Raw genomic sequence first — 72089 nt, 5'->3', positions numbered from 1 at the left:
GGGCAGGAGCACACAGGCAATATAGTTCAGAAACACATGCTATTTTTGTGATCTAAGTTACCGAGGAGGTGATGCATGCCAGTCATAAAGGAACAATTGCCATGACTTGTTTTCTCAGCCAACTGCATGCTGTTTGGCAAGTTAACAGGGGAGAATTACATGGGTTATATATAATGGAATGTCTGAACAGCTGCTGTGGTGAGAGCAGTCGACAGGTTTGTCAGCTTTTAGAGTAATTAACCAGCAGGAAATTCATTCCCAGGTGGCTACTGGAAAGAATCAAGTTTGGTGAGGCAATGACGGGTAAGAAAATGAGAGAGGAGATGTGTACAAACATCCTTCTTTTTTTACAGAACAAACTCTTTCCTGAAATTTATGGGATTGAAACATAAGAACGGAAATACTGGTTCAGTCCATTTGTCCATCTAGACCCAAAGCCTGTCTCCAGCACTGGTCATAAACAGGTACTCAGGGAAGAAGATGGGCAGGACAGGCATATGGCTTCCCAATATGCTCTCAGATTCCAGATTATTTTACCGCAGGGGATTTCTGGACTCCTGTGTGGCTTCTCTGCTTAATCACCTCCAGTGCATGACTCTTCCAGGTGGCCATCCAAGCTTTTCATGAACCTTGTCAACTCTTTGCAACTGCAATGTCCTTTGGCAAGGAGTTCCACAGCTCTGCTGCCCACTGCATGAAAAAACACTTCCCTTTTTTGCTCTGAACTTGCACCCTACTTGTCTCTGCTTATTGTCCCTTCTTTCTCTGGAAGGGATGAGAAACTGTCAGCTCCTATCCCTTTTCTTCCTCATCCTCATGAGTAGGTATACCACTCTTATATTCCCCTTTTCCCAAGCTGTGTCTTTCCTGCTGAAGTATCCCAGCCTATTTGATTATTCTACACACAGAAGCTGTTTCATACTATTTTTCATTTGCTTTGCCTTTCTTTGAAGCTAGTTACTGAATGAAATTACATTTGATTGGCTAAGTAAGTGGAGTGATCACAATATAATCTTTGCTCATTTTATGTAAACTAGCTTATATAAGCTATAATAGATGAATCAAGAGAGAAAGATATGCTGGATAATCTTTTTGGCAATTAGTTACAGAGAAGCTCAAGAAAATAAATGAATCTAAATGCCTAAATGTAATCCTTTGCTATTAATCAGTTCAAGTCAATACATTGCTTTTTCATAGCACCATAGTGATGCAGCAGTAATATCTTAATTATTCAGATGGCTAAGTGCAGGAGCGGGACTAAGAAAGTGTGCAGGAACTTATTTTGCAAGGAAGCTATCAAAAAAGTGAACCAGAACTGGAGGCATTCACCTGCCAAATCATGAACAAGCATGGATAACTGAACTGGGAATTTTATATTATTCTTTAAATAAGTGCCTAATCCAGCTGTGCTACCACTCTGTACAGGAAACTGGAAAACAGAAATCCTTACAGATGATTCAGGAATAGAAGCAGCTTACTGCAGTTAGGAACCATGGGGTGGAATACAGGGGAAATATGGATTCAACTGTGCATACAAATCAGGGACAACTTGGAGGGAATTTCAAAGAATTGTTGTTACCCACATTGTTTAATGAACTATTTAGTAATTGGTCTCAAGACATTTACATCTTTTATTCCCAATAGAACTTACAAAGCACCCTCTACATTTCAAACAAAAGAGAATATAATATGTTCCATAGTCACACCCATGGAGATGGCAATCAGAAAGTGAAAATTAGGACTATGTAGAATAATTTTGAAGGCAAGTTAAAATACTTTCAGTGTTCTTCATAAAAAAACTTCTTAATGGGAAGGCAAAACCTTGACCAACTACCATATTGTCCATTTTTATACTATATGTGTATGTTCTGCTTATTTAAATATAAATACATGTAATAATAATATACTAGAATTTTAATATGTTATTAATGACTATATTAATGCTTCAGGCAACGTTAAGAATTAGCCATAAGTAACAGTATTAATTGAACTAATAGGGTATGTTTGCTTTGACCTCTGACTTTTTTTTTTCGAGATTTCATTGAAATAAATTCTTTAAAGAATAGTTTTCTCCTTTATATTTTGAATAGGTTATTACATTTATACCTAGCTCTTTTTGTTATAGAAAATAAAACTACATAAATATTTCCATTGGAAGTTTTAGACGAAACAACTCCCTTGATTTCAATGCCCTTTCATTCTTAATTTTAATTTCAGTAAAACCAATATACCTCTAGGCCAAATAGTAAAATGCAACTGTCATTGTAAATTCATTTTATAGCAGTCATTAAATAGCATTTTTTGAGTCATTAGTATTGGCTCATGCAGAGTTTTCAACTGAAGGAGGGTAGATTTAGATTAGATATTAGGAAGAAATTCTGCAGTATGAGAGTGGTGAGGCACTGGAACAGGTTGCCCAGAGGAGCTGTGGATGCCCCATCCCTGGAAGTGTTCAAGGCCAGGTTGGATGGGGCTTTGGGCAACGTGGTCTAGTGGAGGGTGTCCCTGCCCATGGCAGGGGGGTTGGAACTAGATGATCTTTGAGGTCCCTTCTAACCCAAACTATTCTGTGATTCTATGATTTACTATTCCAGAAAATGACTACTCGTCATCAAATATTTAAATGATACTTGCCAAACAGCCTGGGTTGAATATTCCATATGCATTTACCAACCATTGTTTATGTTGATCCATATGAAATGTTATTTCACATGAAACTCATGTATTTTAGAAATTATCAAACCGAGTGAAAAAAATACATAAGATCAGTTAAAGCTATATGTCATTATACTGAAGGTGGCATAAGTTAAAATATATTATTTGGAGGTAAGGACTATTTGCAGTCAGCTCTTAAGTTTCACAGATTTTACATTTTAGATGGGCCTCATGATGGTCTTTTAGCTGAAAAAAACCCTCATTTTTTATCAAAGGCAGTGGGGCATGCACGGAAGACTAAAGGCTGGAGACTTGGATAGGTGGAATCACTTTGCTGTAATCATGGTTCAAAATAAATTGATTTCTAAGAAAATTGGTTTCAAGTTCTTCTCAGACAGATTTCCCTTGCACATTAGACAAATGTCTAAGCCAAGAAAGGATATGGTTACTGCAATACTGAATATTGCGAAATACAACTTTCTGGTTCCTGTCCCACAGCCACATCCGTATTTTAAATTAGGTGCATAAGCTGCTTTTACAATGTAGAGGGAGAATTAGATGCCTCAGAAACAGATCCAAAACAATCAACATGCTAGAAAAACAGTTTTGGGGCACAGACATTAAACTACATGTTTTACAGACTGTTAGGCAACTTCCTTTCATACAAATGATTCCTTTATATTTTTATATTGTACCATCAGCAGTATCATGGTATCTAGATATTTAACTGCATTATGGCATGTAAATTCACTCTATGTATCAAATCAGAACTAAATAAACTGCTCAATTTTTAAATAAAGATAAAAACATGCATGACCTTTAGCTAATTATTTGTAGACAATGGCACATCACTATGAAGAGTTATAGAATTTTTGAACAGAAAATAAGGATACTGAATGAGAACAGATTCTTATTTTTTTTTTTCTGTGTCTGTAGTCTATTTTAATACACATTACTAAATATCCAGTAAAGAAATGAAGCAGAAAGACTTATAAGACTCTATATCATCCTGCTGGCCTGGCATTCCTGGCAGAAAAGTAGGAAATGAAATGTCATTACGTTCTGTGCATGAAAAGTACTTTAGGATCCTGGAGCCCTGATTTATTATATTCTTTGGGGACCTTTGTTTTCTTACTAATTTTTCCATTAGCAGCTCAGCAGCTTTTGGAGAAACTTTCTCATGTTATGGGTGTATTGATTGCTGCTTTACATGAAAAATATCCTCTTTTCTGTTACCACCTTATCCTGTTGTTCTAGGCAATCTTTAGCAAGCTGTATTTCATTTCTCTTTTATGCTTTATGTTGTGACATATTTTTCTCACACTTCATTCTCCTATTACGTATCTAATATTTGTTTATTCAATAAGCTTGGAGTTGCCAGTATTTGTACCTCAGACACTCATAAACTGAATTCAAAGAATTATTGGACTTCCAGTTTTGTGTTTCAGGGCATAATACCAGAGCCTGTTTCTTTAAAAATAGCTCCACTCCAACTCCCTTGGCTTATTTAATGCTAAGGAATCTGGAAGATGCAATCTCTGAGGGTAAACTGGGTGGAGATGCTTGTTTGAAGAAAAAAAAAAAAAAAACTGCTTTGAAAGGAAAAAGAGGCCAAATAGTGGGCAAGAGAAAAAGCTGACAGCTGACTACAGCACAGCTAGAAAATCTCTACAACAGTTAAGTTCCTTGTTGATTTGCTTCCCTGCTGTTTGACAGGGGTTTAGGTGAGTCTGGGGAGAGAATTACTACGAAGAATGCCCTGGGCAATAGTGCAGTTTGGAAAACTGAGAGCATGCATCCTGCAAGTAAAAAAAAAAAAAAGAAAAAGAATATCCAGAGAGGATTTTCTGAGTGAGATGTTTTGGGGAAAACCTTTGGCATCTGAATATGAAGAACTTTCTGAATTCTACACAGAAGTACAAAATATTATTCAACATTTACCTCAGGGCACAATCTCTCAGGAGAAAATACCGAGCCTGGGGAGGTACTACTGAGCAGAACTAATTGATGATGCATAGCATAAGAAAAACTAGGTGACATTTTCCATTTTAACTAAGCTTCTCTTGTCACTGAAAGGGAAAAGTTTTTAAATCAGACAAAATAACTGGCAAGTAAAAAGCACCTGAAGGATATATGACAAATCACTGAAACAGGCCACTATTAAAAATCAGGAATTTAAAATTAATCTTGTGTGAGGATACAGTTCTCTACATGATGTCCAGCTGTCTCAGCTAGATGTGTCACTAGTCGTCAGAAGTTTGGTGTCACTTGGCCTGTGTTGCTGATGCTGTGGGATTAGTGGGATTGCTTTAAAGAATAAATGAAAATTATGCATGTATAACATTCTATTTCAACGTGTAGAGAATTTTCAAACGCTAAAGATTTTTCTCCTACTTCTAGACAGTAAAGAGCCACATTTTTCTTAGATGCAGTCAGAATTTCAATTTTTTTCTTAACCTAGACCCAGATGACCATATTGACAGAACATTGAATATATACACTAACTGAAAAACCACAAAACCCAGTCACTATGGATATGGCATGTGTGGTCTCAAGTTCAGTGCTGTGTGCCAGGACTTCGTACATACTTGGTTATCCTCTAAGGCTAATACACAAAGCCTTCATGTTCAGTAGTGAACACTGAAAATTAATCACTTAGAATCTAGGAATATGCAGTTATTTCTCATTTAGGCATCCTATTGTGCTCTGGCAGCCATGAGGGCAAACTGGATTCTGCAGTGCATCAAACACAGCATAACCAGCCAGTCAAAAGATTTGATTATCCCGCTGTACTCAGTGTTGGCGTGGCCTCACCTGGCGTATTGTGTGCAGTTCTGGGCCTACAATTTAAGAAGGATGTGAAGGTCCTTGAACGTGCCCAGAGGAGGGCAACAAAGCTGGTGACAGGGCTGGAAGGCATGTCCTGTGAGGACTGTCCAGAGTCCTGAAGACTCTGGGTTTGTCTATTTTTTGCTCTCTGCAGCTTCCTGAGGAGGGGAAATGGAGAAGGAGGTGCAGAGCTCCTGCTGTCCAGTGATGGGATGCATGGGTATGGTTCAAAGCTATGTCAGGGGAGGTTCAGACTTGGCATTAGGAAGCATTTCTTCACCAAGAGGGTGGTGGAACACAGGAACAGGCTTACTAGAGAGGTGGTCGATGTCCCAAGCCTGTCAGTGTTTATGAGGCATTTGGACAGTGCCCTTAATAACATGCTTTAACTTTTGGTCAGCCCTGAATTGGTCAGGCAGTGGGACTAGGTGATCATTGTAAGTCTCTTCCAAATGAAATAGTCCTGTCCTCTCCTATCCTATCCTGTCCTATTCTATTTTATTCTGTTCTATTCTAATTTAAACCATTTGAGGATTCGTTTCAAGCCATTTACTCTAGATCCATAAAGGTGGTCACAAATATCCTTTAAAGAGTTAAGCATGCTTCACTCTGTCTTTTATGAAAGACAAAAGATGCATGAGAAAGACACAGTGTATTTTTGATCCTAGTAGTTACAGTGTTTTTTGAGAAATAAAAGAACTGTTCTTTTCCTGGTCTAAGTGGTTTCAAACCTATAGTTTCCATGCATGCCACAATATACTAGCTGATTGGTACACATATGTTCTGTTGACACAAATGATAACAAACATGAGATTCAAGGCACAGGAAAGACATTTTTTTGGTACAGATTGACAGATTGGGCATAATATTTGCTTGTGTCTCTATTGACTTCCAGGGTAGAAATGGCTGAAATCCACTCAGCTTAAGCATGGGAAGAATGAAGTAACATCTTTTGGGTATACTTATAGATAGGTGCAAAACTAACTTCACCAATGCTCTAAGACCACAAGGATCTTGAACTCCTTTGTGAACAGTCTTGACCTGATATTGAGATCTCAGCAAGAGACCTGTCTCTCTGCCCTTCCCATTTGCAATTGCTGGAGGAAGAAGTGTGTTTAAATTCATGCTGAACATCATTGTTTTTAACAGTCTCCTGCTTTTTGTATAATGGAGACTGCTCCCTTTTTTCATAGTAGCTTGATCTCATGGTCTTCATTTTCAGGTATATGTCTATGAAGAGAAGCTGTTCTTTCATTTTGTGCGTGGGACGGTCTTCTGTGTTAGGCAGTTAACAGTTTGGCCCCAGATGAGTATTGCATAGTGCTTTGCTCAATTTCTGTGGCTAGGCATTACTTGTATGGGACAGAGGCTTAGCATGGGTAAGGACAGCATGCGTCTGAGTGTGGTAAGAGTTGCATGTCCAAAACGAATTAATTTCAGGCTTCTACTGAGTTTTAGGCATTGTTGGACAGAAATAAAACATTTTCAATTTTGGCTTTTAAGCCTTTCTCACTGTAGGAACTGAATCTGGTGCACTTGCTCATTCTGCTGTCTTGCCCAGATTTTTCTTCACCTTGATAATGTCTTCTGCCTGATAAATGACTGGTAAACAACGTGTATATGTTTTTGATGAGGCAAAGAAAAAATATTGCACTCCAAAATGAAATTGCTTGTTTACTGTGAAACATGAAGAAGGTCCCCAAAAATGCACACTAATTTGATTCTACAAACACTTATTTAGATTTGTGAACACTCATAGAGTCATCTGCACTTGTACACCAGTCCCTGATAGGTAAGAGTGTAACTTTGCTTAATGTGCAGGGAGGAAGAATTCTGTAAGAATCTTTCAGGAATAGGAATAAAATGCATAAACAACATCAATCTCTCACAAAAATAACATTAACCCTAGGAAACTTGGACAGGTAAAAAGCAGTAGAGTACCTGATAACAGGATTTTTCTGTCTACTTAAGCTTGGAGGTAAAGTCTCAGTACTGATTTATACCACAGAGTACAAGTGAGAACGTTCAAGAAATTTAGTAAGAAATAATGAGTAAAGAAAGCATGACAAAATTGCAATTACAATATTGTCCATTTTTTAAAACAGAGATTCCACAGAATATAGCAACAGTTCCTCATACAGGACACCTATTCTCAGGTTTCACAGTTCTAAACACTCTAATTGAAAAGTCCTAAGATTTCTAGCACTGAATATTCTCAACCAGTAAGTTAAGCCACTTACATGTGATAAAACTGGCTCCTATTTACTGAAATACTTCTAAACTATTTTTGTTTTCTGACTTACTCTGGAATATTTTTGTAGTGATGGGATTGTCAGTGTGAGCTTCTCTCAAATGTGTCCTTTTATGAAGTCGTCCTGCTTTGGCATGTCTTGTAGTAGCATTGTTTTCAGAACTTTTAAATTTCATTAAATCTTGTTGTTTGTTATCCGAAGATGAGAAGTACTTAGTACTTAAATGCATGTCTTTTTCCTTTAGAAAATGTGAACATTTTTCATTCTCTGATAGATATTTTTATTTCTAGAAGAAACATGTTTGCTGTCATTTCAATGTTTAGTCAAGACAAGACAACCCCTCATAAAGAATCTGGAATTCTAAGGTTAACGTACAGAAATCACTTCTCTTCTTAACTTTTTTCTTTTTTTCCCCAATAAAATTCACTCTCTGTTCACTTGCTAAATAGGAATATTTGACTATATATTTTTAATGAAGGTGAAGGAAAGGAGGGAGAAGATTCTAGAAAGTTTTGTTTAGAAGTTTGTTTAGAAGTGTGATGTATCCATCGTTAAAAAGACAGTCTTGTTTTTAAGTTGCAAATATTTTGCTAATAAAACAGTATGCTAGTTGGTTATCACTAAGGACTATAAGAAAATTCAGAGATTAAGTGGCTGAGGTATTAGTGGCAGTATATAATCTTCTCTTAACAACTTCCTCTGTACCAAAAGACTGTGTGGGAAGAAAAAATATGATGTCAATCTTTAGAAAGCTTTCCAGGAGGAATGCAGGAAATTATAGGGCACTGAGCCTGACACTTGTACTGGGAAAAACAGTCCCAGTTAGCAGAAGAATTCTGTCACTCCAATAAAAGATAGAATTGGCGGACACTGAGGTAAACATGATCCACTCAGGTGTGAATCAACAGGGGTTTTGAAAAGGGAAATGTCATCTTACAAACTCCTTGGAGTTCTTTAAAAGGATATGGATCAGAATGATCCCACTGATATAATTGGACTTCAGAATGCTTTTGGAAAAATCCTTCACTAAATGACTTTAAGGAAACTTTGTAGTCATGAGATAAAAGCAAAGCTGAATAGTAATTTCAAAAGTAGGAAATGGAGAGTATAGGTAAATAATCTTGTCTTTCCATTGCTGGAGCTTATAACTGGAGTTCTGCCCAGAGGTGTGCTCTGGGATGTAGGCTGTTGAACATATTCGTATATGTATTGGAAAAAAAAAGAGTGATCAGTGAAATGACAGTTTGCTTAAACAAAATTGTTCATTGTACTGAGGGTAACAGCAGACCATAAGGAATCATGCCAGAATCTTGCAAGACAGGCAAATAAAAAATAAAATTCAAACAAACCAATATAAGGTGGTATTAAGAATGAAAATCATCCATGTTTCCTGGTTTCACACATGAAAAAAAGAGCTCTGAGATAGTCAAATCAGAAATGAAATGTTTAATTTTGGCTGATTCATGATAGCTTTATCTATGCTTAATAATGGTCAAAAAAAGTCAAAACATCCCAACACCGGCAGATGTGACACAGGAGTAAGGGAGACATGTGCCCTTCAGGAAGGACAGATGGAGTCCACAGGGGATATCTAGAGCTTTTCCAATAGACGAGTTTTATAGGTGTGGTTTTGGCAACTGAATTTCTTCATGGATCTCCTTTTATTTCACCCTATTTGAAATTTTGGCATCTAGTTCACACATGAACACATATAGCTAAACATCTTAATTTTAGTGTTTGTAGTCACATTGTATACCTACCCATATTGTCCATTTATGATTTTTTTGTTTTTAAGAAATGCAAAGTTGTTCATTTTCTAGGCGTGGTGCGTCATTTGCCTTTGTCATCTTTACCTGTGCCTCTCAGCCTGTTTGGGTCTCAATTAAAAGGAACTACCTTAAATGAAAAAGAAATGACTCTGCAGTGCAAATTACCCTGTTCTACATGAAATCTATTCAAGACAAAAAGAGAAAGTTGCTGGTTTTTCTAAACTTCGTCAGTTATTCTCTAATCTTTAGCTATTGCTGGTGTCCTCAGTTGTAGTGAAAGTAATAGCAGAATGGCAACTAAACCACCAGAAAACACTTATCCTGAATGATCATGGAATTATCATTTCAGTAACGACAACAGATTTCTAAGCTGTTCCTGAGACTTCTTCTGAGAGCAGTAACATATGCCATCCCACCACAGAGGATTTCACTGCAATAGGAACTTCAGTAAGATCTAATAGTATTGCTGGAGTCGATCTAGGGGACTGCAGAGGTATGAAAGGAAAGAAGATAAAAGTGAACTCTCATGTGAAATCAAGTAATTATGGTATGTGGCAGATAATCCTGTTGTCATGAGGAGAGCTATGTCTGGAAAGAAAATTGCAATGGTCTTGCAACCAGCAAAATACTGAAAACATAGAAGCAGCAGTTTACAGCAGCTGCTAAGGTAGCTGCAAGATATTACATGGAAAGAGATGAGAAAGGTAGAAAATTACCTTCTCCAAGAAAATTGCCCCATAAAACAAGTTACATGTGACAACATGAGGGGAAAAAGGTATCTAGTCTCTCTGTTTAAATCTCTAGTTCACACACCTGGTTAACTGTAGCAGATGAGGAAAGGTAAAGTTGTTTTACAGATTATATTGATGGTAAGATGTTATGGCAGATAAAGTAAGTGTATGCATCTTTTTCTGGGGTTTATTTTTTTATTTGCAAAATAGTCTGATGTTATGTTTTGACAGCTCTCATTACTCTGTTGATCAGCTGCAGAACTGGTGGGACTTCTAGTTTATGGGGAATGTTGTTTCCTTAGAATTTTATTTCAGCTCAAATTTGGCTGGAAGCTTCCAGGCCTCTGCAGCTGCAAGGGATTGTCTAATTCCCATTTCAGTGAACATCTGCAGGAGGACTGCCAGGCTCTGTGGCAGCCAGAGTACCATTCACACTGCCCTGGCACTACAAGTCCTGAAACATTTTTTTCAAGAAACATAGCCTCCATACCCTAATGCTTTAAGACAGTCTCAAAATTCAAAACTTTAAGAAGGTTACCCAGAGCCATGATGTCCAGGATAATTACTGAGAACTTGGGAGCCGAACCTCATTTAGACCCCAGAGTCTTGCAGTTTCTTTATTCCATCGTAGGGAATATGAAAATTGGCATTTTTATTCCTCCTAAATAGCAGGCTCTGGAATTGCTAGATCTAGTCGGCAGGCATGACCCAGGGTAAGAAAAAGCATGTTTCAGTGTTCCCAGTCCTGGGACAGACCAACTAGCAACCCAGGAAATGATTTCTTTGGAAACTTGGTTTGGATTTGGTAAGACTTTAGCAGAGAGCTTGAAAGTAGTTCTTTTGGTCCAGTGCACAGAGAGAAGTTATCTTTAGTTTTGTCAGGTTGGCAGTTTAGAACTATATCCTGAAGTAACTGCTTCTACTGCAGTTGCAGTGAATTTATAAAAGGCTTAATTTTACCTAATACATTAAAAGTGGTGCTAGGTACTGTATGTTGAACAATATATGGTAGGCCTAAAATATTAGTTGAGAAGCAGAAGCAGCTCATCTTTCTTATTTACACTGATAGAAGTACTGTATTTTATGCTGCATAGTAATTTTTTTGAATGACCAGACTCTTCAAATTCTTCTTTTTACATACCTTTTTTTATTTTTGACAAGGAAATCACAAAACAATTTGTAAACTTGCCTTTCAGCACAATATTTGTGAGACACAGTGATGTGATAGTTTAATGAACACCCCATCACAGAGAACTCTTCAGAGAAAACCATGCAATTCTGTCTGTTCACATTCCTCAGCTCATGAAAATGGTTCTACTTACCTATTTATTTAGGCAAAGGCTATTGGACATCTTGGCTCAGAAGAATTGGACTGCAAGACAAAAGAAACAGGAGAAGCTGTTAAGAAGCTATCTTCCGCTATAAAAACCCTCTAGTTCAATGGAAGTGAACAGACCTCCATCCTGGAAATGATTTTTCTTCTCTTCTAGCTCTGTAATTTCAAGTTTAAATATCACATTCCCTCTATGTTAGAAAGACAGATGTGCATACTCATGTCCACATTCACCTGAAAATACGTGTCTACTCTGAAGCATATGTTCTTTCTTAGCTTGCAGCTATCTTTTCAGATACATCAGGGGTTGTCTACCTAGCTATATGACTGCACTGTGACAATGTTTCACCAGAAAAGGTTTACAGGAGCAGAATGTAAAATACTGTAAAAGGTACAGTTTCTGCAGCAAGTTTCCTTCCCTAAGAGGTCATATCTGTAGAGTTTTCTTTTTTTTTCTTTTTTTTTTTTTTTTTTATCCAATGGATAACACCTGTTGAAACTTTTGTGCTGAAAAAAAAGACACGAACTGGCAGAAAAAAAGCAAAAGCACAGTTTTCTGGCTCTTTTGACCTCCATAAACACCAGATGCATTACAGATGGAGCCTGGAAAAGTCATCATGTTGTCATAAGTTCTATAATAAATGCAGTACAAGTGTGCAGCCTGCAGGCAATTCATATGAAGGTGATTTGGTGTCAGAAAAAGATGGCACATAGGAGAATGAATCTCTAGTTCATTAAATAAATACATCCACTAGTGAATGGCTAGTCCAAATTTATAAAAGGATAATAAATGTGTATATGGGATGGAAAAGAGGGGAAAATTTAATGGGAAACAGAGATAAAAATGAAAAATTTACCTAACTTTGTAATTCTTTACAAAAGCTACATTTTGTACGTCAATCAGTTTCCTGTTTCCTCTTTCTCCCTTCAGATGGTCAGTGAATAAAAATACTTACAAGTCTGAGAAAAAGTGCATGTGAATATGTGCCCTGACAAATGTAATCATTGTAAATGATAAGATATGTCAAGTTGCTTGTAACAACATAACCTTTGGATGTTGACTTCTTTCCCTGGTTACAGTCACTTCATTCAGAAACATATAACTGTGCTTAACCCATCAATTTGGGCCCCATCAGGATAATGTGAGTATATAATTTTCAACTATAACATAAAGTTAATGATACTGACAGTTCTATAATTCTCTTACTTCCTTCTCCTTCATCTCCTACCACCTATTCAAATTATTTAATTACAGGGAAGCTTCTAAAGCTGTCTTTAAATGAAGGGTATATTTAAAGTATTTAAATTAGAGTGATTTTTTTTTAAACTCTTCCTCCATTTGACCCCCCATTCAAATAGCAGAAGCTATTACCAGCTTTAACCATGGTATCCCTGTAAGATACATCAAGTGCCAGTTACTTGCATGCTCAGCTGTGAAGGCTTGTGGCAATATGTTTTGCTTGTTAATTATTTTTAGCTCTATCAGCTCAAACACTATCTAATCATGAAAGTTTTTCCCAATTACAAATGTTTCCTAGGAAAGGCAGAGAGCTAGAAGACAAAAATGTGCTTTAGCAGCCAATGTATGAACAAGAGAACCTACGGGCCGTCAGACAGATGAAAGCAAAAAGGAAATTGTTGGAGCTTATAATGATACTTCTCTCCAGAATTTGTTCCTCACTCCTGTGCAAATTAATCTCAACCTACTGACCTTTGAGATGCTGGAAGACTCCTGTTTGTTGACTCTGGCCTTTGAGAGAAATCAGAAAAAAGGAGAGAAACAGTTATCCTGAAGTGATACAGCGTTTGGCAAGGTTTGCACAGACTTTTAAGTCCTGTTTGTTTGAATGAAGCTAGGAACTTTTTTCCTATATATGGTGTAGCTAGCCCTGTAGAAGGGTGAGAGGATAGGACAGCAGAAACAGAATAAACCAGAATGAACTCTTGTGATTCTTTCATTTGTTTGATGAAAATAATCATAGTTTGCTTAATATTTTATGTTATGAAAGTTTTTTATACCCTTCTCCATTTGACTTGAATCAATGTGGCATGTGATTTGTATGGATCTAATTCTGGTATCATTGCCTGAGCAGAACTAGAGTACAGGCTACATGATTTGACCCAAAATTTCTATTCTGAGTATCTGCGTATTCTTCCAAATAAAAGCACAGCAAGCGTCTTCTTATATTCATGTTTATAGTAACAAATATTTGTGTGGTGGCAATCCTTTGCATGGGAAGGTATCACTTCACAGGTATTCTGTGGTTACACCCATGGCATCAGAAAACAGCCAGAGCACCTCCACCTGCTTCTGACTGCAAAACTGTATCCCCATACTGTGCTGTTTCTAAACAGGTGTGATTTTGTAGATAAAGCAAGTATGACAGTCCATGAACCTCAGCTAGGATAGAGACTTAAACTAGAAACAAACTGACAAAACAAGCTGTGTGAAATTCATACACAGATCTGATTTTAATAGGCATTTAATACTAAAGTTGGCTATAAGGCATAAAAACACAAATTCCTTGTGCACAGAAAGCAGAGCTATGCAATGTTTTCACAGGGCAAAGCATAAGAGATGGTTGTTCTTCATTGTGAAAGTGGAAGGTCCTTCTACTCAGTTGACATTGTTGGTAAAAAGTGAAAACCAGTACTTTTTATGAGAATGAAAGGACTGATCTAGGAATGTTTGACAACGTTATAGATGAGGTGAAGCAATAGAAAGTTAAATTTTCATAATAAAACCTGTCCTTGAATACTACAGCACATGGTAGGCCTACTGCAACTCTCACCTGGAGTGCACATAGAGCTTTTGGATAGTGTCGAGTTAGAGAGGGTTAAAGTTTGAAGAACACTATTTAATTAAACCCTTTTTTTATAGGAAGGACATAATTTGGGGACTTTTGGGGATGGCTGTTTTTTATTTTTTGTTTTTATTTTTCGCTACCGCTTGATAATTTTTTTTTTTTCATCTTTAATGATAAGAAAATGTTTATAATATTCCCTGAGAACACCTGACAGTCATGACTTCCAGGTCAGTACATTGTTAGGAATGCAATATCTAACATTTTCAAGGTAATTTTCATGGCTCTGCAGGCACCAACAGCCCTGACTCTTCCAGTCCAGCTTCCCCCAGGACTCCCCTCACTGGCCCAGGACCCAGGACCCCATTTCGGCCCCTGCTCAGCCATGTCACAGCAGGGCCGGTCTCCAGCTCCCCACTGCCCTGCCCAGCCATTGGCCCTGCAAAGCCAGGCTCACCAGTAGGCCCACCCTGCTCCCTATCCCCGTCCCCAGGGAGATGCCCCGAGGGTGGGTTGCCCTGGTGCTCCCTGGCTGCTCTGCTCCTGGCTGGGGTGGTGGGACGGGCCCCGGCTGCCAGGCCCTGCCCTGATGGAGCCCCTGGGCAGCCCCTGCCACTCCTGGCCCCCGGCCTGTGGCGAGATGCTGTCCCGCACGGCACCCAGACAGCCACTGCTGGGCCGTCGTATCTGCAGGAAACTAATGAAACCAGAACTTGGTGTAACTTTGAGGCTGTCATTTTTGTAGGAAAAGTAGTGTGTCATGTCCAGACTCCTGTCATGAAAATATCTACTCAGAAATTCTGAGATCTTAGTAGCCCTATCTGAAGTCTTACCTTATTTTCTTTTATTTTTCCCAAGTTCCTCTCCTCTTTTTCAAAATGCTCTGTTGTGTCATTCAGTCAGATTAATGTGTTATATTACATATATGGATAAAAGGCATTGGCATGGGAGAGGAAGGACAAGAAGAGACAGATTAATTTACTCCAAAACAATAATTTTAAGTTACATTAAAGCTACTCATTGTTCAGCACTTACACTGAGAATGAAAAGTATTTATGAGAACATTACAAATGTCCTTAACTTCAGGAAAAGTATAGAGACAGTCATTGTACAATTTAAAGGTTTCCCATTTCTTTTTCCAATATTTCGTCTGAAAAAAAGAAATGAAGTTAGTATAGAGAGCCTTGATTCCTTTCTTAAATTTCAAACTGATTCCCAAACAGAAATGGCTTTGGTTTTTACCAGAAGCATCTGAGAATTTTAGTTCTGGACACAGGAAATATGCTTAATAGTTTGACCAATATGTCTGTCATCTACAGTCATAGAAATTATAACTGGAATTAACCTTGAGAGTCATATAAGTGATTCCTTTACTTTCAAGTTAACTATGTCCAAACCATTTACACCAAATATTTGTCAAATCTGTCCTTGAGAATGTCCTGTAATGGAAATGTTTTTCTTATTCCCTGTGGACACTAAGAATAAATTATTCCCTTCTTCTTTGCAACAACAACACTTATTCATACAAAGACTATGCCCTTAGTCTTCTACAGACTAAACAGTCGTCATACCGACAGTCATTCTTTGTAGGTCATGTTTCCTGTACTTCTGCACGTTCTTGTTACATGCTCTCTGGACTATGAGCAAAGCAGATTTTTTTTTTTTTTTTCTTTCAACCTTACAAGCACCAGTCATGTTTATACATCACAGCACTTGTCTCCCTTTTTGCTGCAACTTGACATGTACTGATTTATGTTAAGATTAGAAACTGTCAAAGACAGACTGAAGAACCCTGCTCAAACCTGTCTGTCATTTTGATGGTTAACCTCTGATTTAGTCATCCTGTACAGTTTTCCAGCAAGCTTTACTCCCACTCTATCATTTCTTCTTTGCTTTGTACCATGTGTCCTAAGTGTTACTGTAAGGTCATCTGAGCCAATGCTAAAAGTTAGAAAGAGACAGTGACTTATACTTCTCTCTACCCATAGGACTTTTTTTTTTTTTTTTTTTTTAAATTGCATTGGTTTGAAGTGATTTGTTCTTAACAGTGTCATTTTCCAAAGGCTATAAATAGATCAGCTGATGATTTTTTTCCAGTAAACTTCTGGGAACTGAGATTAGACTACAAGATCAGGAAGCTTGTTCCCTCTCTCTCTCTCTCTCCTCCCCCATTTTTTAAAGCTGCACACTATGTTCTTCCTCTTCTGCTCTGAAAACCTCAGCTGTCCTCCAAGAGTTCTCAAAGGTAACACCTAATGGCTCTGAGATTCCTTGGGTAAATTCTTTGTTCTTCCAGGTGAATTTCATTAGATTTAGTAGTTTGAAGCAATCCAGTCATTAGTGTATGAACGCGAGTGTTAAAAATGGAGGGGGAATGCCACCACTCCTCATTTGAATATTTTGCATAGCTCTTGGATAATCTTGAATCTTAACAGGAAATGAGAATCAAGGTGAGATTTTGCAGCCTCAGAAGAGCTTTCCTTCTTCAGTGAGCACACAAGAGGAAACTTGAGGTCGCTGAATTCACAATGCACTGGGAGCTGTGAGCCAGCACTGGGAGCATGAGAGACAAATGGCACTATTCATCAGCCAGCTTGCCTCTGGGGTGCAGTTTCACAATTAGCTTCAGTCCGTTTAAACCACACTGATGTGAAAAGAGATAATTCAGCCCTGCCCCTGTGTGTCTTTTGAGAGTAAGAGCAAGACTTCTCTTTTAGAAACAGTATGGTCTTAGATTGACGTGAACTGCCTGAACCAAAGAGTAAGAATATGAGGCTCTCAAACCACTATTTTCTGCTGTAATGACAGGTGAAATAATTCTTGCTGAGTTCCTCTAGAAATGTTGAATGCAGCCATCTCTCTTTCTCCCTTCCTCTTAGGCACTGGTAAGACAGGCAGCTGCATGCTGTCACACCAGGATATGCCTTAATGCTCAGTTATTAACTCAGCAGTGTAAGGATGGCTGGTGTGCCCATGTCAGCAGAAAAATTTCTGAAGATGAAATAACAATAGCTACTAGAGGAGAAGGTCATGACTTTGTTGTTCCACCAAAATCAGAGAATGCCCACTTAGTTAATAAATATGTTCTCCAGATTGAATTTATTATGTGTTTAATCTATGTACACATTGATGTGTGCATTTGAAGGATGATGAAACACATGTCTGGTATGGATTTGTGAGAAGAAAAAGCAAAGATAAATTAATAATTCCTTCAAATATGCAGGAGAATAACATCAGAATATGTGGTAACATGGCCAATATATTTTTCCTCTTTGAAATGAATGCACCAGTATATACTGGGGCCACTCAGCTGGAAAGCAGATTTGCAGAAAAGGATGAGGGAGTTCTGTTGGACACCAAGTCGAAATGAACTGGCAGTGTACCCTTGCAGCAAAGAAGACTAGTGTCACCCAGGGCTGCATTAGGCAAAGGACTACCAGCAGATCGAGAGACGTGTTCCTTCCCCTCTACTTAGCACTGGTAAGGCCATACCTGGAGTCCTGTGTCCAGTTCTGTGCTCCCCCGTAAAAGAGAGGTAAGGACCTAGTGGAAAGAGTCCAATGAAGGGCCACAAAGATGATGAAGGGAATGGAGTATCTATCCTGTGAGGAAAGGCTGAAAGACCTGGGATTATTTAGTCTGGAGAGAAGGCTCAGGGGGGATCAATATATATAAATACCTGAAGGGACGGTCTAAATAAGACAGAGCTAGGCTCTTGGTAGTTCCCAGTGACAGGACAAGATGCAATGGGCACCAACCAAAATGCAGGAGGTTCCATCTGAACATCAGAAAACACCTGTTTACTGGGAGGGTGATCAACAGACAGGCTGTGGAGTCTCCATCCTTGGAGATCTTCAAAAGTCATCTGGACATGGTCCTGGGCAACTGGATCTAGATGGCCCTGCTTGAGTAGAGGAAGTGGACCAGATGGCCTCCAGAGGTGCCTTCCAACCTCAGCCATGCTGTGATTCCGTGATGCTGTGATTCTATGAAATTTCTCTTTCAAAATTTGCTGTTGTACATCAGTGTAAGAACAGGGAGTGCTGCCAGTATTTTCTTGTATGTCCCAGTACAAAGAAAAGAAAAACCCTGAAGCCACAGGAATTGTTTGTGGAGAGTGAATTACTGTGCAGTGTCGCAGTGAGCAGTTAATTAAGCTCTTGGGCTTCTGCTGTTGAAAGTTAGCTGTCATTAAAGAGACCCTAATATTTCATGCACAGCTTTCAAAATAGTTCTGCTCTGTTCCCATTCATTTGAATAATTTATAACAAGTCCTCAAATACCATCTCAAATATTTGGCTGGAGTTAGTTGGAAATGAAGATTCACAAATACGTCAGGTGTTCATTAATCAAAGCGTGAATGGATAGTGGCCCAACGCTGCTCAGCTCAGGAGAGGTGGCGATTAGTGTTTTTTCACCACCTTTTCTAGTTCTGCTAACTGCTGTGCAGCTTGCAATGTATTTCCACTAGATGGCACGCTGTGCTTCAAAATTGACATTTTTTACACTTTATATAACTAGGCTTGAATGATAACTTTTGTGAGAAGTACCCTGCATTTTAAAGACTTAGAGTAGCAGAAAGAAGATAGGTGCACATAATATAACCAACCATTAATGAATCAGACGTTGAAACCATGGAGCTGTCGCTATTGCTTAAATCCACACAGATACACCGATGCAGAATCATTCTAACTCTGTACCACTTTAGTACTGAGACAGTGTCACTGAACTCAGTGAGGTAAGAATTATACCATTCTGTTGCTGCAGTAATTCCAGAGATTTCTTTGTCAAACTATTAGCACTAGCCTGTTTAGACTTCACTAGTTTATTGTTATGTAAAAATGACATGTAAAAACAAACATGAAATCCTTCTAATTAAGCTATATTGAACAAGCATTGTACTGTATTTCTGAACTCCTTAAATTATGTTCCATTCTTTTGTAATTCTATTCTACAAAATTAAGAACTAGTAAATTGATTTTAATTTTTAAGCTGTCGATTAAATCAAGATGATAATTTGCTTTCCTAGTACATCTAAAGGTAAGCTTTTGTTTTCTCATAAGTCTTGAAGCCTAAATTACTACTGTTTAACATTTTACCATTTAAATTACATGGTTATATTGTTGCTGTAAAATGGCTGAGATCATTCCTGAGTCATTACTCTGCAGTCAGGTTCAATATGTGTTACCGATAACAGCCTGTGGTATTGGAAGCACTCATCTGAGGCACAATCCACTCGTACTCGGAGGATTCTTCAACAGAGGGGAAGTGACTAGATAAACTATAATACAGGATGAAGAGGGAAGGGCTAAATCAAATTTCTGAGGTAGGAAGACCAGAGTCATGAAAGACTGAATATGCATGATAGAGGAATGTACAACAATCCAAGAAGAAAGAGAAGAATGTTCAAAAGATAAAAAAGATGGAAATGAAGATTTATGCAGAGGTTGAAAGGAGGAAGCCTAAGGACAGAAAAATTAAAATTTAATTTAGAATCCCCCCAAAACCCCTTTGATAAACAGCTTAGCTTGAGATGGAGTTATGCCTTCTTAAATGCTCCTCTTAACTTACAGGGTTATCTCAGGGAGGGAGCTTCAAATTAATCCTGACCATTCCTACAAACTCATGTCTTGTCTTTTCCTTTTCTTTGTTATTATGGTGCTACATTTAATGTCAACATATTTTATTTAGTTCAATTTCACTCATGCAAAAGGTAAATTCAAGGGAAATAAAAAAATTATCTAACATATTAGGTCTTCTCCATTCAGAAGACATTCTTCTTTAAATGAGATTCTGTTTTAAAGAGTTTCTTCTTGTTCTCAAAAACTCCCCCAACATGCTGCCCTCCAAAAAAACCCCACAACTCAACACAAGGATTTTTATATGAAATGTAGTTGGTCTTGTGGAACAACAACAACAAATGCTGGACTTGCAAATGCAATCAAAGCTTAAACATCTTTTGATTTTTTTTTTCCAGCTGTTTTACCACAGTCAGTAGTGGGTACCTGAAAAATTGGACTCAAACTTGGTGTCATTTTATAATTCCACTGGATTAAGTTATTTTACGTAGATTGTATTGAAATCAATATTCATAGAAATTTGATTCTGAGAGTGAATGGAATTTTAATTATTTTGGTTCTTTACCAGTTCTAGATAAAAGTCATTAGTATTGAAAATAATTGGAAAAATCTATAGAGGTCATCCTTAAGCTTGTGTTGAAAAAATCTAGGTTCTGAATGAGACTCAAGAAAACTGTCTAAAAATATGAATTACTTAATACTGCGTATATTTTAGGGACATGTAGAACTGTTTTTCTTCTGATCATATCTTTTAAGTATTCAGTGGAAGTATCTTGGAGAGAAATACATAAAACACTTCCTTCTGCACAAACAGCTACTTATTCAGATATACGTATTCCTGAACATGAGCTTTAATTTTACCATAAATAGCACCAGAACATCTTGATGTTTGTGATATTTATCTTTTGGTTTTGTTTTTGGGTTTTTTTTGTTTGGTTTTGCTTGTGTTTTTGTTAGGAGTTGCTGAGTTTAGTAGCCTGATGGAGGCAAGGCTGTTGCAGGTCCCTCTTCCCAGGTCCAGCTGGAAGGGAAGGTAAACACACCTTCCCAATAGGTGCACATGCAAACATGCATATAGAATACATATATACATAGACACACACTCGGTCACAAAGATCAACACATACAGAAAACCTGGCGCTCACACAAACTTGAATGACACCAATGACCTCATCATCTTCTCGTCTCTGACTGATCAAGATGAAGGCCAGTAACTGGCCTTAGACACTCAGCCTACGTAGTAGCTGCCCCCTAGATCCCCCGTTTTTCAGTTACCTCATGCACAGACACACAAGTGTGCACACACAGAGTCATATGCAGGTTTCTTAATTGACCCCCCCCAGCTCTCACAGGCTCCACAGAGCAGTTAGAAAATAGAAATGGAGTTTAATGAGGAGACAGGACACAGTGCAGGGATCAGGTGCAGGGCATGGCCACATGAGCACACTGACTGGCATTTGTTTATATGACTGACCTTTTATCCTCTTATTGTTCTATTTTCCTATGTTTATTTCTCTCCAAACCACCTAGATGCTTCTTTTTCCCGCCTTTGATTCCTCTCCTAACATTCCATAATAAGTGTTGTAAAATCCAAAAATGCTGCTCCCTTGCATGCCAACGTTAGCCCCTTAACATGAGACAGTAAAACCCCTTGGTCTGCAAGGTGATCTGGACAGCCACCTCTGCTGACTCATGGTGACAGGTGTCCTGCCCAGCCCAGGAGGCAGAGGCTTTCCTGGGACAGCTGGGAGAAGGATCAGGGCATTGACTTGTCTCCTTGATTAGATTATTGCTATTTTTCCTCTGCAATCCCTCTTGTTTGTGGAGCCTTCTTGAACCTTTAATCACATAACCTAACAGTTTCAACATGGTTCTTTCTTTAAGGAAGAAATAAAAATATATTAGTCTGTTTAGAACCAAATATCCTGGTTTTTGGCACATCTGGAATAATATGCACTGAATGTGTGCATGGGGGAAAAAAAAACCAATCAAACCACAAGAATTTAGATATTTTAACTTTTTTGTCTGCTATTGTATTCCAGTCTCTTGAAATCTGTATTCATTCAGCATTCCAGTCAGGATAGACTTTTATTGCAAACACTGGCTACAGTCTCTTTCAACTATTTCTTAGGTAATAAAATTTCCTAAATTTGATTTTGATAGTAATGAGTTCTAATTTAACCATTTAAGAGTAAAGCTGCATTCTTCTTTAGACTCCTTTATGGAGTCCAGTGTACTTAGCAAGCTCCGACTTTTTATATGCACCATACTCTCCAGAGTATTTTAGACTTTATGAGATCAGCAGACCTTAAATGTTCACCATCTCCTAGCATTTTATTACACTGAGTCCGTTTCCTAAGACGATTTCTCCATTTGCCACTGATCCTGTTGTTCATTGAACAGTAAAGAAGTAGTCCTATTCCACCCTGAAGTGCCTAAAGGCTGCTTTAGTGATTGTAGAATGGATATCCTTGGTTGAATTGTCAAGGAAATTGAAATCCCACTGGTCAACGTGTCTTTTTCTCAAACTAAGGGCTTTCCTGCTCCTCTGGAATTGCTTTTCACCTTGATCATGGCACTTTATATCTATTTCATCTGAACATCCTGTATGTGCTTCTACATTTCATGATTCCTGTTTTTCTGTATAGGATTTTCTGCTTTTGTTTCTTAAACTCTGTTTCTCTTTTCACATGTGTGTGCTATAAGATAGTGACTTACATATATACATACTGTGTGTAGAAACTAACCCTTTAGTCAGATTGCCCAGCTATACTGAATACTTCAATCTCTTTTTAAGGTAACTGAGATGTGAAATACTTCCTAGTTCTTGATTTTAATACCTTTTTTGATTAAAAAAACAAAAAGAAAAAAGAAAAAAAAAGAAAAACTTTCACCACTGAAAAGAAAATCCATTCTACATCGTCCTTTTCCTGCTCTTCAGTGACAGAAAAATGATGAGTCCATGAACTCATTTTCAGGACACTGGACATCTTATTCTGTCTCATTCTTTGGACAAATAATCATGTAGTCAAAAAGCACTATTTGTTATTGTAAAATTTTGTAAAGAAAGGATTTAATTATGAAAAATAAATAAATAAATTGTAAATCTGTTCTGGAGTTTCCCAAAATTTGGAAGTGAATTAGGAATAAATCTGGAAGACTAGCTTTTTTTGCAAGGAAAAATAAAAGAAAGAAGACAGATGCAACTTCATGTATTTACATGAAGGAATAAATCAGAGGAAGACTGAATGAAGTCTGGCAAACTGAAGCTATCTACTCATAATTTAAGTTGGGTTTTGACTTAAAAATGAACATTCAGAACAGTGTATTTCATGGCTGATGTTTTTTCTTCCAGTCAGGAAAAAGCTGTCTCATGTCTCTTCCAAATACAGAAATAACTTTCATTATACAACTGAAACTTGTTTTACAGACCTTCAAAGGCATCTGTCTGTCTCCATTGATTCCACTGGGAATTTTATCAAGCTAGTTCACTCACATCAAAATTTTGGCATAACTGAGATTTCTAAGTTAAGCAGACTGGATCACAGCTGGCATTGGTATTTTACAGTCTTCAAACCCTATGCTTTCTCCAGTATTCTAAATATACCTTCTAAAATCCTCAGGAAAAATGGTATATTCCTTTTCTCCTGTGTAAAGCAGTACTTTTCTTTAAATTGAATGAGAATAATTTGAATAAACATGGTATGGATCAGTAAACTAATTTTTAGGTCATCAACGTACTCCATTTGAAATGTTTTCAAGTTAATAATGGTTCCTTTCTTCCGGCTAGAGTGACTTCAATGCTTGAAAGTAATCTTATCTGAAGCATAATGCTATTTTGATTTTTTTTTCACAGAATTTTTGCTTAGCTTTTTACCTGTTAAGAAGATGGTAGCTTTCTCAGAATCACAAAATCACTGGAGATCGTCTAACACGTTTGCTCAGACCAAGATCAACTACAGCAGGTTGTTCAGCATCATGTCCACTCAGCTTCTGAATACCTCCAAGAATGAGAACTTTACAACCTCTCTGAGCAACTGTTTCTGACATTTCACCATCACTAGAGTAAAAAGAGTTTTTTCTTATATTTGAGTAGAATTTGTGCCCATTACCTCTTGACCTGTCATTGGATACTACTTCTTTAGTCCATCTTTTCTCTTCCATCTTCCTTAGTCTCCTTTATCATTATATAAAATGATCAGTTCCCCCCAAACCTTCTCTTCTCCAGGCTGAACAGTCCCGACTTCCTCAATGTCTCCCCATATGACTGTTGCTCCTATCCCTTAGTCATCTTTGTGGTCCATTTCTGGACTTGCTCCACTTTGCTTGTCCACTTATCTAGTCTATATTTCTTCAGTTTGTCAATATGGATGTACTAAAGTCAAAACATTCAGTGATGTCCCCTTATCCACTGAGCCAGACATTTTGTCATAGAAGGCTATCAGGTTAGTCAGGCATGATTTCCCCTTCATTGACTTCTGCCAATCAACTTCTTGTCCTCCATGTATATGGAAATGGCTTCCAGAAAGATTTCCTCCATCACTTTCCCAGGGACTCACGTGAGGCTGACTAGTGGGCAGGTAGTTACCTGGCTCCTCCTACTTGAATACTGGAGTGACATTTGCTTTCTTCCAGTCCTCAGAAGTTTGGCCCAGTCACCATGATCTTTCAAATATATTCAAGAATGGCCTTGCAATGACATCAGCCACCTCTCTCAGCACTTGTGGGTACATCCCATCAGTCCCACAGACTTGTGTATGTCCAACTTGTTTAAGTGTTTGCTAGCTTGATCCTCCTCTGCTGAGGGTCAGTCTTCCTTACTCCAGACTTTCCCATGGGTCTCAAGGACCTGGGATTCCTGAAGGCCGGTATCAGGTGGTTCAAGTTCCCCATGAGAAACCAGAAATATGAAGCTTCTTCCAGTTTTCTGAAGAAGACCTCCTTCACTTCTTCCTCATCAGGCAATCCATAGCAGACACTCACCACAACACTGCCAGCATTCGTCTGCTTTCTAATCCCGACCTAGTTCTGAACTAGCTCATCATCTGTCCCGGGCATCCATCGAGGCATTTCTGCTGCTCTGTCTCTGCCTGCCCCCATTATCGTGAGGACTGAAGATTTGGATCTTCATTCCTCATTTGGGAACTAAAGTAACAGAGAGGGGCTTTTTTTTTTTGTGGCTATAGTTGCTTTCTTCATATGCATCTGTGGTAACCTGCCCTGACAAAGCCTGCCGGAAAACCTTCCCACCACAGTTTGAATTATGCCCACAGGGCAGTGGCAGTTTCAGTTGACAGGAGACAAAGCTGAGGTCTTCGGCCAATAGGAAACCTATGTGACCATATATGACCACAGGTCAGATTTGAATTGGGTATAAATGGAGTCCCACGAGGGGGCCATCTTGAGTCGGTGTCCCTCAGAGCAGCGGGTCTGCAGTAGGAGGCCCTGCCTGTGGGTTGGGATGCCACCTACGGTTCATGTTCCATACAGATTGAGAGACCTCATCTTGCACGGATGAGTGATTTTGCACATTTGAGTCATCAACCATAAACCTCAGGAGCTCTTAAGTCAGCGGCATAGTAATAAGTTCCCGACCGACATCCTGAACCTGTGGATTGTTAATGTCTATTGGAGCCAGAGTGATTTCAGTTAGAACAAAACTTAGTTTTTCCCCTTCCATCTTGCAAAATAAATATCTTTGTTTGTTAACTGGACTGGCCTAGTTTGTGTGGTTCCGTGACAGCATCTTACAATAACTGATTGTAAAACAGCATTATGACTTCTGCCTACTTTTTTTTTTTCCTAAATTCTTTTTAAAGCACAAATATCCCATACAACCAGTTTTAATATAACATGACTTTTTAAACATCTTTCATTTCTACCTTTGGATTACACCTCAGCAGTCTATGCTTTTCACTTGGTTGCTAACAAAGAGAGAGAGGAAAAAATGTCTTTCAGGTAGAACACAAATTCATGGGGACTACTTTTCAGTGTTTTCCCACAACCAATGAATGGATGAATAAATAAATAAAAATCCTTGCAAAAGCTGGCTTAGGATGAAGCCACCCTCCTTTTTGTGTATATCTTCACCATCTGTGATGAATTGCAGTCTTGCTTCTTTCCACTCCTCATGCTTTACTGAGCTAAACTTCCAGTTGTGAAAAAATAGCTTAGCAAACAGGATACATTGTTGTCTGCCAGTATCTCCCATTCTTTATTACTTCAGCAAGAGTTCATTCTTGAACATATTATTAAAACTTAAGAGGCTCTCCCACTTGACTTATTGGTCTTTTAAACACGTGGAAATTTATCATAGATGAAGCCATTCAGAAAGACAGTCTCTTCCATTTTGGCAACTTCTTCCATGAGTCTAAATCAGATGGAGTTCACCCGGAAACCTGTTTATCATTTTAATTCAGATCTGAAACTTTTCTTTTTTGTGCTATTACCAGATGGGATAAAGTTTTAGTAAAGATTATTTTACACATTTGAGATTATAAATTTCAGATTCTGACTGAAAAATCAATGGGAAGAGTAACAATAAAAAAATTGAAGGTGTTGATCTGAAGCTAGAGAGAAGTAAGAATGTTGGACATATATCAGTCAGTATGTTTGAGATCCCTTTGTTTATCCATAACACCACATCAAAAAGCTCATTTTCCTGACTCAGTTAGAAACCCCTTTGGGTATGTGTGAAAGAGAAGTCTGTGACAACAATCAAGTGGGTGGACTATTCTGCATCCCTCTAGCAAAGTGGCATGGCATACACCATGTCTGTATACATAAATTCTTAAAACAGGATGGTCACTTACTTGCCACAGGCCTCGGCAAGGAGTGTTCCCCATAAGCTTTTCTACCTACTTACTGGCAAGCCTCTTTAACACAAGACCTGAGGGACATTCACGACTCATCACTCATTTGCCTGCCAGCTGCCTCCTGTGACTGTGCATCTAGGAAATTTATTGTGAGGTGGCAAACCTGGAAGTACAAGGTGAGATTACTGGGTCATCAATATCAGGTAGATCACCATTCTGTGCTGCCCCTTGAACAGACTCTCCCGGTAAGTCATTCCAACTGTCATGATCCAGAAGGTTTCAGCCCTCCAACCCCTGCACACCCAGAGTACAAATGCATACAATCATCACCTATCCAGAGCAAGTTTCACTGCTTTTGTCACAAAATTTTACCAACTGTATCTTTTACCTTACCCTAGTGTCCTGGTTTCAGCTGAGACGGTTAATTTTCTTCATAGTAGCTAGTATGGGGCTATGTTTTGGATTTGTGCTGGAAACAGTGCTGTTAGTATAGAGATGTTTTTGTTATATGGACCTGCTCTTGCTGAGCAGTGCTTACACAGAGCCAAGGCCTTTTCTGCTTCTCACACTGCCCTGCCAGCGGGATGGCTGGGGGTGCACAAGGAGTTGGGAGGGGACACAGACAGGACAGGTGACCCCAACTGACCAAAGGGGGTATTCCATACCATGTGACGTCATGCTCAGTATAAAAGGGGGGCTAGTTGGGGAGGGGCGGCAGCAGCTCCAGGACACGTGGCTCGGGGACGGTCCGGTTTCAGGACGGGTCTGAGTGTGCGGTGTGAGTTGTACAGTTGTTGGGTGAGAAACTGCATTGTGTATTACCAGCTTTGTGTATTCTGTTAAGTACTCTTGTTGGCTGATTTTTTTTCTCTCCCTTCCCTGTCCCAGTAAACTGTCCTTATCCCAACCCACAAGGTTTTGCCTTTTCCTTCCCATTCTCCTCCCCTCCCCCAGTGGGATTTGCCCTGAGACATTGAGGAGGATTCTCCTCTTGTGGACCCCCAGACATTGTGCTGGCAGGGTGGTGTGAGAAGCAGAAAAGGTCTTGACTCTTTGTAAGCACTGCTCAACAACAACAGGTCCATATAACAAAAACATCTCTATATTATCAACAGTTTCCAGCACAAATCCAAAACATAGCCCCATACTAGCTATTATGAAGAAAATTAAACCTCTCAGCTGAAACCAGGACACCTAGGACTAACCAAACTAAAAAAGAAAAAAAAAAAAAAAAGGAATATCTATGTTCCTTATGTAAGCACAAAGATGTCTTTGCCATTCCTTGCTGAACTGTGCCACTTTTAAAAAAGCTGCTTGCTTGAAGCGGAGGAGGCTGGTCAGTTCATATGCATGCACAGCTATGTACAGGATCAATTTTGTGCAGAAAAGAATTGCTCCCCTGTGGTTAGCACTACTGTCCCATCCATGTTCTGATGGTAGCATACTGGTCAGTGAGTTACTTCATTACTATGCAGATAGATGCACTGGTGCTGCTGCTTTGTCATCCATAGCTGTCCTGGGAGACTGTCTATGGAAAATATGACAGATTCTCTTTTTTTCTCCCATAGTACATTTCTTGGCTTTTGACATGATGAGAAGGCATAGGATGGGTTTGCTTACTGGGGCAGTATTGGTGGGCTCTGCCAAAGAAAGCAGGCCAAAGTAGCATTTCTTCATTATTTTCTGCCTATTAAGTACATGATTTTACCTACTGCAGTTCCCTAAATTATGTCCATATGTTGTTTGGGAAAATGATAGTTGAAATGGGCCGAAACCATGCCAAAGAGTGCCATCAGAATGGAGAGTGGTATCCCAGAACCTGAACATATTGCCCATAATTGTTTAGCATAGATCTAGCCTCTCTAACCAGAAGAGGCTCAGATCTCTCACCCTTAGAAGTGACCAAGTATTTTTTTAGAGTGGCTGCTCTTTGGACCATGGTTTTATCATCACTGTCAATAGATTTTTGTGAAACAAAACACTATGGTGGAAATTGAAAACAAGTTATTTCTTAGTACACTTCCATCACTACGCATACACATGCATAATTATGCAGTATGAGATGCCAGTCCTATTGCACCATAACAGGGTTTGATTCTCAAGGTCAGCAAAGGCTCCAGAGAAAGGTCTTTGAAATGTCTTGTAGTTCTACTGCTTGCACACCACAGCATCATCTGCAACCTGGTCTGCAGATTGGTACTATTTTTACTAGTAGAAACACAGAGAACTCCAAATAGTAGCTTTTTTTTCTTGAAGAACGTGGGTCATATTCAGCAAGACAAGACATAAAAGGTTGTGGAGGTACTATGTGTTCAACTGACTGCCTTATTAGCTATCCTTTTCGATGAAGACGAGGGATCATTCATCACTGAGGAGCAAACTTATCCATGCTACTTTTTGGCAGCAATCCTGGAAGTTAACTATCCCTAGAACCATTAGCAGGCTTTGTCTAACAAAAAGCTATTTAAAGTGACTTAAAACAAACAAACAAACAAACAAGCAAACAAACAACAAACCCCTATAAAAACTAAAACCCAACAGTGAAGTTATTAAGCATTGTGAGTGACTAAAGTTGCTCAGTTTCATTCATTGTGGGTTTTTTTGGCTGAGTCAGACATGCACTAGATAACTAAATTATTTACAGTTTTTCTAATTTTATTTGGGGGAGGGTAAATGGAAGATCCTTTAAAGTAGTGTAGACATGCCCTAGTTAGATACATCACACTGGACACTGAGATTTTTTCAGATCAATCTCTTTTTCCTCTCCCAAAAGTTGTCTTAAAAGCATTTGTTGCCCTGTGGATACATGATCTTTAACAGAAAACAAACAAACTAAACCAAAACAAACGTGTGTGGGTTAAGATAAATCTTTTTTAGAGGAAATGTTTTTGGTTTTTGTTTTGTTTTTTTTTTTTTTTTTTCTTCAGAACAATACTAGTCATCTAATACCTTTAGATTTTTCTGCTGCAAAAATTGCATGATAAATATATGGAAGTTCCAATCTCCTTTTCATCCTCAGCAGTCTGTTTCTTAGATTTCAATTTCCAGTCTGGGTTGGAAATACTCTTGGAAATTGGTGTGTCTATGCACAAGTGGAATTAGATTGCTTTTAAGCTAGAGGTTCTTAAATGTGCAGCCTGAGTCATATTCTTTTCTTTGGTTTAGTCACATCACTGTAAAAGGGTAAAAACCCCGTTGTTCTGATTAGTATAGGCAGGCCTAAATGACTGCACAATATGCATATAAAAAAGAGCTCAGTGCACACTGCAGAAATATATTGGATTGATTTGCAAACTGTATTATATCCACCGTGGTATTTGAGTAATACCAATCAGTGATGGATGACAATATTTGAATTCTGTTGCCACTATTTGTGGTATTTTGCATAACATTCAGCTCAGGTTTCATAATCCTCTTAAACTTTGTGAACATACTACCACAGTGATATTCTGAGGAAGAGTCATTAGGCCAGAATTATTCTGCTTCTCTCTAATTACTACTGCCCAGTTCAACTACACTCTCAGGGTGTTCAGGACCTGTCCCTTATGGAATTTTATTTCTTTGTGGGGACCCCAGCATCAGGGAGATGGACCTCTTTGTCTTACAGGATGTAAGTATAGTGCAATGCCTGGCACTATAAATAGAGCAGTGCATCAGGAGAGTGAAGAGCACCACTGGATGACACAGGCAAAGTGACTCTGCTTCTACCTCCTGCTACCCTTCTGTGCCCTGCTAGAGCAGGGGCTCGTGTCCCTGGCACCATTGCAGCTCTGGACAGAGGGATGAGGAAACAAGGATGAGCAGCAGCCAGGGCAGAAACCAGCTTTACGTTGCATCTGCAATGGACCCAGTGGTTTTGTGATTTCTTTGATTGCTGTCACTTTACCTGTTTGTTACTATAAAGGGAAATTAGACTGTACATAGATAGATATCTTTACTGAAATAAAGAAAAATAGCTGAAAGTATCAACCAGTGATACTACTGATATCTTCTTTTCTCTTTCTATGGAATTGTTTACAAAAACAGCTCCAGGAAAAATGTGAAAAAAAAAATCTCACTCTTAGGTGGACTTGGAAACTATCCCAAATTTCTGTGATTTTTACAACATTTAAAAATATGGCTTTTTGGCTAGCTGAAAATATTTAAGCTTATATGTGAATCTTATTTTTCTATTTTTTAAAAATGTAACTGTATGAAGTGTTGAAAGAAAATATTTTATAAAAGGCAAAAGTAATCAAAATGGTACATTTCTACAATGTTGAGGGGTTTTTAGAGATACTAAAAAAATAAATAAATGTAAGTTTCTGTGGAGCTCTCTGATTTTTATGTGTAGGTAATGTCTAAGAAAATAAATGTGAAAAATGCCCTGAGTAACCAGAGTTACTCAGAGCTGCAAAAAACACATTCAATGCTACTATCACTTAGTGCATTCTAGGGTAAACTCAACTTGGTTTAAAATACTTACATGAGAGGTAAAGATTATATTCAATTTTCTTGTCTCAAGGGAAGAACTGAATGATGGTTAACTCAAATGATTCATATGACAATTCAAATGATGATGCTGGATATTAAAATGTTCTGATTTTACCACAGCATCTGGAATAACATTTCAGATTGATTCTACCCTGTATCTTCTTCCACTACTTAAGAAGTATTTTATTACTACACAATTGCTTTCTCACACAAATATGGTGTTACAAGGAATAAAAGTCAGAGGACTTCAGTAAAGAAAGTAAATTATTATTCTCCAGGCATATTTGCATCAAAATGAATATGTTTACGGTCAAGCAAATATTTATAAAATGCAGTGAATAGTTCCTATAAGTGGAGCTACGGCTGCCAAAATAGAGTTCCAGTTCAATACTGCTTGCACAGACTTATCATCTCTTTAAGAAGCTACAGTTGGGGTTGTATTTATTTCGCAATTGATAACATGAGATTACAGCACAGCAGCAATAATGTTACTTTCAGCTCTGAGCTCTCCCATTACATATAAACATGAGTTCCCTGTAAATGTGTCCTTTCAAAGCAGAGGTGAGCAAGTGTGGCTGAGGTTCCTTTCAGAGGCCATTTATATGTTTGTTTTCATACAGAAGAAAAAAACCTTGCCATTTAATTTTAAGTCCCAACTGCAGTATTCTTTCTCTATTCTGAACACTTTATATTCGAGTTAACCATCATTCCGTTCTTCCCTTGAAACAAGAAAAAATAGTATCATCTCTACCTTTCATGTGAGTATTTTAAAACAAGTTGAGTTTACCCTAGAATGCAATAAGTGATAGTGGCATTGACTGTGGGTTTTGCAGCTCTGAATTACTCTGGCAAATATAAAAATCTGGAGTGATCAGGGCATTTTTCTTATTTGCTTTCTCAGACTGTACCTACACATGAAAATCAGAGAGGTCCACAGAAAGTTATAATTTTATTTTTTCAGTATCTTCAAAAAAAGCTCAGCATTGTAGAAATATACTGTCTTAGTCCAGATTTATCAGTGGTGCAAAGTCTTGTTGGAGGCTAATAACTAGTTGTACCTCAGGGATCAATACTGGGTTCAGTCCTGTTCAACATCTTCATTAATGATCTGGATGATGTGTAGATCTAGCAGTATACCCTCAACAAGTTTGCAGATGACCCCAAACTGGGAGGAGTGGCTGATACACCAGAGGGTTGTACTGCCATCCAGAGGCATGACAGGCTGGAGAAATATACTGATACTAAGTTCAACAGGGAGAAGTACAAAGTCCTGTACCTGAGGAAGAACAACCCCATGCACCACTATATGCTGTAGGCCATACAGCTGGAAAGCAGATATGTAGAGAAGGACCAAGGGGTTCTGATGGACACCGAGCTGAACATGAACCAATAGTGTGCCCTTGCAGCAAAGAAGGCTAATGGTATGCTAAGCTACCTCAGACAAAGTACAGTCAGCAGGTCAAGGGAGGTGATCCTTCCTGTTTATTCAGCACTGGTGAAGCCACACTTGAACAGTTCTGGTCTGTTTGTACAAGAGAGGTGTGGACCTAGTGGAAAGAGTCCAATGAAGATGAGGAAGGGAGTGGAGTATCTCTTCTGTGACGAAAGGCTGTGAGAACTGGGACTCTTTAGCCTAGAGTGGTGCCCAGTGACCAGAAGCAATGGACAGGTTACGTCTGAACATCTGGAGTCACTTTTTTACTGTGAGGGTGACTGAGCACTGATACAGGTTGCCCAGATAGGCCGTGGTGTTTCCTTCCCTGGAGATATTAAAAAATGGTCTGGACATGGTCCTGGGCAGCTGACTCTAGATGGCTCTGCTTGAGCAGGGAATATGGACCAAATGACAGCCAGAGGTCCCTTCCAACCTCAACCATTCTGTGATTCTGTGAAAATTCAAGTTTGCATGTTCAGCATTACTATACGCTTTTTTAAACTTATATATTAGTTTGTATATAGCATTATCTCTGGTTTCACTAAGATTTACTTTTCTTTTGCAGGATCTATTCATTAGTTAGGCTTTGTGGTTTTTTCAACTAGATGTGACAGTATAACAAGTGAGTGCTTGCAGGATACTGCCTCTAGAATTTTTAAGCTATAGACCCAAATGTAAAGCTATACAACTTGGTTTAAGACTTCTCAGAAAAGCAGAGTATCCCTTTCTGCTGCTTCTGGATGAAATAAGATGGGGTGCAACTGGGAGTGATGGGGGCATGGGCTGTTGCTGTTTAGAGGACCCAAGAGTAATTAACATATTCCCTTCTCTAGTGCTAGTAATAGTAGCTGCCAACTTGTCCTCCCCAGTTGTTAGTACAAAGTAAATCATAGAATCATAGGATCTTTAAGGTTGGAAAAGACCTCTAAGATCATCAAGTCCAACTGTCAAAATGGCAGAACCATTTTCCTGATCCTGGAAATATAACTGGTTGGCTAATTTTTTTATGCCTAGAGGTAGCTATCTATGAAAGAATGAAGCTAACATAAAGACTGAACAAAGTATGGTGTCTCTCAGAGTCCCCCTAAACATTGAATTAAATTGCAGAAAAATACATTGGTGAGCACGGCACAGGAGATTGTTGTAATTGGAGTTTTTGAAGTTCAGAGCATTTGATTTTACAATCTTAATGGTGTTTTAGCTTTGGATTTAAAAGCTGCATACCTGCTTGAGTGGGAAAAAATGCAGAGTAATCTCATTTTCTATACATCAGTAGAGAAAGGAAAAGCATTAGTTGAAGTTCTGATCTTTTAGGCAATAAAATCAATCAGTGATATAGTATGTATACAGAGGAGATTAGTCTGTTACTTACAGAACTATTGTAATTATTGGTCCTTTTGTGTTCTGTCCTTTACTCCTGTATAAACACAGTTATTGCCTCCCGAAAGAAACAGATTACTGGATACTGTCCTTGTGAGTATACATTTAATCCGAAATACGAAATGTCCCCACATCTAACCCTTGTAATGTCTCTGTAACTTCCTTCGCATCTTTTAGGACAGAAATTTCTGTGTCATTCTGTGTCCACCCACCCATAGTCCCTGTCCCCTTTCCTTGCCCTCCCCACTCTTTATTACCGTTTTCATGCTTCCTCATTTTGGCTGCTTGAAGTACAGTACGGTGTAAGGAATTCATCCTGATTTTCATTTCATTTGCAGTGCAATCACTGAGAGATAAATACATATGCTTCAAGTCATAGTATTTTAGTCTTTGTTCTATTTATCAAACTACAAATTGGTAAAGGATGTTCTTTGTCTTAAAGTGTATGATTTGTCTTAAAATTTTTATGACTCCATCCTATTCAGATGCTAACAAAACCCCTAAAATAATCCTAACAATTCATTTTCATGTATCTAAGTGTTCTTATTTGCAGCAAGCAAGCAAATTACAAGTCTGTGTAACCTGTTTGCATTCTTCTGGTATTATAGATGTGGATACATAGTTAAAGAACCTCCAACGTGTATAATAGTTATAATATGCCATGGCTATTCTCATCCTGTGAGGTTTAGGGTTCAGTACATTTGTATGATTGCTAACATTAAGGTTTATTACTCAGTTACGGACATAGGAAATATAATTAGCATGAACAGTCTTTTTTGCTGACAGGATATGGTAAATTGTGAAGTAAACAAACAGTGCTTGAAAAAGTTTGATTATCCCTTTAAATTAATTTTATTTCCTCTGAAATTACCTCATAACTTTACAGTACCCTTCCACAAAATGCTATCAGGTTTTATGTTTTCTGATGGGAAATTCTGACTTTTTTTTCTCTTTTAAATAAGATAGCTAAATTTGCAATTTTATTCTGTGATGTCCATATGGTACTCAATGTAAAATGAACAGCTACCATAGAGACAAAGAATTTATAAGATTGAGGAAAACACAGGAATGAAATTACAGGATTTAGTACAATACAGTAATTTTTATTTCCATATAATAAAGAGATCTTGTTTATGTCAAGATCCAGAATAATCAAAGTTGTACAACAGATTTGCAGATGAAAACTAAATGACGAAATTATCTCTCTCCCATAAATATTTTCATTCTTCTTCTTTTTGCTTATTTTTTAGTGTTAGATCAGATGAAACAATTACTAAATTACTGAAATTACTTCTTTTAAAGCTGTAATTAGGATTTCCTAGCAGGCAAGGAATTAATGTGTTCAGCAGACCATCTGGCATGGACTATGTGAGCTACAAATACTACTTTTTGTGGTTTTTTTCCCCTTATGCAGATGCCATTACTAATCAAAAAGGATAGAAAAGTTGATTTTTTTTGTTTCATTCCACACTATATTTCAGATTATATGGATTCCTCTTGTAAGTTGCTTATAATGAAATATTGACAGGAATGGCAGTTAAGTATCTAGGAAGTTTTAAAAATATAGTGTTCATCTGTGTACAGCGTCCCCCTCACATTGTGACATTCAGTTGCTTTGAGATTTGATTTTCTTTTTTTTTTTTTTTTTTACTGATGGGAATGGAGAAATTAATACAAAATGGCTATATGGCTTTCAAGTTTTTCAGTATAATGTGATGATAAAGACATTAAAATGGTTGAGCAGTGCTCATATGACATGTTGGTAGCACCCATCAATAACATGGAAGTGTATTCTTGAGAGAGACAAAGGTTACGTCTATGGTGATCAAGGCAATAGCCTGTTAAGGAGTTTATCGAGCAATAACGTCTGTGCAGTATTCTGCAGAGACTCAGCACTGTGCCTGCGTTTGATTAGCAAAGGCTAGTCCTTGTTCTGTATGTTGCTCACTCACTTGCGGGATTTCTATTCTGTGGTCTTTTGCGCCGTGCAGAGATTCCCAAATTTGCTTAACCTGTCAACCTAAATGAAAATTCAAAGATAGAGAAAACTCATATTTAATACAGACAAGACCTGTTTTCAGAAGTATTTAAAGTTTGCAGTCAAAACAAACGGTTATGGTCAAGGAAAAGAACTAAATAAAAAACTGATAGCATTTAAGACATTTTGAATTGTCTTCTTCAAAAGTATATTCATATGGTGGTGAACCAGCTAACTTATTTGAAGTCTCAAAGGATCCATTTAGTTTGGAAAGACAGTCTGCACTGAGATTGAGTGCGATCATGAATTTTCCTGTCACACAGTGTGGTGTTCCGCTTTGTTGTTTTCAGTCTTCGTTATAGTAAAGTACTTGTCTTTTCTTTTTTAATTCACTCAGGACTGATGTTTCTTAGAAAAGAGAGATTTTGTAAAAGACTTAAAAAGCTGATAGCATATTCTGCATATCATCTGACATAAAAAATACTAACTAAAGAGGAAGGCTCTGATTATGCAATTGATCTTTTTATGGTTCCTAGAACAGATATTTTGACTGATGTAAGACAAGAAAATGCATATTCCTGCAATTCCTTCAGTGGGATTAAGAACTGAAGTGAGCTGAAATCAGGCATACCGGAAAACAAGTTAACTTGCCTGGATAGGCTAATGATCTCATTCACTCTTTATTACATTTTTTTTTTTTTTTTTAATGAGTAAGCATAATATGCTGAATATTTCTAAGCTACCCAATATGCTTAAATTTAAAAACAAAGGGGAAACATTTTTTTCCCTTTCAGACACAGTCCTAAATACTCAGATGTAGCACACAATATTAAGCTTTTGTGTTTGTCAAGTCCAAATTGTCTGTTTAGAGACTCTCTGTGGGATCTTGCTTATGAATTTTGATCCAATCTATGAGGAGAAATTGTGAATTTACTACTGTAGTGTAGCTATTTCCTATCATATTAGGTTCTACTGATAAGATAGTTCTGCTGATAAGCAAATATATATTTTAAATGCAACTTTGAAGATATTGAAAACAAATTGATGGGAAACTGCCAAATACCTTTCTTAAATTTGGTTTGGTTAAAGTTAAGAGAGTAATAACTTTGGTGATTCTAATATAAAACTTAAATTTGCAGCAAAGATTTCCAAAGGATTTTGGTTTTGTGAATGTAGGGGAAAGAATTGTGTCTGATTTATGATTATTTACTCAGGGAAAATCTTCTGCATATATGCAAGTATTTTGAACATCAGTTTCACACAATCACAATTCACAAACCAAATCTGCCAGATTATCCTAAGAAAAATAGAAACCCAAAAAGAAGCAATTTACTGTCAGAAGACACAAATGAGGCTGTAGTACTCAACAGCTCCTTTGCCTTAGTCTTCATCAACAAGGTGTCTGGGTCCTTTGTGCTTAGACATAGGGTTAAGGAGGAGAGGAAGTACCAGCTGTGGATGAGGATTGGGTCGGGACTCAACCCATACTAGTCCGTGACACCTGACAGACCACATCTGTGGATGCTGAATGAACTTGTCAGTGTCCTTCCAAGGATCCTGTCTGTCATCTCCAAAGGGTCATGGAAATCAAAGAATATCCCCAATGACTGGAGAAAGGCAAATGTTGCACCCATCTTAAAGACAGACCTAAAGGTGAACCTGAGAAACTACAGTGTGGTCAGCATTACTGGAGTCCCTGGAAAAATCTCAAAGTTCTCTGAGAAGAGTTAGCATGGATTTTTACCAAGAACAAATAATTCCTGAGCCACCTGATTCCCTTCTGTGCTAAAATAACTGAATTTGTGGATGAAAGGAGAGCTGTGAATGAAATTTATCTCTACTTTAGCAAGGCTTTTACACTGTCTCAAATAATGTTCCTGTATAGAAGCTGGGACATTTTGGCCTGGATGGGTGGAAATCCTCCACCCTCTAGTGGAGGGTGTCCCTGCCCATGGCAGGGGGGTTGGAGCTAGATATAGCACACAAACTTTTTCTCCATGAGAACAGTCAGGTAGTGGAGCTGGTTGCCCAGGGAGATTGTGCCACTTCCATCCTTGGAGGTTTTGAAGACTCAACTGGACAAAGCCCTGAGAAACCCTTTCTGACCTCAGAGTTGATCCTGCTTTGAGCAGGACCTTCCAAGGTCCCTTCCAGCATGAATTATCATTTGATTCTCTGATCCAACTATATTAAGTTATGGGTGTCAGGAATGTCCCATTTACTTCTGGAACTGTTCTTTAACACTCTTTCATGAATGGCAGTCATACAGTATTAAATAGCATAATGACTGACCAGACATGATTTTTCAGTGCACTCCACTTCTCAAGTTACATCACCAAATGTTTTTTTGATTTTTAGATAATGATCTAGTTATCTAGATACTACCTAACTAACAATGAGGAAACACTTGTGAATGTGATTATATACATGTCATGGTCTAGGTTGCACACTTCTTACTGTAAGGATACTACACTCACACAGCAAGAAATTATTTCTATACACAAGTATTGTGTCTCATGTAAGAGAAAAGTCACAACAATCAGGAGATGTTAAGCTGATATGTGGGGCAGAATGAGTAACACATTATCTCAGGTCAGACCCTTCCAAAAATATATTAAAATTAGCTTACAATGTAAACCAGATATTACTGTTTTTTTCAGGAAAGAGAAGATGCTTACCTTTGGTTTTATTTCTAAACTCAAAAGGTCAGAATTTTGCTCTGGAGCTTTGCATTTGTCATCCAGTCTCTCCTGAAATAGAGAGGTGTTTTTACTGCATAGACATCCCTGAGACATTTACTTTTTAATCTTTCTATTACATGTATTTTACAAGTCAGGATAGAGGGGGAGAAAACCTGTGTGTCCTCAGTGTGAGCTAGTGCTATGTGTTAGTGTTCAAATAATTAAAGTAAATAAAAATATTGGTATAGAATTTATTTATGTTTTTATATAAAACTAAACCTGATATTTTCAGACTTTAAGATTTTGCTATGTGTCTCAAGTCCTTAGTGATATCAGCTTTTTATAATGCATCTGCTGCCTTCATTAACACAACTATTCTATAACATAAAAAAATATCCACAAAGCATTGAAAAGTGCATATCCTTTAAAACAGCAGTCAGAAGTGAATCTGTAAAACTAACTGCAGACTCTCTATACTGTTCACTGTTGACTTTTGCAACTGTAAAGAATACACACGTAGCTTTGTTTTGGAATATTTTCTGTAATGAGAAGCAAATGGGCTTTCGTATTAATTCAGTCACACATTTCCTTATTATCTATAAATGCCAGGAAATCTATGTTCTTGAAATGCACTCACATTTTTCGCTTTTCTTTATTATCTAGAGAATAATTTGTTTCATTCTATTTCTACTGTAGTTCTAATTCCCTTGAATTCTTTCTTCTTTATTATTTAACACAAATATGCTGATTCTGATGCTGAGAAGGCTTGCTTTTAAAAGGTATTTCGCTTTTAATGGTGTATCCAAATATAGAAAAAAGTGGTTTAGTTTTTTCCATTTTTCTTTTGTTCTAAAGAGCATCCATATGAAGCCAATTGAAATTGAGCTTTTACTTTCATAAAGGAGAAATGGTAATTAAAGCCCTCTTTACCAGTGTATTATTTTTTTTTCTTAGTGGATTTTTTTTTTTTTCTTTTAAAGGATGATTCCATAAGTGTTTCCATTTGGCTTCCCTGAGTAAATTTTCCTTTTCACTCCTTGCCTGCATGCAAATCCTGACTATTTTTCCTGAGAAAAATTTGGGGTGGGAGTTCCACTTGAAGGACAAACTAACAACAAAGAGCGAGCCATTAGAGACAAAAGGATTTTGTAGATCATTAACAGCAGCAGAAACTCTTGATCCATCTCTACCTCTTTGCTTGGGTTTTCCCTTCCTAGATATCTTTTTCCTCAGTAACACTTTATGAATTTTAATTTCACAGAATTTGGATATCCTGGTAATACAATGACACAAAATACTTTTTGTGTGGAAAATAAAAAAGAAAGAAAATAGTAATTCAGATGTTCAGATAATGTAAATAAATATTATGTCATCCAATTCAACAGAACTCTGTTGATTTAAGAGATTACTTCAGCACACACAATCATGACCTGCAGGAAAACATCTATTAAGCAAACTGAAAAATGGGAAATGGGCAAAACAACAAAGATAAGATTCTGCATTCACAAGAATAGTTTTCTACACTGAATTTAGAAAAGAATACTAGCACAGTAATATTTTAAATGTTGAACAATTAACCTTTTTAATTACAATAACCAATTATCCTGCTGAAATACTATGTAACCTTCAGAGTAACAACTTTTTCTCTTCAAGATTAATATTTTATCTGTGGCAGTTTATGGAAAACCTAAAGCTAAAGACATGAATTTGTCTCAGCGAGAAAAATAGAGAAGCTGATTAGATCAAGCACAAAAACATATTTTTAAACTACACATTATTAAGAAAGGGGAAAAAAGAGAAGCAGCTGAGTTGCTTCAAGGATTACCTGTGAGATATCACAAAAAAACAAGTCTGTAAAAGACAGCAAGGTCAGCAAGTCCACTCCCAACCCTACAGCGAAATATACTGTTCACAAGCAATGCTGGACAAATGTTGCCAAAAGGGAATGCAGAGTCTAGATCTGCTTTCTGCACAGAATAATTTATACAATCTATTCTAGTGTTTAACTAGGACATGTTTAAACTTCTGAAAGCACTGTACAGAAATGCTCAGTCTATCTTAAGCTTATTATTTCTTGTCCTATCCAAATATTTTCAGTACCCTCCTCTTCGACTTTGCAGATCTTTTAAGTATTTGAGGACTTGTATTTCAGATTTCTCTTCCACAGAATATACAGCCTGGAACAGTTGTGTTTCTCAGACCTGCTTGTCTTTTTCTTCTGGACTTTCCTCCCGTAATATTTTTACAGGGTAGTGGGGAGAGGATTTGAAATTTCCAGGGCTGTCCTTGACTTGAGACATTAGCTTAAAATAACCCAAAACAAAACAAAAAACTCCTTCCTCTATCTAATAAAACACTTAATTTCATTAAGCCCAGAAGCATGAGGTTTCCAAGAATATGAAGGTAGTTTCTATTTTTCCTTCTTTTCCCCATGAGCTTTGTTTATTCTTGTGTTTGTATAGCTGATTTTTAATTCCTAGTAACGATACTCTGTACCCTCCTTGAATTTGAATCCTAGTTATTTTATTTCTTTCATTTTCCAAATGCATTTCAGTTTTATTCTGCTTTCCTATGTACTTGCAAGTCCAAAGATGTTCAAAAGTCTTAAAACTAAATGTCTGAACAATATGTTGGCCTCTTTGAGAGACCATTCATAGTTGAACATTTATCTCCAGGATGAGTAACTCATCCCTTTACCCTTAGATGTGAGGGTTTTAGAGAATACCCACTAAAATTTCATCTCTTGAGCTCTCACTCACAAAAAATATTGTCATTCTCCTAATGTTCTTAAAATTCTATATGGCAGTATTATTAAGCATGTGTATACTATGCAACTATCATTATATTCCAGTCAGAAGGCCAGGAAATTCTCATCAGTCCATAGTGTAAGGGGTCTGAATATTAGAAGACAGGAAGTCCATTTCTTAGGGTATGTCAGTCTGACAGATAAGGATGCTCATTTTCCTAAAAAGACAAATGCTAGTTTTACACATCCTTATGATCAGTTTTGGTAAATCAGTTTGAATCTCTCAGATGTTGGGCCATGTTCTTCCTTCATCCCTGAGAAGCTGTGGTACTAATTCTCATTGCAATAAGATGGTTGATCAAGAGAGACCTCTCAGCTATGGTCTCTCAGCTATGAGAAATATCCAGCTGCCTGCTCCCTCTTTGCATAGTATTCCATTCACCCATCTTATACTGCAGCAATTTTCTCAAGTAATCTAGTTTTCCCATCTGTAGAAGTTTTTATTTACAGCATGTCAATTTACAATGACTTTGGATGATGCCACCAGTCATAGGCTCTACACACCTTTCCCAGAAATTCCCCAGGCAGGTAACTCCCACACAAACCATGGTTTGTTTTTCATTTCTCCAATGAGTTGTATGCCACAGATCTCACAAATTCATAGCAGTATACAGGTGGAGGCCTTGCACGTAGGTATGTTTTCATTACCTAGTCCTCATTAGTGGAAATGAAATAATAGTTACTCCATGGAGATCATTTGGTTCTACAGATATTTCACAGACACTGCAATTTTCCTTCTAAGGACCCAATTCCTACACTTGCTCCTTCCAAATATCCTCAATTCTTTGTTTTACTGCTAACTTTTAAATTCTTTTTGCCTAGCTTTTCTGTTGACTGGAGTAATTTTTGAACAAAAGACAAAAGAGTAGCAAGAAGTAAAAAAAATTAGTAAACTGAGTTTTTACCCATTTTTCAGCAGCCAGATGGATGGCCATGCATACTGCTGACTGCTAATATACCTGTGAAGATGCATCATGTGGTTCCCTTGGGCATCAGGGGCTCCCCAGGGGCCGTCAGGTCAGGGCCTGGCAGCCGGGACCTGTTCCACTGCCCAAGCCAAGGAACAGGACAGCCAGGGAGCACTGGGACAGCACCAGCCCTGGGCATCATGAACTTCCCTGGGGATGGGGCCAGGCTGAGGACGTTACCCTGTAGATCAGGACCTGGCTGCAGCACAGCTGGGGCCAGCCCCAGCAGTACAGCCCCATTGGCGAGGGAAAGGAGTCAGGCCCTACAAAGACCACTTTCTTAAAAAATGATTTTCCCCAAGGTCACCAGCTGGGGTCCTTCCCAGCTGGCCCTAAGCCCAGACCAGTAAACACCTGGGAGTGAGGAGATGTGCTTAGGGCCCTTGCAGTATCTTCTCAGTCCTCAAAGCTTTACTCATATACCAAAATTTATGCTTAAGCTAGGTTCCTATGTTCCCACCATAGTCAATGGAGAGCTAGCCAAATCAATCAGTGAAACTTGGAGATAAGAGTCAGCTCTTAACTGTAGCAGGGTATGCTATTTCTAGCATGCAAAGATGTCCGAAATATCCACATGGGTCTGATAGATACGTATTCACGCAAGACTGAGGGTAGTCAGCACTTTTGGCTGAACAGCTGAAGGCTGGGAATAATATAATTATTTAAGTTTTCCAAATGGCCTGTAGATGTCTCTGTTTAGGCAACTGAATTGTACCATGGAGAGCTGTACAGCTGTCCAAATACAAGGATAAATCAAAGCAAGCTAAATAGATTTACATTTGCATACTCTTGGACACCTACATTCATACACTTCAATTTAGGAATATGAATCTGGAGCTGAATCCTATCCCAGCAGTATGAAGAAAGAATAAACAGAGTACTTTGGCAGAAATTGGATGGTTTAATTTTCTTTGGAGAGAGCTGCACTGTGTGTTTGATGTTTCATCATCCTTCAGGAGTACTAAGCTTGTTTCATCATCCTTCAGGAGTATCAGTGTGGATACAGTCAGTGTTATTCAGTGTAAAAATTCATGTCTTTACCATGTGGAGTACATATCCAGTGTTTTATATTTGGTGACACAGATATCTTTTTGATCCCTGAAATTTGAGATGATATGGCTTAATCTGTTCTATCTGTTGAGAAAGTATGTTGTGATTTACACCTAAATTCTGGAAATCCCATGGAAAGGAGCTATTTTCACCCAGTTGGGTAAATCTCAATGCAGGGACTAAAACAAACTAATAAAGGCTCAGACTTTTTACTTGCTGAAAAGTGTTTACTTATGAGTAAATTCTATCCTTTCCTATCCTATTCTATCTTGTATTAAATATAAAATTTATATTCTTTCATTTCCCTCTCTTCAATTCAATCATGATTTGGAAGTATCATAGGTAGTACTCTATTTTTTTTGAGAACTTGGACTTAAACAGTCTTTAATTCAAAGATACCTTTTTATAGTATTCAAAACAACTGTATGCAGCTCTCACGATTAGATTTTGCTTCATTTTGCTTTTGGCTTTTAATGAGATGAGGTCCTAGGATTCTTGTGTAGATGAGTAGATGAGCAGGTTTGAAAATAGATATTTGAAAAGTTACGGAGATCAAGGGATATCCCTGCTGACTGGAAGAGGGCAAATGTCACACCCATCTACAAGAAGGGCCCGAAACAGTATCCAGGAAACTACAGGCCCATCAGTCTTCAATCCCTGGGAAAGTAATGGAATGAGTTATCCTAGAACCTATTACAAACCAAATCAAGCAGGTGATTGGGAAAAGCCAGCATGGATTTACCAAAGGCAGATGATGCCAGACTAACCTGATCACCTTCTACAACAAAATAACATTTTTTGTCACCATGGAGAGAGCAGTGGATGTTGTTTACCTGGATGATGGGATTGAAAGCACCCTTACCAAGTTTACTGATGACACCAAACTGGGTGGTGAGATGGACATGCCAGAAGGGAGAGCCATCTGACAGAGAGACCAGGACAGGCTGTAAGAGTGGGCTAGCAAGAAATGTATGAAGTTTAACAAAGAGAAGTGCAAGGTCCTGCACCTGGGATGAGATAGCCAAAGAGCCCAGTACAGGCTAGGATCTGCGTGGCTGGGGAGCATCCTTGCTGAAAGGAACCTGGGCATCCTGGTGAACAACAAGCTGAACATGAGTCAGCAGTGTGCTGCAGCAGCAACAAAGACTAATCAGATCCTGTATCACTGGAACAACCTCCCCACGCATGTGGTGGCATCCCAGTCACTGGAGGTTTTCAAGATATGATTGGACAGGGTGATAGATAATCTCATGTAGGCTCTCTTTGCCATGAAATGTTGAACCAGATGATCTTCTGAGGTGCCTTCCAACCTAGGCTATTCTATAATTCTATGATTCTATTATTCTATAAATGTGATTTAATTTCCATAGATGAAACTAAAGGTGTTCAAATTATTGAAGGTTTTCCTTGAAAATCATCTCAAATATTCATTTTCATTTGAGATTTAATTAAAAAAAAAAAAGCCAAACAACTATTGTGCTTGATTTAACCAAATTGTAGAACTGCCTCTATTAAAAAAACTATCCTTGTATCTAGCCATAGTTTATGATGCAGTTGAAGAAATAAAAGACTGGGTCTGTTTAGCCTGGAGAAGAGAAAACTGAGAGGGGATCTCATCAATGCTTATAAATATCTAAAGGGTCGGTGTCTAGAGGATGGGGCCAGACTCTTTTCAGTGTTGCCCAGCGACAGGACAAGGGGCAACAGGCACAAACTGGAACACAGGGAGTTCCACCTGAACATGAGGAAAAACTTCTTTACTCTGAGGGTGACCGAGCACTGGAACAGGCTGCCCAGAGAGGTTGTGGAATCTCCCTCTCTGGAGGTAGTCAAAACCTGCCTGGATGTGATCCTGTGCAACCTGCTCTAGGTGATGCTGCTTTAGCAGAGGGGTTGGAGTAGATAATCTCCAGAGGTCTCTTTCAACCCCTACCATTCTGAGATTCTATGAAAATTATTTAGAGCAATTAAGAAAAAAGTGAAGACTCTGCCTGTAGAAGTTAATGTACAGTAACAATTCCCAATGATTATTTCTTTATTAATTAAACCTTACATATGGCCTTAAGCCTATTTTTCTAAATAGCTATTATGAGAAGATTGATATTTAACAGCAGAAGGCTAATGGTCTAGTGTATTAAAGAACATTTTGTTCTTAGGCATGTATTCATGGTTATTTAAAAGTCTAGCTCTTTTGACTGACAGCAATTTTTATTTTTTTATGTAGATGTGGGAACAAGTTTCTATAGAAGTAATTAAACTTGTTTGCATGTTTTTCAAAATATTTTGTAATAGACTTTTACGGTTTAACCCAACAGGCAGCTAAAAACCACACAGCCATTTGCTCACTCCCCCTGCAGTGAGATGAGGGAGGGAATCAGAAAAAAAAAGGTAAAACTCATGGGTTGAGATAAAGGCAGTTTAATAGGACAGAAAAGGAAAGGAATTATAATAATAATAACAACAACAACAATAATAATAATATGCAAAACAAATGATGCACAATGCAATTAATCACCACACGCTGACTGATGCCCAACTAGTCCCTGAACAGCGATCCCTCCCCCCACTGGCCAACTGTCCCTCATTTATGCGACATCATATGGTATGCAATATCCGTTTAGTCAGTTTGGGTCAGCTGCCCTGGCTGTGGCTCCTCCCAGCTTTTTCTGCATCTGCAGCCTTCTCAGTTGGAAGAGCATGAGAAGCTGAAAAGTCCATGACTTAATGTAAGCACTACTTAGCAGCAACTAAAATATCAATGTGTTACCAATATTGTTCTCATACAAAATCCAAAACACAGCACTACACCAGCTGCTAGAAAGAAAATTAACTCTATCCCAGATGAAACCAGGAGATAGCGTCAGAAAACTGCATGAATGATAATCAATAACTGCTGTTTCACTGCAAGAGCATCATGGAGTAAATAAATGGTCTTTTTTAAAAAATTTGTCTTTCTTTGCAGTGATGGGCTTGATGGAAAATATGTCTCTGCTATCACCTATTCAACTTACTACAATGAAGTTAAGCAAGGAGAAAGCTTTCTAAGAGATTTTTTTTTTCCTTGTCTACCAAGCACACAAAAATTGGTGAAGATTCAAGGACTGGGGGAGACCAATACAGATTTATTAAAGTAAGAAATCTGGTTTTCTCAGAGGTGGTTTTTTTTTGTGTTTTTTTGTTTGTTTGTTTGTTTTGTTGTTTGTTTGTTTGTTTGTTTTTTAAATTCTGAGGGAAAATAGATTGTCCATAAGTATGTGTATACATATCTGGCCTGATCCTTATTAGTATCAGGCTAGTAAGTAGAACTGTTACAAAATCTGTGCACATGAAAAGCCTTTCATTCCTTAAAAACTCAGCTTTGTGAAGCATTAGATAGCAGGCTGTAAGCATTATTAAGTAGAAATTATTCTTTAAAATTATTTGCCTTTATACCTTAAATATCTTCATAATTTGTCCTATGTATGTCCATGGACAGGAATGTATGCTGTATGAATTGTGAAAAAACCCCTTAATTTTATTCTTCAAGATTTTTTTTCTTTCATGATGTGAACATAATCCAGGCAAACTCTCTGGTTCCATTTGAAAAACATCATTGATAGTAAACGGATGTATCTACTCTAGAGGCTTAACTTTGTTGTTACTCTGTTTCCTTAAGTAAAATATCAGGTATGGTATATAGTTTATATGCTACATAGTTTGCCTCCACAATAGTAATCTATGAGTGTTGGAAAGGTCATTTGATATTTTGACATGAAAGGAGTTTTATTAAAGGCTTTACTAGAAAACCAGATAACTAATTAGAATCTATTTGTTTGTGCCTCACATGAAGCTATACGTAAACTAGAAATAAGTTTTAAAACCACAAACAAATAGGAACCTTCTCTCTCTTTCCCTTTGATCAATGTAAATGACATTTTATTTTTAAGGACCAACATCTTTTGCAGTGTGTGATGGTGAATAATTAAAGCAATACATTAATCCTCTTTTAAGAAAATAGCTGAGAGAAACTCATCCCTCAGGACTTTTACATATCAAAGTGGTCTGTAAAAAAATGCTAGTTGTAAGATTACATCTGTATGTTAAAGAATTTGCTAAGAATAAACTTAACATTTTGTCTGAAATTTAAAAAAAAATAAAAAAAAGTAATGTGTCAGTTCTCACTAATTATTGGCATTGTTCATTGCTTCCATGAAATGTTTTTCTTTAGGTAGATCATAAAGCATTGTTCTGTCTTTGTCCATTGCCATAATTCCCAGTAATAGCCTCTGACTCAAAATTAAACTAATGATTCTCTTCCCTTTTAAACTGTATCATAATATAGTAGGACTATTCACCCGTCAAGTATCTTCAGTAGATTCAAATTAATTTTAGCCTTTTCTTTCTTGCCTTAGAAAACCTGTAGTCAATATGAAAATGCATAACTACCTTTTCAAAACAGTATCTATTAACGTGTACCATCAAATAAATATTTCTATTGCATGTTATCTTACTTAAGTCTTTGCTTTCTCTTGAAAGTTACTGTAAGTGATTTCCCTCTAAAAGTTAAACTGTATACCACGGCTAACAGGTCTACTAAATTCACAGTCTGCTATCCATTTAAAACTTTTGCACTCTGTTCCAGAGACACATTCTCTTTTAAGAATGTCAGTGTGAGTGGCAAGGACAGATTTCTAGCTATGCATTAATATCATTTTTTCCATTAAAAACTGCAATTAAGATATCATTTAGATGCTCTCTAGTAAAGACCTTTGCTTGTCTATGTTTTCTTCTACAAAGTGAAAGTCAGACTCTTTCTGATTTCTTTTTTCTTGTCTAAAATGGCTGGTGAAATTACTATCTGTATACACTTCTCACCTTTTTTTCCAGACATGTTGACCCCCAATGTACCCATTTCTCTAGTCACATCAGATGATCACTGACATCACCAAGTCACTTAGGCTGTTATAGCAGGATCCAGTTAACCTTTCCGGTTCCAGATCTTCCTCAGATCCCAGATTAAATGAAAGTTTGACCCTTGTCCTCTCAACACTTCCTTCTTCACAGAAACTCAGACAAGGCAGCTGATTTCACTGGAAGTTGCAGCACTTTCCATGGATACATGATATGAATAATACAGTGAGCAGAATCCTGACGCACCTTAGGCTAGCAGCTAAATGCAGGAACGGATTGCATTACTTCTTTAATTCTGTTAGTTTACTTTGATTTTTATTAACTCTTTCTTCCCCTTTTCCCTCTGAAATGGTATTTCAAAACTGAGAGGCTTATTGAGGCTTAAGAATTCTCCACATTTAATCAAATGTTATCAGTTACTGAATTTTAGCTATTTCACTGTTTCCCCTGTGGTGTGAATAAAAAGGGCAAAAAAGGCTTGTATACAAAATGGAGCTTGCAGGCTTACAAAATGGCGGTATGAGAAAGATCTGATGTCAAATGTGTGTGTGCATGCATGTGTACATTGGTACTTGCACATATTATCTCAACTGTCTGAGAATAATACCAAAGCTTCTAATATTCTTCACATCTGTTCCAGATAGCCTCTTACAATAACATTAGTTAATAATTTGGAATTTTATAGAGTTCTTTCTAGCTCATGAAGAACAATTTACTAAACTAATTACACTATACTATTATAAAACAGACTGCTAACTATTACCTATTAGATATAGTATTGCTTGCACTCACTGACTATGCTTGTGTAGACTGTTTACGCATGGCATGAACTTCTATGAGAGTGAAACTGATTACATTATTGTCAGTGAAGTCTTCAACAGTTTCCATAAACCTGAAATAAATCTCAAATGTAACTTAAATCTGTAAAATTACAGGATACAACAAAATAAACTTAGTTCAGAACTCAGGCTTGTTGAACATTTTTCAGTTCTAAATTCATATTACATGTAGAGCAAGTACCATTAAAATCTTGACATTTACTGCTGATGGTAGTTAAACTTCATATGGTATTTGCAGTACTCCCCATTCCAAGCATAGGGGAACTGCAAATGCTTCACTAACGGTAAATAGCACAGTGTGATAAATGTCAAGTCTTCAATGGTTCACTGTAATCATTATGGGATAGATTCTGATAACTTAGCCCAAAAAGGGTAGCATCTTGCTCCATGAAGAATCTCACTGACTTTAGCAGGACTGTTTGTGATTGATAATGTTTGGTAGAAGAGTGAGCTCATCTTTGTAGACATCTACTGCACATTTAAAGTCAAATAACTGTCTATATCATGTGCTCATATGCCCTTCAGCTTTTCTTTAAAGCTTTTTTTTGTAAACCCTTTTCCAAAATAGGAAACTCCACTAAAGCATAGTCTAAGATAATGTCTGCTTGATATAGTGTAGGAAGACATGAAAATGTATGAAATACATTAACACGGCACTGAACTTGAGCTAAAAAACTCTCATGGTGAAAGCATATATTTGTTTGGCCTTGGATGAGGGTTATACAACCCATATAGATTTTGACTAGTGTGTTAGCTGTAAATGGCAAGGGATGGGTATTTCTGGGGAGGAGAGGATGGGGAGCTGCAGAGTTGGCATCTGCAGGAGAGGGTCAGGGTCACAGCCAGTCACAGCCAGTTCCAGTCAGCTCAGCAATAGACCCACCACAGGCAAAGGTGAGCCGGTTGGAGGACTTTGTGCAACCTCTGTGAAAAGATATTTAAGAAAGGGGAGAAAATGCTGGAGAGATGGAGGAGGAGGAAACAAGGTCAGAGGAGTAGGAGGTGCTCCACGGTAGAGCAGGCACCGCCCCAAAGGGGCTGCAGCCTGTGGAGGACCCATGACAGAACAAGTACAACCCCTAGAAACTATGGTCCATGGATAAGCCCACATCAGAGCAGGCACATCTCCAAAAAGGGACCGCGTCATGTGGAGGAACCATGCCAGAGCATAGGGAGCAAATAAGAAGGAAGGAACAGCAGGGGGGGAAAAAAAAAAAGAAAAAAAAAAAAAAAAGAAAAAAGTGAGAAATAAAGCATGGTAGAAAGAAAGAGCTATGCACCCACCCCAATATCCAGTGCCACTTATTGCTTCACTGACGGGACTGAGTGTAACTTGCAGTAATAAAAGGAGTGGAGAAGAAGTGTCTGGAGTGAAGTAGAGGCTACGATGGGGAGGAAAGGTGTTTGAAGAGAAGTGAGACTGGGAGTGAAGTTGAGCCTGGGAAAGCAGCACGAAATTTATTTTTCCATGAGTATTTAAATGTTTGTCTCTTGTAGTGGCTTAACCCTGGTAGGCAGCTAAGTTCCACACAGCCCCTTGCTCCCTTCCCCTCAGTAGGACAGGGAAGAGAATCAGATGGGTAAAAGTAAGAAAACTCATGGGCTGAGATAAAGATAGCTCTAGAGATAAAGCAAAATTGTACATGCAAGCAAAGCAAAAATAGGAATTAATTCACTATGCCCCCTTGGCAGGCAGATGTTTAACCATTTCCAGGAAAGCAGGGCTTCATTGTGGGTAATGGTTACTTTGAGAAGAGACATCGTAAGTCCAAATGTTCCCCCTTTCCTCCTTCGTTCCCTCAGCTTTTATTGCTAAGCACAGTGTCATATGGTATGAGATATCCCTCTGTTTAGCCGGGCTCAGCTGTCTCAGCTGTGTCCCCTCCCAAGCTCTTGCCCACTCCCAGCCTGCTTGCTGGCAGAGCAGCTTGAGAAGCAGAAAAGGCCTTGACACTGTGTAAGCACTGTTCAGCAACAGCTAAAACATTGATGTGTTATTAAAACTGTTTTGGTCACAAATCCAAAACACAGTGCCATGCAAGCTACTATGAAGAAAATGATCCCAACCAGAACCAGTACAAAACCTTTGTTTCCCAATATCAGAACCAATAATTAAATGTTTAGATTATGTTAATTAGCAATACATGAAATTAAATTCCCCAATTTAAGTCTGTCTCGCCCATGACATAATTGGTGAGTGATTTTCCACTTTTCTTTTCAATCCACAAGTTTTCTCATTCCTGTTGTTCCCATCCTCTCCCAATTCTTGCTCAGCAGAGGAGCACTCAGTGAGCAAGTGCTTGTGTGGGAGCTTGGCTGCTAACCAGGGCCAGTTGACCATAACTAGGAATTGGCTAGTGTTTTCCTGGTTAATGGTTGCTCCCAGGATAGCATGAATACATAAATTTAGTGAGGCAAAGAAAGGAGTGTTGAATTCTGGTCTTTCTGTCTGCCCTCATAGGTTCTTGGGGTTAGATCTAAACTGATAGTTCACCTGGTGGGTGGTGAGCCTATCAATTTAGCTTTAGCAGAAGTGCATCTGAAATCCATCATCTGAGTGAGCATATCAACAATTTTCCAACTCCATGCTGCAAAAAGATGTAGAAATACACTTGCTTCTTTTGTTCTCTAATACTTTGAGTTCCATACTAAGTATATAATTTTCACAGTGGGATTATTGGCTTGACACTTAGTCCAGTCACAAACTTTCGTATTAGAAACTGTTTCCACAGAAGGAATAGCACTCATTAAATCTTTGTACATTTGCAAAAAGGGGTTGCAGTAGCCCTTGGAAGCCACAAGCTAATTTATCTACCCCATTAAGTTTAAAAATGGTATAAACATGTACAGGGAAAACAAAATAGATTTTTGCTTACACTTCTGTCCTACTCCAAAATAAATTAAAAAAAATGTAGGTCCTTATCCTGAAATCTTGTAATGAAATATATTTCAGTCATCTGAAGCAATTTGAAAAGCATTTTTTTTTTCCTTTTTATTGTTTTGACATCTTTCTACTACTTCACTTTATAACACAATTGAACCTGCAAGGTAAATTTCTGATGTATTTTTAGAGTGCCTTTATACTGAAGAGAAAGACTACTTGCGATATATACAGGCTTTGTAGATCTTGTTCAGCTGTTGTGATGTAACATGAGCTTTATGTAAATTTGAAGTTATTATTTGTTTTCTGTCAAAAAAAGCTAAACTCTCACTACTTTAAGAATATTGGACAAGTTTCTTTCTAGCCTTCTGCATTTCTAACTTCTTCTATTTATATTGAAGATGAAAACCAACAGTGTAATGCTCCAAGGTAGATTCTGTTATGTAATGTTTTTCCTAGTGAAATTCCCTAAAGCAAAGTGATCATGGCTGTGCAGTTGTGCAGATCTCTAAGTAGAAATGATCTTTCAACGCCAAGCTTGTCAACTGAAAGAATAACTTCATAAGAGTGGAAACTTGAAATTTAGGCTCTCGTTGCCACCCTATGTCTTATCTTCTGTATGAAAATATTACAAAACATCCTTTCATTATACAAGCATGCAGTGTGCTATTCAGCAAATGCAATGCAATAAAGAAAGTACAAGACACATTAACGCAAAATAATGGTTGACATTTAGCACACACAAAAGTCGGTAAAGTCAAAGTTATGGTTCCCAAAGAAACCATATCTCATCTCCCTCGCGTAAACATATTCTTTAATATATGTGCACAAAGTGGCTGAATTATGGTTTCCATGGGAACAATATCTCTGGATATACACGTTCGTCATTTCTCTATGTAGAGCACTCAATAAGAAATTGCCTTCATTAATAACCTCAGTTTCTTGGACCCCAACAAAACATTCATAAAAGTGGCATAAACACTGTGAACACAGAGCTGAGAAATAGTTTCCTTTACACTTCTATTTAAGAATTCTGTGACTGTTAGGCTAAACTTCTCCCTTTGGTCTTAACTGATGAGTTTTTTGTTTAGTTGCTGGAGTCTGCCTATGATTCTTATCAGACCATGGAGTTTTTATTGGTTGAATATTCAAAGACTCCACTGTTAGATGTATGATATCATTCATGGATGCAGTAAGACAGCAGAGGTATTCAGAGGTTTCATAAATTTTGAAATTTAATCTGTGGCACTGAAATAGTTAATGCATGGTTTGAAAAACACAAAGATTCCTACTTTCAAACATTTTGATTTTTCAGATTGAAGAGGACATGGGTTAACAATTTGCTTGAAATAGACCAAGTAACAAAGCGTAGGATGCTAATTTCCTGCTGACAAGGAACAGGTAATAGTGCACTTTCAACAATAACAAGCAGTTGTAATTTCAGGCTTGTATAATTAATCAGAAAAGACAAATATTCAATCAGTATTCATGTCAAAAATTTGTAATTAAAATCTTTGTTTCAGGTTTTGTTTTGGGTTGGGTTTTTTGTGCTTTTTTTTTTTTTTTTTTTCCTCTGGGTGGTAGTTCTCAGAGTGTCATTGAATGACTGAAAATTCCTTTTTGCTCATGCTTAGGGCTTTTTATTATTTTTATCTATTTTTATATAAAAATGTATTTTTAATTCAGCTGTATGTTATCTGTTTCAAAATTCTGTTTTCAAAATTATTTTTTCAAGCACAGAAATACCAGTAGAGCATAAACAAAATTGTCTTATTCTGTTGACATCTGCATTACTCTAACACAACTTTGAAAATTCTAACATAGATTTTTCTATTTTTTTTGTAGTGTTGGGTTTTCTTTTAGAACTTAGTGTATGAGGAGTGATGATGAGGTAAGGGTTTTATATTTCATTCTGTCATATATTCATCCTACCATCTGATGCAATATTGAATGCGATGGATTTAATAAAAGTTCATGTGATGTAGATGGATGTAATAAAAGTTCAGACTGATGTAGATTTGTGATAACTAGAAAGAGAGGGTGATCTTTAATTAATTAAAGAGTAATCTATTCAGATATCATTATTTCAGTGGAATGTACATAGAATAATGTACAGGTTAGATGTGATACAGGATTTAGTGATAAGAAATGTGCAACATTTGGTTTGAAGAGGCAAAATACCAATGTTGATGCAATGATAGTTCGATAATAAAGTAAAGCTGTATCATTGTAGATGGCATTTGATGGTTGTATAAACATACATCCTATCTGAAAATAGACATATAAAGCTAATGAGTTAGGATATAAAATACAATGTTTAAAGAGAAGTTCCGTAAAGCTGCTTTTTCAAAGGTATTTTCAACATTTATGAGCCATCTTTTTCCAGCTCACAAAATCCTTGGTGTAGATACATTTTTGTTTAGAGTGTTTCTTTTTGTTTTAGCAAGAGAAAGAATTGGCTTGCATCGTGATTAATTTCTACCTGGCAGATATGACTCTCCCAGAAAGGGCTTTCATATAACTGGTCAGGGGACTGAATGTGACAGATGCATAACTGTCTCCATCTTCGCCTGTTGGACAAAAACAATTGTCATTAAACTTCAATGTAAGACAAAAATCATCAGACAGAGCACAAAGATATGGATAGAAGCTTGCAACTACTGTCTGATGTGAGTCTACACCCTTGTCCTACTCTATAGGATGAAAATACTTCACTAAAGACTTAAATTGACAAGAGATATCAGAACACTGCAGAGTACAATGATCCTGGTCTTCTTAACATCCTTCACACTTCTGGTACAAGAGAGAAGAGAATTGACATGTGAAAAGCATTAATCTAAATGAAAGAAGCAAAGGCAATACAAGTAAAACTCTGCTAAAATTCCAAAATTTAAGTAGTTTCCTAAATTATAGGAATGCTACTTGTTCTAGTCCCTTTCTCTAGAGCTGTCAGCATTTTCAAGACTGCACCATAAATATAATGAATACTGAAATGCCATTGTCAGGGTACCGAACATAAAATGCTAGGCATGTGCCCGTCTTGCAAGAAAGAAAATACTCAATTTAGGAACAGAGATAAAGATAAGCTTCATTGTTCATATTGCCAGAGTTAAAGAATACTAACTAGAGGTGAGAAGCTGAGACTGAAATGTAAGATCTGCAACTATAAATGGTAGTAGACCTTTCCAGAACTGTGATTTGTATATGGCATCACATCCAGTAACAACAGCACCCAGAACTAATGCAGGCTACAGACATTGAGATGCATCACATAATACTCACTTTGTCATGCACCATCAGTAGAAGACATGAAAAATAGAGAAGTAACCTCCTCTCTCATATTCACATATATAGATGGTTTATAGGCATACAGATAAGCTGATATTTTTTTTTTTTTTTCTTCTCATTCTCCAACCTCAGCCACTGTCAGAACCTTTAGTATCTTCTGAAGTCCTGGAATGTGTTTGGATTTCACTAGTGTTATGATTACAACGTAGATTTAACTTAGATGAAAGAGTTTGTTTTATACCCTTGAGATGTTTGTGGAATTCTCAGAGGGAATCCAAATACCAATAGTGGATGGAGGAGGCACCTTTTATTCAGAACCACCTACACTCGCAACAAAACAACAATCAAAAATCAATACTTTACTGTGACTTTCTTCACATTATGTTTTTTTCCTTATGGAGTATATGTAGGTGCAACACATAAGTGCATGCCATCTGAAGCCTCTTATAGCGTAACATTATCTTATAAATAAAACCATGCAGTTATGCTTTGCCATTTCCTTACCAATACCATTTTCAGGATAACGTTTTTTATTGTGGAATAATAAAGTGCTTAAGGTGCAGAAGGTGTGAGTCCTTCAGTTACTGATTGCGTGGCTGAGCAGACATAAATATATAAAGCATAATCACATAACTAAATGTTCTGAAATGGCCGGCTCTGCCAATTTTATGCAAGTTGTTAGTCATGGAAAATGCCTTTTTATCATAATCAAAAGAAATGATAGAACACATCCTGGAAAATCAACATAAATGCTATTTGCTCTTGCACAATTGCTTACATAATTTATGGAGATGGCAGACAGGTTGACAGCAAATTGATACTTAGACAAATCTGTTTCACACAACTGCAGTTAATCAAGTTGCTCTCTGGATGTGTTGAATGGAATGTTAGTTGTTGTAATCCCTAAAGAAATTAAGAAACCAAAGTTATTTGAAAAAATGTCTGTCCAAACATGCAACTTCTTCCAAATGTTGTTTGTCCGAATACTGAAAATAAACAATCTTTCCTCTAAATATCATGTAACAATAACATAGTCTGTCTTTCACTGACTTTGGAGGAAAATACATCTCATTTATCTATCTGTGCTAACTGTTCATCCTAATTTTGTCATTCCTTGGAGAAATCATCCTTAAAAATATTAATTAAAGTCACAGGATCTTTCTTATTTAAATAAATCTGAGGTTCATGGGAAGTTTTGCAGCAAATAAAAAACTTCCTTGATGTTTCTCTGAGTTAATAAACTCCTGGTTATATTCTGTGCATAGTATTACAGCATAGTTATTAGAGATTTTGGGGGTTTTAGCATATCAGTAACTCTAAACACAAAAATCATAGAATCATAGAATCATTGAGGTTGGAAAATACCTTTAAGCTCATCAAGTCCAACCATTAACCTAACTTTGCCAAGTCTACAGCTAAACCATGTCCCTAATCGCCACGTCCACACGTCTTTTAAGTATCTTCAGGGATGGTGACTCAACCACTTCCCCAGGCAGCCTGTTCCAGTGATTGACAATCCCTTCAGTGAAGAAATTTTTCCTAATATCCAATCTAAACCTCCCCTGATGCAACTTGAAGTCATTTCCTTTCATCCTAATGTCATAATATTCATCTCGTACTGTCTTTTTCAGTTAGAACGAGTATTTATGAAAGCACATACAGATCTTAGAATGTCATGTAAGAATTCAGATACAAAAAATTGAATCACCAATACCGTATCTGAGCTATTATTTAAATGACAGTTAAAAAACATACTTTTGAAACTAATTTGAATGCTAATTTAAAAACATAAGAGTTTGACAACTTGTCAAGAGTGGAGGTGCTACTGAGGACATGATCCTGAATGTCTTTAAATTTATGCTGATGCCATCTTTTAAAATATAGATGTTCATGCTTATGCACAATGTTTCAGATATATTGTGATTTTTTTTTTACATTGTAATTTTTTTCAAATTAAGTTGATATGTAAACATGTAGTTTGTTGCATTTCATTGGCATTGGCAATTTACAACTGTTTGTATTATGAGAAAGTCAGATAAAAGATATATGGGGTGAAATATCAGTCCACAGGAACTTTTCTCCTTGTCTTTGGGGCACTCTGAGAAAAACAATGAGAGTTCTAAGAAACTAGCAAATGGTTGGTTCGCAGACCTTTATCTGGCAAATTATGTGGGATTAGATGCTTGAATTTTAATTGCAAAAAAAAGTATTTACTGTTAGTTTCTAATCTGTGAAGAGAAACCCAGTCTTGAAGAGAATCCCATCTGTAATTATATTATACAGTTCTTCAAGAATTTGGCAAATGACTTGATGACTAAAATATGGATCCAGAGAGTGAGAGATTTGGATTTGCTTTTCTCTATCAGTAGATTTGAATCCACATGTCTCATGGAAATGTCCTAAGCTCCAGACAAAAGTGTGTGATATAGGCTGAAATATGTTCCTTCACCAATTTTACTGTTCACCTAAGAATGTGAAAGTTCTAAAGGCAGAGGGACGTGGTACAGACAGGCCTGAATTTAGTCTCAGATCCCTGAACTATTTTTTTCATTCTGTATTACATAATCATTACTTAAAAATAGAAATAAAACAAACTAAAATAAAGTAAAACCAAAATTTGCTTCCTCTGGTAAATCTGGTCTCTGTCTAGTCCAATATATATATATAATTAAAAGTCAACAAATTCAAACTGAGGAATGCAGTTTCTCTCACGTTAGAAACGTACTTGCTGAGAGTGCACTTGATCCCACTTCTATGTTATTGATGCAGTATTGGTCCCAGTATGGACCCTTGAGAGAAACCACTTGTCACTAGTTTCCACTTGGACATTGAGCCATTAGCTGTAACTCTTTGATGCAGATATCCAGCCAATTTCTTATCCATCTAACAGTCTATCCATCAAACCCATATTTCTCCAATTTAGCTGCAAGAATATTGTGGGGGACAGTAACAAAGGCCTTACAGAAGTTCAGGTAGATGTAATCAGTAGCTGTTCCCCTGTCCACTGCTGCAGTGACTCAAATGTAGAAGGACACTAGGTTAGTCAGGTACAATTTGCCCTTGGTGAAGCCATGTTGACTATCTCTACTCACCAGTCTTCCATATGTTTCAACATGTCTTCCAGGAAAATCTGTTCCATGATCTTAGCAGGCATGAAGGTGAGGCTGACTGGTCAGTAGTTCCCAGGGTTCCTCTTTTTAAAAATGGGTGCAATATTCCTTTTTTTTCCGGTCTGGAGACTTTTTCTGACTGCCATGACTTTTCAGATATGATGGAGTGGCTTAGAGACTACATCAGCCAATTCCCTCAGGACCCTAATAAATTTAAATAACTTAAGCCAAAGCATAGCTTGTTTTCAGATGCCAGTAAGCCTTAAGCATGAATCTAATTACAAGACAGGGAATGATCAGAGAATTTTAATATAAAACATATTGGTACACAAACAGCATAATAATGAAGTCTGGAAATCTATGAACATGTAACTTTTGGTCCCCAAATCTTCTACAGAAATAATTCTGGCTTTAACCATATTTCCTTTGACACTCCTGGGCAAGAGTGATATTTAGATTAGCCACCAGTACTATATGCGTGCAGACAGGCCAGCCTGATGTTGCTAAAAGGTTTGTATAAAAATTAATTTCTGCTTCCTTTTCCTTCTGTGACAGACTGGGATTTCTCTATATACCATGGTGCCATTTGTCACAGAACTTTTAGGAACTTAATTACATTTAAGTCTTCTAGCTCTTTCCTAAATGTGATTGAAACTGTCCTAGAGATCAAAAATACCTTGAAGATGTAGAGCAATATAGAAAATTGTATTACTAAATTGTCTTATCAAAAAGTGACATTCATACAGGTAAGTGTTGGATAAGCAGACTTCTAGGTAAGAGCTCAAAAAGACATGACAAAAATGAAGGTCGTATAAAAAAACCTAACTAAATATATACATTAGTATATTAGCTAAACTTTCCTTGCCAGATTCAGAAGAAAAAATATGTTAATTATTAAAAAGAAAATGGATAAGCTACTCAAAATGACCTAAGAAAAATACCGTGTACCACATGTTTGATTTCGGATGTAAGATGCAATATTGCCTTGACTCATAGTAATACTTTCATTGATATAAGCAGCTCGGTTGTGGTCTCCATTATGTGTTCCACTGCTTTTTGAAGTTGTCTATAATTTCACACTCAGTTTCCTAAACTGGATCAGCTGAAAGACTTCTTTAGCCAGAAAAGCTTGTTAATATCTGTTTACTTCCTTGTTTTCCAAAATGCACCCCCGTAGAACCTGACTAAAACAAAAGGATTAACTGAAATGGAGCCAACTCAGCAGATGAAAACTGCAAGAATGCTGGCAGAAATGGCACCCAGCTTCCTGGGTTTGACAATATAAATAATGTTAACTGCTATGCAAATTTTGTCATGAAACTGCTGTTTCTTCTACAAAAAATTGTACAATTCATGAAGGTAGCAGCTGGTAACCATTGTTAAAGGTCTTGAAAAACCTAACTGGGAATATTAAAAGAAACTGGACATAATGCATGCATTGATTTGTGGGGTTGTTTTATTTGTTTGTTTCCCTTAAACACTTATTGAATAACCGTATTTCTTAGTGAATAAAGTCATGCTGATGAGTTTCTGGAAAAGCACTTCAAATATTGAAAGGATGAAAATTTACAAATGGCACACATAAAACCTTAATGTATCTTGGAATAACAGAGGCAGTATCACATATTTACTCTAACTAATGATTGGGACACTAATGCGTTTTAGAGAAAAAACAAACAAACAAACAAAAAATCCCAGAACAAATGGTGACCTACCTCAGACAATTGTCTGACATTTGAGAAAGGCTTATTCTCCCATCTACGTATGTTGTCAATGGCGCATTTCATAGTACAAATTCACTTCTCTGTCCTGCTGTTCTACTCTTTTGCAACATTTTTTCCGAGCTATTAGATGGGTAGTTTCTAAGCAAGTTACTTGGGAGGAGGACTGGAGGTTGGTGTTGTTTGAGAAGTGCGAGCAGCTGGTGTATAAATTGTATGAGTCTCATGGATGTGTAAATGTCTGTTTATTATTTTCCATCACAGAGCATAGTGCCATAAATACTATGTGTATCTCCTACGTAGAACAGTGGGTGAAGCTGTGATGGTGACATATCTTTTTAGAAACACTAGGTCTAGAAATATCATCCATACATAACAACAAGAAAAGGAGAAGATAATTCTTACTGCTCCTGCAGGAGTCAGGATCAGAGAAGAGACTAGTAGGAGGGAACTTGTGGTAGGAGTTTGTTGCAGACTACTTCATCAGGTCAAAGAAGTGGATGAAGCTTTCTTTAAACAATTTCAGCAAGTTTCTGTATCACTGACTGTGGCTCTCATGGGGATATTTTCCCTCTCTGATATCTGCTGGAAGGGCAAAAACGGTGAATGCAAAGAGTCACAGATTTCTGAAGGGTATCGGAATCACAGAATGACTGAGGTTGGAAGGGACCTATGGACATCATCTGGTCTACTCCACCTTGGTTAAGCAGATTCACCTGGAACAGGTTGCTCAGGACTATGTCCAGACACCTTCTGAATATCTCCAAGGATAGATATAACTTTTCATTCTCATAAAAAGTTATCAGGGATAACTCTTTGACACAGGTACTGGATTGTCTATCATCAGAGGTAACACATAATTGGATCTGCTATCCAGTAACTAGGAAGAACTGGTCAGTGACTGCCTTGTCAGTAGCAACCATGAAATACTGGAGTTCAAGGTCATAAGAGAGTGAGGAAGGCAAGTACAGGCTTGGGTATCGGGAGAGCAAACTTCAGCTTCCTCAGGAAAGTGGGATCCCAGGGAAGGCAGCTCTGCAGAGGAAAGGAGCCCAGGAAAGCTGTGTCAGTTCTTTAAGGGCAGAATCCTCCAAGTGCAAAAACAATCCATTCTGATATCCAGGAAAACAAGCAGATATACCAGGAGGCTGCCCTGACTAAACAGGGAATTCATAGCAGAGTTCTAATGCAAAAAAGACAGCAGATACAGAATACAGAGGATGAACACAGAAACCGGCAGCTGCAGATGGTGTCAGGAAAGCTAAAGCTCAGCAGTGCTGTGCTGTGTATTGGTAGCCAGCAAGGTGTTGATAACACACCAGGGTTTTGGTCACTGCTGAGCAGTGCTCACTCAGCATCAAGGCTGTCTCTCCAGTCCATCCCCCCACACCCCCAAAGGCCAGTAGCCTGGGAGTGGGCAAGGGGTTGGGAGGGACACAGCCAGGACAGCTGACACCACCTGACCAAAGGGATATCCTTACTCCAAAATAAGACTTGGTCTGGATCCATTGATCCTTACAAAGGTTATTCATTCTTCATTGTAAAAGATAACTTATGTTCATACTCTTGGGTTCCAAATTTTACTTTTCTGCAATCCATGACAGAGTATAATATAATTTTATTTACAGAGAAAATTTCCAGTTTAGTGGAAGAGCTCATTCAATTTTTTTCTGTGTTCAATCCATTTCCAAACACACACAAAACCACACACAGATACACACACACAAACAAACAAATACTGTAAGGAATGCAGTCTTACATGCAATCTTATGAAAATATCTGACACTTTAAAGAAGTTAGGCTACATGTCATTTGAATAAAAGGGTGATAAACAGGATAGTTTCTAATATCAGAGCAGGCAGCTTGTTTTAACATATTAAGTACATAACACTTGCTGACTGCATTAATAAAGATTTTTTTCCCTTTGATTTTTGATTTCTGTAAGTGAATTTGAATAGATTTAATAATATAATGTCAGTCTGAGTCACAGGACCCCGTGTGTTTTTGGGACCAATGACTGGAGTGAAAGTGAGATCGCTAGGGAAGATCAAGCTGGACTAGCTGGGCCAAGAAACCTGAAAGCAAAGTGGAGAGTAAGTCTCCAAGGGTGTGAGAGTGCCTGTGTGTTCCTACAGGTGAGAGCGTAGGAGGGTAGCTATGGGACCAAGGGAGTCCTGGCCAGCTCTCTGCATGTGTGCACACACGCGTGTGTCTGTGTGCATGAGCAAAGGCCTGTACCAGCAAGTAGAGTGGGAGTGTGGACTCTAGAGCTCATATGTCTGGGTGCCAGGAATTGGGGACACTTGGATCCAGGGGGAAGCTACTGGGCAAACAGAGTGTTTGACCCCAGCTGCTGGAGGGACCTACTTGTACATATGTACATATATATATATTCTCACTGTTGGACCTCCATCCCACTCATCAAGACAGGGGAGCAAGATGAGTCTGTTGGTGCTGTCTGTGTTTAAGTGACTGTTCTGAGTGTCTGTCTGTGATCTGTGTCACTGATGATGTGCATGCGTGTCCATGTATATAATTATGTGTATATGTGCATATGTGTGGTGTAGATCTGCTCTGTGTGCATATGCCTGCTGGGAATATATCGTCAGCCTCACTACTGATTGGACTTGGGGACATGGAGCTCTGACAGTATGTCTCTTGGGTTGTTGGATCCGGCATGATATATTTTCCTCTACCATTGAAGTATACCTATATTTCAATTTCTTATCAGACTTTTAAAAGTAGCTAACTCCCCACATGCCCTTGGTTGGATCATGACAAATGTTTTACATGGAATTAAACTGTATCCTGGTCTGGATTTCCCCATGCGGGAAGATGGCTAGATGGCACAGTGATCCCCCTACAGTTTCTATAACAGGATTTTCTTACACTGAAAAACATTATGTGCATAATGAGAGGGAAAGAAAAGCTGGGAAGAGAGGAAAAGAAAAGCTGGGAAGCTTTCCATTTAGCTTTCTACTTGAAATGAACCCAAGCTTCAGCTAGGAAATGTATTTTGACCCAATGCTTCAAGGTTTAGGCTATATGTCTCAAAAAAATGCATGTGTTTGTGTGTTTGTTTGTTTGTTTGTTTTTCTTTCTGTGTGTGTATATCTCATTTTATTACTTTGATATAACAGCTCTCCTGGAAATTCTGCATTTCATTGACAGATAATAAGGAAAAACAAGGCCCCTTCTTGTACATATTAAAAATAAATGAGTATGTATACCAGTAAGGAAAAACTGACTTTAAAAAACCTCATATTTTGTTATTACTGCATTTTCGCTGTCTCCATTGACTCATGGCACAGTACCCAGCACAATGGAACATCAATGATATGAGCCCTTGTGTGGTACTGTAAAACCTAACAATAATAACAGCAACATTGATTTAAAGGTTCCTTACTCAGTAGTACCTTAAGGAGTGCAATGTAATTCAAATTTCCTTAATAGGGATACATATATGCTATATTTTATCTGTATGTGTGTATTGCTTAGAATATTTTTTAAGGGTTATGGATACTAAGAAGTGTACTATTAAAGATTAATAGCTAGATCCAATGTTAATATCACATGGTTTTCACCAGGGAACTATAAAACTTCAAGGAGGAGATTATAATGAAGTAGAGGGCTGTTACTGGAATTATTTACTGTATGCTATATGGTGATACTACCAACCTTGTACATAAACAAAGATGTATTCATTCTTTTATTGCCTAGAATAAATGGAATGTGTGTTTGTTAAAGACTTTGCTGTATTGATTTCATAGAAATAGCTCTCTAAGAATTTCAAAAAATACTAAAAGTTCAAACTTTTTAAATTTTTTTAGGTTGATGTGAGACAACATAGCATTTTCAGATATTATGGCTATTTCAACTAAAAATGAGTGAATCAACTTGGATAAATCAAGAGCTAACTGAGCCTTTGTCCATTACTTGGATTAAACTCCTGTTGACATTTGGAAATGTCATAACATTTTCATGTTTTCAAACCTGTTGTTTCTGGTCTTGCCTACTGCTTTGGGATGGTCGGACCAAAACATTGTAAAGGAATCTGACTTAAAAAATCTCTGTGTTCCTATACCCTGAAATAAACTTCTTGTCTCAAAAAGGCAGAAGTAGAATTGAACAAGAAAAAATTTTTTTCACCCTGCAACAATTTCCTGCTGTGCATCAAGATGGATGTCAAAACTTTCAAGATTTTATTTGAAAAAACAGAGGCATCAGGTAGGTCAGGGCACCCATCTGGGAAAAAGGAAAAGTTTGCTTCATGCCCCTTGGTCTCAGCCAAGCAAGTGTGTATTTGAAGTTGACTTTTTTTTAATCCCATACAATCTATTCCAAATGTTGAGGATACTCTTTCCTCTCTTTTTGAATACAAATATTGTCCATATTGTATATGAAGAAGTTGCAAATATTAACTACTTAAAAACCTTTTGATTTGATAAATTTGTATTTTAGATTAAAAACTATTTCATTGAAAAAAATCTAGCATTTTCTTATCTCAAGACCAATTTCCATGTATAAGGCATCTAAACCATCAGTTTCATTTTAAATGAAAAACAAAAGAATCTTGAATATTTTTTTCTTGAAGAAAGAGATGAAACCATATAATTAAAATAAAGAAACAAATAAACAAAACCACCCCCCTCCCCCAAATTATTATGAAAGGACACATTCTGATCAAGTCTGTTCAACATTTCTCCATAAATACATGGATGAATGTAGATGCAGTATAAAGTCCACAAACGCTTTTCCAAATCTTGGCTACAGTATAGATGAGAGGTACAGTAGACCCAAAGTAAATCCAGTATCTAAAGCCATGCTGGTTCCCATATCATGTGTCAGTCATCCTTTCGAGTTAAATGTCAAACTGTTTCTCCTGGGATAGCTGGAAAACTGTTTCCTGCTTTATATAAAGGTTGAAAACTATATAAACTTTGAATCAAGGCTGTTTTTCATATATTCAGGTTTTGGGGATGTTTCTTGGTTTGTTTGTTTGTTTTAGAAGCAAATAAGACCTATACAAATGCACGCCTGTATGCTGTGCTGTAAAATAAAGTCTTATTTGGTCTAGAGTACGATTTTTTCCCCTTATATTTCCACCAGATTTTTTTTTTTTTAAACTAAACTAACTAAAGCAAACCAAACCAAACTAAACTAAACTAAACTAAACTATAACCCATTAGAATTATCTTCTTCTTCCTAGTAGGCCAAAGGGATGGACACTTGGATCTTTACAGTTAGGATTCGTCATCAGGCTTCCATATCTGTGAGCTTTATTTTCATGGGAAATAAATGCTTTGTGGTAGGGAACTCTCAATTAGTTTATAATACAAAGACAAGGATAAATATAAGAAAGATAAATAAGCCAAATTCCTTGGCTTTTTGCCATTATTTTTGAACTACTGGCAAGTACAATTGCTTACTGGCAAGTTTAAAGGAAGAGAAAGAGAATGTACTTACCAGCCTCAAGCAGAAATAGACTGGAGAGTTTTTCATCATTATTTTAACTTCTGGTTGAAAATCATTGATAATAAAATTTGAAAACACAATATAGCATACATATACTTCATCTGAAATATTTATTTTTCAACAAATGGAATATAATGGCTACTAAAAAGACATAAATTGATGCGTTGTGTCTGTCACCAACTCAAAGAAAGGGATTTTTCAATGCAAGATTTTTGTTTTAAATAGACATTGTTTTGAATTTGACTTTTATCCCTACTTCTGTACAGATTACGTTGCTTTTGTCAGGTGTCCCAAAGAAATTGTGCTGCTAGAGGTGGAAGGAAAAGGATGAAAAATGTATGAATAATTTATTTTTATGTAAAGGAGAATTTAAACTTGCCTCTTCATTATGAAGAATGTGAAAAAGGTTCACTTTCTCACAGCCTCACATGTGGTTTTGAAAGGAGACAGGAGTTTCCCCTGGTGTTCAGGGGTCATTTGATGCTGAAGACATTTATGAGAATGTAAATTGACTGTCTCCCACCTATAAAAGCAAAAAGACTGTCCACATCCATCAATGGTAGCTGTATTTTAGTCTACTTGATCAGCTTCAATACCTGACTCTGGGAGGATCAAAAGTGATAAGTACAATGCACCTAACTTAAGCTCTGAAAAATTAAACATCTAGCCTACAGTAATTAATTTTAGGCTGCCATACAGGATCCTTCTGTAGACAACTTATTAATACTACACTGGAAAGTTGATAAGTTGAGGAGTTCTCTCTGAAGAGGTCTTCAGTTAACACAGTTTGAGAGGGAATCTAGGTAATTAACTGATAGGTGACTAAAAAGAATTGCAAATGTTTTTGGGAAGAGTTCCTTACTAACATATACTTTTTTTTAAACTTTTTTTTTTTTTTTTTTTAATTTCAGATAAGAGGGAATTTTACACCACTTACAGTGTCTACATTCAGATATGGTGTCCTGAAACCACAATATTTCTAGAAAGGATTATCAACCTTCAGGTTCCTACAGTTCTAAGAGAAGTAAACCAGCAAAAGTTCAATGGCTTCCTAGAATCTTTCATCACTTTGAGCCTATGAAATGACATTTGGGGTTTTGGTTGGTTGTTTGGTTGTGGGTTGTTTTGTTTTGTTTTCTTTGTTTTGGTGGGGTTTTTTTGTTGTTTTGTTTGTTTGTTTTGTTTTGTTTTTAAGTGATTCTGAAGTTTTTTGTTCTGGAACTATATTAGATTTCACTACACTTTTCATTTGTTTTGGGTATAGAAGGTACTAATTACTATTCATGGATAAGAAGTGAACCTCAATGTAGAAGAAGATGATGTTATAATACAATAATAAAAAAACCCAAAACCCTGACCTGCTTTTTACAAGATTTGCCTGCTAAAGAATGGGCAAATAAAAGAAAAATGTCTTTGGGCACTTCTATTATAATGTTGCTAGATGTAAATTGTGTCTGTATGTATATTTCTATTATAGGATCTCTGACCCTTTCTTCTTTTCATCTTCAAAACTTATCAGTCCTTAGTGATTTCTGCAGTACAAAAAAATCTTGTAATCAGAACTGAAAAGCATGCTTGGTTAGATATGAACAAGAGAAGGTGAACTTCCAGTTTGATTGATTAGACAGGAATTAACAATTCAGAGAGTGATGTAAGTGATCAGTCAAGGACAGCAGCAAGTTGGGTTAAAGAATTTGGAGGATTTCACTGCAGCAGCATTCCTAACTGCTCCTGTCTTGTTCATACAGCAACCAGCTCAACAAGAGAGGGGCAGAGCGTTTCCCAGACAATTCTCTATATGAATGATATTATAAATGGAGTACAGTGATAAAAAGAGTTTCAGTATTTTTTCCTCTCTTTTACTTGCTTAGAATAAGATTTTTACTAAGTTTCTACTTTCTTTATCAGGAATGTGTTCACACTTTTGGGTTGTTTGTTTTTTTGTTTTTTGTTTGGTTGGGGTTTTTTGGGGTTTTATTTTTGTTTGTTTGTTTGTTTGTTTTCAAATGGCATATCTATCACAATTTCTTGTATTTGGGTTCAAATTGGAGCTTTAAGCTGTACAAGATCCTCCCATAACTTCAGTGGTGTTCATTCAGTGGTTGTATATGTATAATACAGATGTTTCATAAAGCAAGCTTTGAGGTGTTCACACTCCTGTTGCTTAGCTCTCTTTTATGTCCCTCAGTTGTGGAAAAACCAAACCAAACCAAACATAACACCCCAAAACAAACAACAACCAAAAATCCAAACAACAAGCAAACAAGCTATTTGGATCTCTTTTTTGGCTTAAATTTAGACTGCAATCAGTTATATTGCTCTGACTTCTGCTGTGCCAGAATAAAATAGTATTGACCTCTGCTTGCACCCAGTTATTAATCACTGTCTTCTGAGATCTGCTATGTTAACTGTATACCTCAAATTTTGCATTTCCAAGATGATCTGGGTCAAAAAAGAATACTTTTGATAGCAGAGTTCTTGAACCAGATATAAAATAGTTACACAGTAGGAGATTTTAAATAGCATATCTGAGACTAACTTTTTGCAAAAGAGGGATGAAAAGCAGGTGTCATTGGGCAGCAAGAGCCACTTTTTACCTTGATTCGGTTATGACCACAGAAATGTGACTTGTTAAAGCCTTAGTTCTATCAGGAATGACTGTTAGGTAAATAAAGCACCTCTAAAATACCATCATGAGTGACAGCTTAATGGTATGCAGGAAGACCTGAGACCTTTGCTACTGTTGAAAACAGCTGTAGGTTCCTGCAGGTGCTTATAATGATTATTATACAAGACTTTGAGACAATCAGCAGAAGCACCGCTAGCAGAGTGAAAACTAAACCTGAGAAAGTCTACTTTTGGGAGGAAGTTTGACATTTCCTTCTGCATAACAGAATGGACACTGTGAAAGCTGGGGTTTTCGTGTTGGTTTGTTGTTTTGGTTTGGTTTGGAGTTTTTTTTGTTTGTTTTAATTCTACTGAATAGTAATATCATATGAATCAAAGAATGCTAGATTTAAAAAATTCAATCAAAATTTATAATGATAAACTAAAGAAAAATCAGAAAACCATCAAAATCTGAGCCTTTGAGAGAACAGATTAGTTTAATGGAAACGGTATTATTTAATCTGTGGAGTGCTAGTTTTTCAATATGTGTTTTATCATAACCAGTTTTCATGAACGTTGTACGTGTCCTTCATTTCCTCTTTACATACAAAGGATATCGGTATTCTTTATATGGTACCATTTTTGTAGTAACTCATTGAAAATTTTCTTACACTTTCAAGACAACATACTGAATTATTTAATGTCAGTAAGTACTTATATAATAATAAAATTTATAACTAATAGTATAGAGTCATTAAAATTGAAGAATTAGAACATAAGATCAAAATGTTTTTAATTTGAAATAAGAATATAAAATCCTTTAAATTTTTAGTAAAGGAAAATTACATTTCTTTGCCATCTGTACAAAACAAGCAACATAATAAAGATAGCCTACTAAATTGGTCCTGAAAAAGTTCAATTTTTTATCACAATAAAAATATTTTTACCCAACAGCACTTTTTAAAAAAAAAAATCTGATGAGGAAACAATGAAGTTGAGTGCCAAAGTTTTTTAACATGTAATTAATGCAATTGCAAATGCAATATTTTTTTCATTAAAAGTATGTGGTAAGACAATATGGCTATTATTCTTTATATTTGCTGTTAGATTAGTTTTCTAGAAAAATGTAAGAAATAAATTTGTTATGAATAGTATTTCCTTAAGATTCTAAGAAAAACAACAACATCTTAGACTGTAGAAACTCTGTAAGACTGAAGATTTTGGCTCTGGCGAAGATAAGCTAATTCAGAGGAAATGGTTTTTTATGACACAGTGAATTTACAAAATGAAAATCTGTGATTTGTCCCATGCAGTTTTGTCATTCAGAGGGTGACTATATCAGTCTATGCCAATCATTGAGGCTACAGGTATGGTTAACAGACAAAAATGTAGGCACATGCAGAAGGGGTCTCCCTCCAGTGTTATAAGGGAAGTGGTATTGGTGGGAGGTACCTTCTTTCCAAGTATCTCAAAAGGAATCTAGCTGAATTTCTAGAGCTTAGCCAACATTTTACAGGTTTAAGTTGCAAATGTGTTGCCAGCCACAACTTTCCCAACACGGACTAGACATGGAGCAAAGACTGGGTGATATTAACAGTAATGTCAAAGGATATTATGAGTGATCTGTTTTGCTTCAAAAACAAACAAACAAAAATGAAATAGCGGTAGACACACGTGCAGAATCCTGCACAAATGTTAAAGATTTCATAACATGAAGGTAGAATGGACCAATGGTAGCACTAAGACTCGGTTTGTGTTATAGCAAGATGAAGAGGTCTTCTAAGTAATGTATGGAGGCCTGAGGTTACTGAAATCCTTGAAAGCTCATTCAGGAAGAAAAAAGTCAGGTGATTTTTAGGAGGGATGAGGATGAAGCAAAAGCAGGGGAATAAGATACTGCTAGCATGTGAAACAAAGCAATTAAGTAGAGACAGTCAGACTAGATGTTAGCAGCGATCTCTTTTGCCTTGAAAGTGATGAATTAGGTGAAGTTTGGGTCAGACATTCACTCAGTGATCAACATACTTATGAGATTAAATGAGGTTATGTTTATTTAAAGAAAGAAAATGTATTCAAAAAGACAAAGGGTCAAAGACATCACTGTACAGTGGCTCAGCATTAAACAAATATTCAAGTTTTGTGCTTTTGAATACATCTCACAGAACAATATACCTATAAATTTTTAACATTTGGACAATTATCCACTATATTACATGAAGTAATAAATACTAAATTAAAAAAAAATAAATTAGAAGCATCTATTCTCTGCATGGTACAGAGAAACTATTTCTATAGTCACCTTTCTCCCCTGTTTTTAATGCAACATACATAGACACAGACAAAACAAGAGTAGGATGATATGAGTGAGGAAAACATCACTGATATAAGACAATTGCTGCTGTCAGTCCTTGGTCTGACAGGTGGTACATCAGCTGGTGTCTGGCTCATTTCCCCAGTTCATGGTACGATATGGCTGATCTTCCTGGGTCTGAGCTGACTGATTGGGTCATTTCATCTCATTTTTTCAGTAGAGTCTCACAGGCTGGTGAAAAGGCCCTAGAAGAAAAATGGCATTGGGAGGTAGGGAGGAACATGTACATATAACAGAACACAACAGTGGAACTCAATGTTTCTTACGTTGATTCTCATGGTTATATGAGTAGTTTCATGTTGTTCCCACTCATCAGCTAAGGTCAAGACATCACAGAAAGCCTAATGATTCACAAAAAAAGAGGAGACTCCCAAGGAAGCTAAGCCATTCTCTTCTCAATCCTCCTGGAATATTCAATCCACCATCTTCCATTTTTCCTTTTCTGAGAATCCTCAAATACATGAGAAAGAGAAAAAGTCTTTATCTCATTATTTTTTCCAAAGTAGACCTAATTTTTGGTACGTTGACTTTCAGACTTACACTCTTTGTGCTTATTAAGAGCAATCTAGATATAGAAACTGCAGATAGAATCAATAGATGTTCACATTTTGAATCAACATTCTTGGTTGCTTCTAGCTCTGCCTGAGACATTCATATGCACTGTCAGTTCTGCTATCTCTGTTGTTTTTCTTTTACAGCTTTCTCATCAGACCATATCATTATATGTAATTATGACATTTAAAAAGTTTCATATTCTGTTTCCCCACACATAACAGAAAATCAAGTTCATTGGTGGCATGGTTTAACCCCAGCCAGTAACCAAGCACCACACAGTCAATTGCTCAGCCCTCTCCCCCTCAAGGGGATGATGAGGAGAATGAGAAAAAAACCCAACTCATGGGTTGAGATACAGACAATTTATCAGGATAACAAAGGAAGGTAACAACAATAAGAACAACAATAACAATAGTGATGCAGAAATGCAATTGGTCACCACATGCAGAAGGAAAAAAAACCCAACCCCATGCCCAGTCTGTTTTTGAGCAGCAAATCTGCCTTATGGCTGGCTTCCCGAGTTGTATTCAGAGCATGATGCTACATGGTGGGGAACGTCCCTTTGGCCAGTCTGGGTCAGCTGTCCTGGCTGTGCTCTCCCAGCTTCTTGTGCACCTGGCAGGGCGTGAGAAGCTGAAAAGTGCTTGGCTTAGTGTAAACATTACAACTACCTAGTAATAACTAAAAATATCAGTGTATTATCAACATTATTCTCATACTAAATCAAAAACACAGCACTATACCAAGTCTTTGAGAGAAAATTAACTCTATCTCAGCTGAAACCAGGACAATTGCTTACCTAGTTTTGAGTGAT

General features: G+C 37.3%; 1 long non-coding RNA gene across 2 annotated transcripts; it reads left to right on the top strand.

The window, feature by feature from the left end:
- The first annotated feature begins 33240 nt into the window (after window positions 1-33240).
- LOC142600153 (uncharacterized) lies at window positions 33241-64323 on the top strand. Of its 2 annotated transcripts, none has more exons than XR_012833608.1 (4): window positions 33241-33297; window positions 53464-53549; window positions 53994-54039; window positions 64098-64323. It is a non-coding gene; the product is annotated as an uncharacterized LOC142600153 (long non-coding RNA). The 2 variants fall into 2 exon arrangements; XR_012833609.1 differs by lacking the exon at window positions 64098-64323 and adding an exon at window positions 54638-54740.
- Window positions 64324-72089: the final 7766 nt, after the last annotated feature.

The sequence above is a fragment of the Balearica regulorum genome, chromosome 1 (assembly GCF_011004875.1).
Source record: "Balearica regulorum gibbericeps isolate bBalReg1 chromosome 1, bBalReg1.pri, whole genome shotgun sequence".
Taxonomy (NCBI): domain Eukaryota; kingdom Metazoa; phylum Chordata; class Aves; order Gruiformes; family Gruidae; genus Balearica; species Balearica regulorum.
This window is presented reverse-complemented; position numbering and strand designations above follow the sequence as displayed.